The 72,089-nt window shown below is 37.2% G+C and overlaps 2 protein-coding genes across 7 annotated transcripts; one reads left to right on the top strand and one right to left on the bottom strand.

Moving 5' to 3' along the window:
- Positions 1–35,798: 35,798 nt before the first annotated feature.
- Positions 35,799–53,867, top strand: LOC149813540 (myb family transcription factor). Of its 6 annotated transcripts, none has more exons than XM_089992026.1 (11): positions 35,799–36,636; positions 38,169–38,782; positions 41,753–41,837; positions 44,692–44,803; positions 44,998–45,110; positions 47,036–47,133; positions 47,267–47,343; positions 48,815–48,889; positions 52,762–52,824; positions 53,294–53,395; positions 53,601–53,867. In XM_089992026.1, the coding sequence occupies exons 1-11, from the start codon at positions 36,618–36,620 to the stop codon at positions 53,611–53,613; spliced, it is 1,371 nt and encodes a 456-aa protein (XP_089848152.1). In that variant the 5' UTR covers positions 35,799–36,617; the 3' UTR covers positions 53,614–53,867. The 6 variants fall into 6 exon arrangements, 5 of the variants coding, with proteins under 5 accessions (XP_089848152.1, XP_089848154.1, XP_089848153.1 ...); XM_089992028.1 differs by having other exon boundaries at positions 52,762–52,843; XM_089992027.1 differs by having other exon boundaries at positions 52,762–52,843; positions 53,294–53,867.
- Positions 53,868–68,422: 14,555 nt separating this feature from the next.
- LOC149813539 (uncharacterized) lies at positions 68,423–68,818 on the bottom strand. Its single transcript, XM_089991139.1, has one exon. It carries the CDS (start codon positions 68,816–68,818, stop codon positions 68,423–68,425), a length of 396 nt encoding a protein of 131 aa, XP_089847265.1.
- Positions 68,819–72,089: the final 3,271 nt, after the last annotated feature.

Raw genomic sequence — 72,089 nt, 5'->3', positions numbered from 1 at the left:
GTTCCGCCCGAACCATTTCCATACTAATCAGAGAATTGAGAATGCCAAGAGTTTTTCGCTTTCATCCCTTTCTGTTAGTCGTTTTGTAGGGGCAAGTCAGCCCAGTCTTTGTGACTCTTTTTAGTTAAAATGCTTGTAAATATTCAGTTCTGTTATCAAACTTTCGCTTATCAATGAAATGTCGATTTTTCTTTATACCTTTGGTATTCAATACTTTCTTCTCTTACTACAGTGGGGCATTAAATTTCTTTTTCAAAAGTACGGGACAATCCTGACATCGTTCATGAGAGAAATGATATTACCTATGAGGGTCTTTCAAAAACCATGAAAATTTTAGTTCAAATATTTTATTACAACCTTTTCAAAAATCAACCCTTGTGTTGATCATATTTTTTTTTTACAAATTGATTTTGAATCATTGCATTTCAAAGATCAACCCTTGTGTTGATCATATTGATTTCAAATTATTGCATTTCAAAAAAAAAAATCAACCCTTGCGTTGATCATATTTTCTAAAAAATTAGGTTTTTCAAAACATTACATTTTCAAAAGATCAACCCTTGTGTTGATCATATTTTCTAAAAAAATGGCTTTTAAACCATTACATTTCAAAGATCAATCCTTGTACTGATCATATTGGTTTCAAACCATTACATTCAAGGATCAACCTTTGAGTTGATCCCATTTTTCCAAAAAATTGATTTCATTCGAAGATCAATCCCTTGTGTTGGTCTCACTCTCCAAAAATTTGATTTCATTCAAACATCAACTCTTGTGTTGATCATATTTTCCTAAAATTTTTTTTTTTTTCAAATCATTTGCATTCAAAGATCAGCCCCTGTGTTGATCATGTTTTCTAAAAATTGACTTTGAATCATTGCATTCCAATATCAACCCTCAGGTTGATCATACTTTCTTCAAATTGATTTTCAAATCATTGCTTCAAAAAATTAACCCTCATGATGATCTCTCATGAATGATCCCCTTTCAAAGATTAGCTCTCGTGGTTAATCCTTCCTTCCAAAATCATTTTCTCGTCATCTTCTCTCATTTTAAAAAGATCCCATATGCAGGCAGGATCAAATTCTTTTCTCAACTTCTATCAACCTTTTGTTTATCCATTTTTATCAGTTTTATCAATTTTTATTCATTTTATTATTATTTATCCATTTTATTAATTTTCCTTGATTCTCATTTTCAAAAAGATACCCTTTCAGGTTAAGGGATAAACCTGATGCCTCTTTCCCGTGAGGTATTTCTTTTTCCTTCTTTTCTTTCTTTTTCTTCTCTTTCAGGTTAAGGGATAAACCTGAAACCTCATCCTACGAGGTCCTTCTTTCTTCAGGATAAGAGATAGTCCTGAATGTCTTTTTCTTTTAAAAACTTCATTAATCTCTGCTAAATCTTTTTCTTCATTCAATTTTATCAATTTTATTTCTTAATTAAATTTTAATTCTTACAAATTCTTTATTAAAGCTTTTTTTTACCAACTTTTTGCCTAAATTTTATTCCTTTCCCATTCAGGATAAGGGATAATCCTGAAACCCCTCATAGGAGCAACAATGCTACCTGTGAGAATTATTTCCATAAAAAAAAAAACTCCTTGATTCTTCTCTTTTGTCAAAAACTCCCATCAATTTCTATCTCTTCACATTTGTCCTTTTAAATTTTATTTCCTCTCCAATCAAGATAAGGGGGCAATCAGATCATTCAGTCCCCTAAATGGTCATTCTCAATCACAGGTCCAATCCTCGCATTGGCAAATTTCCAAAAACTCAATCTCTTGTCAAAAACCTGAGTTTTCACTCGGGCTTCTCCCTTTATTCTTTCGTTCAAAGTTCTGAGTTCCGACCAGGACTTCCTTTTGAATTCAATCCTCGCATTGGAAATCCTTCATTTCTTTGGAAATCCGAGTTCCAGCTCGGGTTTTTCTTCTATTATTTTCAGTCGAAGTTCTGAGTTCCGACCAGGACTTCCTTTTGAATCCAATCATCGTATTGGAAATCTATCATTCCTTTGAAAATTCGAGTTCCAACTCGGGTTTTTTCTATTATTTTCGGTCGAAGTTCCGAGTTCCGACTCGAACTTCCTTTTGAATCCAATCCTCGCATTGGAAATCCTTCATCCCTTTGGAAATCCGAGTTTCAGCTCGGGTTTTCCTTCTATTATTTTCAGTCAAAGTTCTGAGTTCCGACCAGGACTTCCTTCTGAATCCAATCCTCGCATTGGAAATTTTTCATTTCTTTGGAAATCCGAGTTCCAGCTCGGGTTTTTCTTCTATATTTTCAGTCGAAGTTCTGAGTTCCGACCAGGACTTCCTTCTGAATCCAATTCTTGCATTGGAAATCCATCATTTCTTTTCCGAGTCTCAACTCGGGTTTTTCTTCCATTATTTTTTCGTTCGAAGTTTTGAGTTCCGACCAGGACTTTCTTTTGAATCCAATCCTCGCATTGGAAATCCACCATTTCTTTTTCCCCTTCAGGTTAAGGGATAAACCTGATGCCTCTTGCTGAAGAGATATTTTCCTTCCTTCCCAGTTCAGGATAATGAGATAAATCCTGAAAACAGACCACCACACAGTTAGGATATGACGATTCATTGAATTCAGAATCTTTCATCAAAATTTTACTTTCCTAGCTCATCTTATTTCTCAAAATTCTCAATCATATGTTGAGCTCATTTGGAAAATCTGGTTCTCGCGCCGATAACCTTTTAAATTCAGTGCTCTGATCAAATTCTTTCCTTTTACAAAAATTCAAGATCTGACTTAAATCTGATGTATTTCTAAAAGATCCAGCATCTCACTGGTCATGTATTTCCAAAAGATCCAACTTTCGTTGGTCATGTATTTCCAAAAGATCCAACTTTTGCTGGTCATGTATTCCAAACGTTCCAGCTTTCTGCTGGTCATGTATTTCAAACGTTCCAGCTTCTGCTGGTCATGTATTTCAAAGGTTTCAGCTTTTGCTGGTCATGTATTTCCAAAATCAAGAAATCGCGACTCAAGGTCTCATTAAAATCTATATTGAGTGATTATTTCACAAAGAATTCATGAAAACTTTGCCAATTTGCTAAAAACATTTGTTGATTCTAAATATTCTTACTATACAAAAAGAATTTTCTCAGATTACCTCCTGTATTTCCTTTCAAAAGGTCAAACTTTTTGCGAAAAAGAGGTAAAATTCAAATCTTTTCCTGTTGATCAACCAAAAGGATGTAAGAAATATCCTCGATATGATCAATAAAAGAAATATTCAATGATGTTGAAAAGCCAGAAGCGAATTGATATTGATCTTGGCTATGGTGCGTGTTTTAAAATGACTTTCTGGCAATCAGGCAGTGAAAATATCTGGAGCTATAAAAGAATCCACTCAACCCATATCTTCTCATTTTCGTTTAAGAGATTGAAAACAAATATCCGCAAAAGAGATCTCTCAATTGTCGTCAAGATGAAGGCGAATTAAGCGAGTGGATCTCCGGGGCCAAAGAAGATTTGAAACATCTCCAAGATGACGGAGTTTGTGACAGATCCTTCCAGGGAAAGTTCGGATCACTGTCGAGATGAAGGCAGATGCGATGAACCTACCGACAAACCCTAAAAGATATTTGATTTCAGCTACATCTAAAAGACCTCTTTGAGCCAATATCATATAGAATCCCTGAGATAAAAGAAGGATCAGAACATCTCCAAGATGAAGGAGTTTGTGACGTACCCTTCCCTGAAAAAGAGAGGAAAAAGTCAGGACATCCAAATGAAGGATGATGTGAGAAACCGAGAAAGCCCAATGACTCAAAAAGAGTGGAAAAGATCATCATGGGAGGACACCTAGATATCAAACTGCCAAAGTTGCCAAAAGTCATCTTTTCTCATGCAAAATTCTTTTATCAATATCTTTTCATTACTTGCTTTTATGAAATTAAGAACATTTCTTTTATTCTCATATCAGGGAAATGGATAGCTTCCTTGAAGAAAATCATCAGTACTAAAATTTTGAATTTGACTCTTAGAACTGAGGAGTTAACCTCGTTGGAGGAAATACTCTAGGTAAAAGAGAGAATACCTTCGCACATACGTGCACATTTCCAAGCATTTGAATCAGCCATAATTTTATCTTATTGGCAAAAAATTTTAGCTATTCCAAGAATAAAATAAACATGCAATATCCATTTTGATGCAACCTAGCATTGTTTATATTTCCCAAAAGAGTTGCCTCTGAAGGAAGTATCTCTTTTTGTCCCATCACGGTTTTCTCATTAACGAATCCCGTATGGATGACCCACTCAGGATAAGGGTCAAACATGAAATTTCTGCGAAAGATTCTTTGATTTCAAAAGCTATTTCAGTCTCAGCAATGAGACGCCAAATTTCTTCTCCCTTTTCAAAAGCTTTAGGGACTCTATATTTCCTCCTTTCGCAAAAACCCCTCTCGGATTTGTTCGTCCAAATTCTGAAGGTCCCATCGTGCTTTCTCCATTTTTGAGAAACCTGTATGGTAGATTTCTCCCACTCAGGATAAGGGTTAAACCTGAACCATTTTGCGAAAGATCATTTAATTTCAAAAGCTATTTCAGTCTCAGCAATGAGACGCCCAATTTCTCCCCCTTTTCAAAGCTTTAGGGACTCTATATTTCCTCCTTTCGCAAAAACCCCTCTCGGATTTGTTCGTCCAAATTTCGAAGGTCCCATCGTGCTTTCTCCATTTTTGAGAAACCTGTATGGTAGATTTTCCCCACATAGGATAAGGGTTAAACCTGAACCATTTTGCGAAAGATCATTTAATTTCAAAAGCTATTTCAGTCTCAGCAATGAGACGCCCAATTTCTCCCCCTTTTCAAAGCTTTAGGGACTCTATATTTCCTCCTTTCGCAAAAACCCCTCTCGGATTTGTTCGTCCAAATTCCGAAGGTCCCATCGTGCTTTCTCCATTTTTGAGAAACATGTATGGTAGATTTCCCCCACTCAGGATAAGGGTTAAACCTGAACCATTTTGCGAAAGATCATTTAATTTCAAAAGCTATTTCAGTCTCAGCAATGAGACGCCCAATTTCTTCCCCTTTTCAAAGCTTTAGGAACCCTATATTTCCTCCTTTCGCAAAAACCCCTCTCGGATTTGTTCGTCCAAATTCCGAAGGTCCCATCGTGCTTTCTCCATTTTTGAGAAACTCGTTTGGTAGATTTCCTATCCAGATTAAGAGTTAACCCGGAACCTCGCTTCGCGAGGTATCTTCCTTGCAGGTTTGGGTTAAACATGAGTCACATTCCAATGAGATTCCTCGTTTTGACGAGATGTTTTCTTCAAGTCCCATCATGGTTCTTCCCATCAAGGAACCCATACTTCATACATTCATCCAAAGAAAGGATCATACTCGGGCTTCATTTCACAAGGCGTTTTCCAAAATGTCCCATCAAGGTCCCCGTGTATCCCTTTCCTCAATTCAAATTCATCTTGATATATCTTTGTCCCATCCAGGTTAAGGGCTAAAACCTGCCTCATTCCAATAATAGTATCTTGTCTCACCCGCGAGACCTGATCAAATTTTTCATTTCCCACCATTTCAAAATTTTCATCTAAAGTCCCATCACCATTTCCTCATTTTCTACTCAATCATATCATCTTCGAGGGGATTTCGTCTCCCCAAAACCATTCAGGATAAGGTTTCAAGCCTGAAAAATCATATTTTCAAAATAATTCTTCCACACCCAGTTCAGATTTGCTGACTGGGGCATTTTTCAAAATTTGGAGTATTGTCTTTGCCACTAAGCTCGGCTTTCAACCGGCTTATTAGCAAAGAGGGGCATCTGTGAACACCCCAAATTTTTCAAAGTTTTGTAAAAATGACTCTTTTGCCCCTAACCCCGTTTTCTGAGAAAATCAAAGCAGTTTCAAAGCTCATTCTTCAAATTTTCTGAGCTATATTCCATATTGGTATATTTAAGGTTAATTTCAGATCCGAATCTAAGACTTTGAATCCATATTTCCTCAAAAACCGGATCTAAACCCATTTCTGAAGAAATTTTCTCAAAATAGCTCAGAAAAATTCCCTTTTGTAAATATTTTGCAAAAAACACAAAAAAATTAGTTTTAATCTTTGTTTTCTCGCAAACTTTAGGATTTTATTCTAAAAATACAAAAAAACTGAAAAATAAAACAAAAACCAAAAAAAATGGAAAATTTCAAGAAAAATGAATGAGTTTAAACTTTTTAAAGTCGATTTTACTAAAAAAATCATTTTTAAACTGTGTTTATGGAAAATTTTGTTAAGGGAGCCTCTTTTTGGAAAAAACCAAATTTTTTTTTTACAAATAAACCCTAATCGCCCCCTCTCTTTCACTCTCGAAACTTTCCCCTCTCTCTCTTTCTCTCTCCTCCATTACCCACCAAAACCCTCTCTTCCTCTAAGCCCTCCATCGCACGAACCCTTCCTTCCTCCGCTCATCTCCAACGATCTTCTTCCCGAATCCTCTTCCCCTCCCTTAAAAGAGCACGCAGGGCTCTCTCTTCATCAACCATTTTCACCCCTGCACCTTCTCCTTCTTCTCCTTCAACGATCGCTCTTCACCCCCGCCTCTTCATCCCAGCAACATCCTTCTCTCTCCTTTCAGTTCCTCTTCTTCTTCTTCGGATTCCTCTGGCTTTCCCCCAACTGGTCGAAGAAAGCCGATGATTCTCTTCAGCAAGGCTACAGGGAGCCCCACAGAAGATCCGCCTTCACCATCACCCATCACCCATCTCCTGTAAGCGATACCCACCCTCCGCCTCTGGCGTTATCGTTTTAGGATCGAGCATCCACTTCTGCATTGTCGAGCAACTATCTTCCCCTTTAGTAGCCATTATTGATCACTTCCTATCGAGCCAACCACTCTCAACTCGATCACGAACAACCTCCACCGGTGCTTTACCTCTCCCTCTCTGGTGTTTCTTCTTCCAACGGTGGAACATCGATTGAATATCAGTGGAATCATGAACAAAAATTGAAGAACGATTCCCCTCCCAGATATCGCCTCTGTATTTGCCTAAAAAGAACTTGGATCCTATACGAGAAGGCCGGTAAGAAATATCTCTTCCTTTTCCAATTTCCAGAAAATACTTTCTCATATCATCGTTTTTTTTTTTCTCACTTCCCTTTTATCTTTATGTTTTTGGCTTTGATCCATTTACGCACTACAGAACATGTTGGGTCGCTTATAGCGATACCAATCCCTCTTATGCAACAATGATGGAACAATCCTGTTCCCACATTGCTTTTGTATTTTTTTTTTTATCTTACTCATGTTGAAGCTCAGACTATCGGACTAAAAAAAAAAAATCTGATGAGATTCGTCTGAATCCTAAGCTAATCTGCCCACTAAATCCTCAAGTTTTATTTCTCTTTTGATTTTCTGTTCATGTTATGATATCTACTTCCATTTGCAGTTTAATTTCTCACGTCCGTCCCTGATTTTTGTTTATTATCTTAATTTCCAGATCACAGTAGGGTCATGGTCCCGTCGCCATAAGTTGATTTAAATTTCGATTCTCCACTCTGTGTTTGATCCACAACAGTTATCATATATTAATATTAGTTCCCTGTATATCACTTGTCATCATAGCATTTTGGCTTATGTTTGTGTAGCGTCCTGCATTCATATGTCAGTCACTTGCGTATAATTATCTCTTCATATTGCACGTAATATCTGTATACCTTACACTCACGCTCAGTAGCATGTTGCCCTCGTTGTACATCACTCTCTCCCACAGTGATTCCTTCGGCAGGCCATCAGCCGGTGGTAAACCACTGATGCAACATATGTCAAGGCACGATACTTTACCTGTGCATATGATTCAAAAAAAAAAAAACAAAAAAAAAACAAAAACAAATCATAATTGTGGTCAAGGGTAATTCCTCAATCTGCTTAGAAGCAATTGATTTATTGTGAATCAATTAGCTGTTGAAGATGATTCATCGAGTGTCGATTTGGGAAACTGAATCGTCGAAGATAAATTGATATCAAGTTGAGAGGTTAGCTCATTTGTATATTTTCAGCATTTGCATCCATATCATTTTCCTTGTTTGCCATTATTTTATCACTACTGATGTTTCCACCCTCCTTCTGTCTAGTTCAAAGGATTAAATAAGGAGGTAAAAGCCTCCTGTTGTGTTCTTTATTTCTATCCAAACAAGCTACTTGCCTCACTTTAATATTCTTTTTTTTTTCTCTGTATTTGTTGTTAGCTTGTGGATCTAATTCTTTTAAGAATGCAGCTGCCTCATCAATGTCTGCATCTCCAGTCGAAAAGGAAGACACTAATTCAGACGAGTCATCAGGTTCTTCTTGGCTTTTAATTTTTTTTTATTTGCTTTTGATGGATTTGCAAACGTCCTTGAGGTCGTCTATGTCCATACAAATGGTTTCCAGTAATAAAGTCTTGATTCCAAGTTTTCTCTCAGTTTAACTTAGATGGTCACCATGATGAGGCATATGTAAACCTGCTGTCCTCTGGTGAAGTTAGAATTGAAGTTGTTGTTTAGTATGCTCTGTAAATCTCTACATTTGTTAAACTGGATACAAGCAAGCCTAAATATTGGTAGTGGTGACATAAACTTCAAATATCCAAAGCATGAAAAGAATTCTTGGGTTAACTGTCGTGTGCTTACACGCAGTTTATTTCCTAACATTCTATGTTTCTGCATGTCACCATCATTTATAGGTCTGGTCCTATCCATTGACTACCTACGATCTCATCACCATAGGCACAACATCAACAACACTCCCACCTGTCATGCCTGCTTTCCTCTCTGATCGTCCCTTATATATCATCAGACCTCAATGCGCGGTTGAAATTCTGGGGAAATTAGATATTCAGCTAGCTTCTATTCAATTCAAGCAAGAGATAAGATGTGTAGAAGGTCTACCTCTGTGGCGTAATAGGCCATCAGATATTAATAGTGAGTTATTCAAGGGTTACAAAAAGGGAAATTCAAAAGAGAGACTAATGAATTTGTTGTAGCTTATGATTTCTTAAACTCAGATGACAAAAGTTTTAATGTGAATGTTTGGTACAATTTAACATATACAGGGGGCGTTTCTGCTAGATTATTGTGTGTTATACGTGGCACCAAATGCCTGCCTCCAGTTCCTTAAAGGTACCGGTGTGAAGATGCCTTTAGAATCTATGAAGAAAATGCCTAAACCAGCAACAAAACTGAGGCTAGATTTTTCGTCAATTATTGGTCCACTTTTTCTTTACATGGGTGATTGAATTACTATTTCCTGTGATGATGACATGCTTGGTTTATGAGGAGCAACGGAAACTGAGAATCATGATGAAAATGCATGGGCTTGGAGATGGTCTATACTGACTAATTTCCTATCACCATTTTTTTTTGTTTCAGTAGTATATATGATATGTTTGTGTTCTTCGGTTCCATCATTGGGCTTCAATTCTTCAAGTTTAATGACTACAGCTTGCAGTTTGTGTTCTATTCCATTTACCTAAACTTGCAGATTTCACTTGCTTTCCTGATTCACCTATCTCTTCTGAAGTTAAAACTGCTACAATTGCAGGCTACATAGATATTTGGGTTAGAGCTATTAGGATTTTTCCTTCTTCAAAATTCTTTGTTCAAAACACAACCTTTTTCAAAAGTCTGGGTAGTGGCTATAGAGATCCTTCCTGTTTTCCCTATTTAGAGGTCTTTTTGAACTTGGACAGTATGCTTTTATGGGGCAGTATATGGAAGCTAGCAGCATGCACTGGAAAAATTTGAACAATATTATCATGGCTCTGGAATGGTTCATCTTTCCTCCAATTGCCTACTACTTGGATCAAATTGTTTCAAATGGGGCATTCAAAATTAAAGTATGTGCTCTCCTGCACTTATATCATACTCTTTCATTACGATCCATTTCCAGCATCCTTATCCATCTACACTAAGTATATTATACATATATATATACGTATATAGGTATATATACATATATATGTACGGGTATGTATTCATATATATGTAAGTATATATAAACTCTCATATATATGTATATATATGTAAATATGCATGTCATTCTTCATCTTTTTCCACCTTGTATGTCTTGACACATTTTTTTTTTTCATTAACATCCATATGATATATGTGATTTCCCTTCTCTTTTCATTACTAACCTGGTTGTTTTGCAGGAAACATGTAAAAAGATATCATTATTTGGGATTGTACATTTGATTTTATCCGTTGTAATAGTTAGGTTGGAATAAAAATTTACATTCCTTGCTTTTGGTAGAATGAATGAGCATCATAGAATACCATGAATTGTTTATTCCATGCATTTTTTTCTTCATTTCTCAAATTCTCACAATGGTGAAACACGAATGGCACGTGCACCATTTCATAAAAGGTAAGTTAATTCTAAGTTGATGATTTACACCAATGGCCATAGTCGGGGTGTAAACAAGACTTAGTATTCTTATCTTTTATGAAATAATACTGGATCCACACTGGATCCTCTTTCAAAAATCATCATATTCTTCAAATATTTTACCTTTTATCTGAGTTTAACTTAGAATTAATTCAATATATATACCAATGGCCATAGTCAGGGTATATTGAGAGTTAATTCCATTCTAAACTCTATAAAAGCACAAAAATGTGTTTTCATTCTTTACTAGAATTTTAATATAGATTACTATATAATACATTCAATGACCATAGTCAAGGATGTATTATATTTTTAATCTTATTTTAATTCATTTAAAGAATGAAATAGCTTTTCAAAATTATTCAAATTCATTCATCATATAGGATAGAATTGCATCATATTTTCAAAATTTCCTTTTCAAAATTCCAAGTGAATCTTCTTCTTCATTTCTCAGATCAAATCTTATCCAAATCCAATTCTATCTTATTTCAAAGATTCAAAATTCAATTTCAAAGTCCAAATTGACTTTGAAATTCCAAAATCATTTTATATTCAAACTCCAAATTTTCAACTCAATTCAAAATTCAATTTCAAAGTTCAATTTAACTTTGAAGTTATCTTTTGATTTCAAAATCAAGTTCATCCCCTTATCTTCAATCAAGGTTTAGATTTGAATCTCAAGTTTAAAATTTGGGTTTCTAAAACCCAGATCCATCTTTAAAGGTCCTATTTAGACTTCTCAAAACCCAAATCCAAAGTCCAATCCTAGTCTCAAACTTGGATCCAGATTTCCAAGTATAACCTCCATTCCATTTTAGACCTCCAATTACGGATCTAAAATCCATTTAGGATTCAGATCCTTATTCTACCTTTGGATCTCAGATTTAGATCCAAAATTCCAAATTCTTAGGATCCAGATCCTCATTCTACCTTGGACCTCAGATTCAGATCCAAAATTCCATTTTAGGATCCAGAACCCAATCCTACATTGGATCTCAGACTTCAGATCCAAACCTATCTTAGGATCCAGAATTCATTCCCATTTCGGATCTCAGATCCAGATCCACGAACCTATCTTAGGATCCAGAATTCATTCCCATTTTCGGATCTCAAATTCAGATCCAAAAACCATCTTTAGGATCCAGAACCCAATTCCATTTTTTGGATCTCCAATTACAGATCCAAATTCCATTTAGGATCCAGATCCTCATTCCATTTTGGATCTCAGACTTCAGATCCAAAATTCCATTTAAGATCCAAGATCCAAACTTTTTCCTTGGATCTCAGCTTCAGATCCAATTCCATTTAGGATCCAGAGTCCAACCCTATCTTGGATCTCAGATTTCAGATCCAAATACCATCTTGGATTCGAAATCTTGAATCCAATTCCATTCAAAATTCCAAATCCAAATCCCACTTTAAATTTCAAAACCAATTCCATTTCATTCCAGATTTCAAATCAAGTTCTCATCTTAAATTCAAAACCCAAACTCTGTTCAGAATCCGGATCTTGGATTCGGATTTCATCTTGAAAATTCCAACTTTCGCAAATCCCATTTCTCAATTCCTTTAGATTTCCCACATTTCCTTCTAAATTCAGAAACTTCAAAATTGGAATTCAATTCCATTCCAAATATTCATCCAAGTTCAAACTCTTAAATTTAAAAGTCTATTTGTGACTTTGAAAATTTCCTTCTCTTTTTATCTCAAAACTTCAAAATTAATTTCCAAATTCCAGATTTATCTTCCCAAGCTCTTGATTATTCTAAAAAACTTAGAACTTTAATCTTAAGTTCTAAAGTTAGGAATCATTTCTTTACTTTATCAAATTCACTTGGAAATTCTTCAAAATATTTTCAAAAAGAGCATACATCTTTGCATTTTTTTCACAAGCATGATTCACTGTGCATTTAGACTTAGGATAAATACTTAGATAATTTCTTAGCAAAGCAAAAGGCATTAATTCGACCCTTGGTTCGATTACCCCTGGTAAAGGCGCTAGGAACGGTCGAACCTCGTACCGACGAGCGGATCCCGTCTCCCAGTTTTCCCGCAAATATTTCAAAAACGAAGGCGAGTTATTTCAAAAATCTTCAAAATTAAGGTCAAGTGAGACCCGCAAAAGAGTTTCCTCTTCCATTCTCTTCTCTCTTTTCTCTTCTCTCTTTCTTTCTGTTCTTTTATCTTTCCTCCCTTCAAAAAGGAGGAAAATAAGAGGTTGGAAAGGAAAAGAGAAGGAAGAGAGAGAACATTATGAGAGGAAAAATTTTGCGATGATCACAGCACAACACGCAAGACAATCAATCATTAAACATATGTTAACAAGTGACACGTATTTATCATGAACCAAAGAGTTCAAGGGACCTCCCGTCACTCAAGAGGTTTGAAGGTCGGGTTATCCTTAAGATCTAAGGATTGAACCTCACTACTGCAATAGATGATGCAACCGAAATGACCTGGATCCCGGTATGAGTTCTACCGCTCTACCATGGACAAGGCCAGCAGGCCTCTAGGTATCTAAAATACATGGAATAATAAACCCCCAGAATGTCGCATTGATGCTGAAGTTCAAGCTTCTACCGTGTACCAGGGGTGACCGGTTAATATCGAAGCAATGCATTAGTCTAGGTTCAGCGATGTATGAATATATGAATGAATGTGCATTGTTCTGTTAAGTCTTGTATAACCTTGTAGAAGGTGTTGAGATCAGTATACTAATGGACCGATAGGGCAAAGATCTGTGTTGTATCTGCACGAATAAGCTAAGCTTAAGGAGTTCTTCTTTGGATTTGTGAGATACGGATGTACCAAGTCTTGGAGACTTGAACTTGATGTTTTAGTTGAGGCCCTCAAGAGGCTCACATGATATATGCCAAGTCTTGAAGACTTTAGCGTAATGTATTAATCGTGGCCCTGAGGAGGCTTTCGCGATATGTGCTACGTCATAGAGACTTGAGCGTCGTTGTTGTGAACGGTGGCCCTAAGTGGTTCATTTATTTTCATGAGTTTATACTTGATTTAATTTGAATGCTTTCCTACCAGATTAGTGATGGTTCTAACAGCATTTAATGGAGAATACATGCATTGAACCTGCAATGCGATATGTGAACCAAGGCAGCATCGAGTTCCAGGGTTTCTCTAGAGAGTGTTGCATCGCTTCCTTTATAAAACCAGTTTCATAGAATATTGTTTTTTCAAATAGTGATGTTTGTAATAAATAACTCATTTTAATAAAGGGAACACTTTAGTGGTTAATGAGTGCTTGGCCACATACCTATGACTTGCCCGGTGTTTTCTAAAACCAATGACTCATTATCGTCCATTTCTGCTACTAAAAATCTTTTCTAAATTTCGCTGTAAAGAAAAAAATCCATGAATTTTTTTTACTAAGTAATGTTTTGGAAATTTAGAGCATTATAGGAAGTAGTACGCGAATTTAAGGATGTTTTTTTGAAGAGTTGCCAGGTTTACCACCTATGAGGGAGATAGATTTTTCTATCGATGTAATACCTAGAACTGCTTCAGTTTTAAAAGCATTGTATCGAATGGATCTAGTCGAATTGGTTGAGCTAAAGAATTTGTTAGAAGAATTGATAAATAAAGGATTCATTAGACCTAGTGTGTCACAATGTGGTGCATCAGTTGAGTTTGTGAAAAAGAAAGATGGTTTGTTAAGATTATGTGTTGATTATTGTATGTTAAATCAAGTAACGATAAAGAACAAGTATCATCCACCTAGATTTGAGGACTTGTTTGATCAACTGAGATCAGCTAAGGTATTTTTAAAGATTGACTTAAGATCATGCTATCATCAGATGCACATCAAGGCCGATGATGTTTAGAAGACAACCTTTAGGACTAGATATGGCTATTATGAGTTCTTAGTAATGCTATTTGGACTCACGAATGCGACAACAACCTTCATGAATTTTATTAATCATATTTTCAAAAAATTCTTGGATCAATTCATCATAGTTTTTATTGATGATATATTAATTTATTTTGATCATAAGGAACAACACAAAACCCACTCTAGATTGTACTAGAAGCACTGAGAAAACATTAAATATATGTCAAGTTTTTAAAGTGTAAATTCTGGTTGGATCGTGCCATATTTTTAGGATACATTATCTCAAGAACTGGTATAGAGGTTGAACCAGCTAAGGTTGAAGCAGTGTTATCATGGAAGTAGTCAAAGAATATTACTGAGATTCATAGTTTGGGGGGGTTAGCCAGATATTACCATCGGTTCATCCAAGATTTTTTTAGAATTGTTGTTCCAATAACTAAATTACTGAAAAAAGGAGTTAAGTTCATCTGGACTCCTCAGTGTGAAGAAAGCTTCCAATAGCTAAAAATGAAATTGATCATTGCACTAGTATTGGCATTACCGTCTGGATCAAGAGGTTTTGTTGTATATAGTGATGCCTCTGGTATTGGGTTAGGTTGTGTATTGATGCAACATGGAAAGGTCATCGCCTATGCCTCTAGACAATTAAAATTTCATGAACAAAATTATCCTATGATTTAGAACTAGCTGCTGTGATTTTCTTTCTGAAAATTTGGCAGCATCATCTTTATGGTGAAAAATCTAAAGTATTTTCTTATCATAAGAGCCTCAAGTGTGTGTTTTCTCATAAAGAATTAAATTTCAGATAGAAAAGATAGTTGGAATTTTTGAAGGATTATGATTTCTCTATTAATTATCATCCAGGAAAAACAAGCATTGTTGCATATGCGTTAAGTAGAAAATTTTTAGCCTCATGCTTAATTAGTCAACATTAGAAATTATTAGAGGATTTTATAGCATGGCAACCATTCTTAGAGAAACCAGGACAAATTCTATGCGCAAACTTGAGTGCGCGACATGAAATTTTTTATAAAATCGCCCAACTAAAAAAATCTGATCTAGAATTTGAAAAATTTATGACCACCACTCGGCAACCCGAATCTCAATTTATTTAGATGAGAATTGAGCTATTAAATTTATAGGTAGGTGGTGGATTCTGAATAACCAAGCCTTGCGAGAAGAGATACTAGCAGAAGCATATAAATTCAAGTAGTTGATCCATCCTAAGAGTACTAAAATGTTCAATGATTTACAATGAACTTTTTGGTGGAATGGAGTGAAGCGGAACATCGCGGAATTCATATAAAAAATGAGGTGGTTTATTACAACCTTTGGAGATTGTAGAGTGAAAATGAGACAATATTACCATGGATTTTATAATTGGATTACCTCAAACCTGTAACAATAGAACACAAGAATTATAAAATAAATAATATAACACAAGAATTATAAAATAAATAATGTAACACAAGAATTATAAAATAAATAATTTCATTAAGAATGAAATTCAAATAGTACAAAAAAATGCAAAATTATAAATAACCTCACTACAACTACTCAAATACACCAAAACCTTACAAACTATCCATCACTCTCTCAAACCCTACACATACACTCACTCATGCATTTATAGAGAGAGAATGAGAGAAGAGGGAATAAGGTGATTCCCTTTTAGCCATTGGAGAGGGTCCAATGACTAGAAATCTACTTGTTGAACACCCTTTTCAATGACATATGTTGACTAAACAAATATTATATATAGAGAGAGAGATATACATACAATATATAATATATATATATAAATATATATTATATATGTAAATATGTATATATATATAAGAATACATCCATCTTAACACTCTTATATTTGGATACCGGTTATAATTTTCAACTGATGACAAGTTCATAGCAACAACAAAGGCCTTGGGAATATCTCAGCATTGCCTAGTAGTGTGATTCTTGCCACCACAAAATTGATTGATAACCCATTGTTGATTATTGTTAGTATTCCCTTTATCATGCCCACCATTGGCTCTGCCTTGGTTGTTTCCTGTGAGAAATTCATGACCACAACCTCTAAAATACCTATGTCTTTCTTAACCACCACCTCTTCTACCTTTGAACTATACTGTGAACCTTGGTCCATGACCTCTACTTTGTTGAGCAAAAATGGCAATGGCAGAAGTATCATGTGAGGATCGTTGATTTAGCTAATGGATCCTCTTTTTTTTATTCAACAACATAACTCTTATATTCATGATTTAGACCATTTAAAGTATAATTCTCAGACCTTCTTATTATCTTCACTTAATGAATAAGCAAGATAATTTACATTATTTAAGTAGCTTGTCATGGATTTGACACCTTTGCTTACATCTTAAAGATCTTTCTTTATCTGGATAATTCTAAAACTTGATTGAGAAACATATGTTTTCTCATGAGCAACCCATACCTTACTGGCACTGGAAATCCTGATAATTTGGTTGAGCACAACCTCAGTCATTGTGGCCATTATCCAACATAGGGCCAATTGATCTGACCACTTTCAAACAAGATATTCTAGATTTATATATTGAATTTCACCTTCTTTTGTCACACTTAAATATTAGTCGGGAGCAGAGAACGATGCATCAACAAATTTAATTAAATCATAATTGTATGTCACTAGCTCAATTTGTGATCACCAAAATACAAAAAATGACCGTACTGTATGGAAAATATGATGTGTTTCCCAAATACCCTATAATTTTTGTTATTCTTCCCATGTCTAAAATCTTAAATATTTGATTTTAAAAAGACCTTTTACCCTTCAAACATGCAATTTCCTAAATATATGTGAATTTTCTCTCAAATATGTAACTATTTTTTACAAAATAGTCTATGTTCTCAGAACTGTATCTCTATGCTCTGACATCAAAACTCACATGTTTACAGTTGTTGGAAAGTTGAGACATAGGTCTATAACTTTTCTGTTTTGAGTCAAAATTGAAAACCCCTCTACAGTTTCTGTTTCTGCATTCCAATACCAGAATAGAAGCATATTCTACAGACTAAAACAGGCGTGGTTGCCCCTTTTCTGTCTATTCTATACTATTTTCCAGTCACATATAATAAACATTGAGAAAAATAGAAAAAAATAATAGAGATAGATTAGGACATTAGCTTTTCAATGCCACCAAGATCACCTTGATCTAATAAGCGACTAGAAAGAAACATTATCTAAAATATAAATTATTTAATTATTCTAGTATGCAAAACATGCTTCTATTTTAGTTTTAGAGCTAAAAAATAGGAACCTTAGAAGGGTCTGACTCAAAATAGAAAAAATATAGGCATATGTCTCATCTTTCCAACGACTATAAAAATGCAAGTTTTTTATGTTGCGATTTTCTCTTAAATATATGTGGAGTTCCTCCTATATATGTGATTTTGCTCCTAAACATGCAATTTTCACATATAGTTTCTGTTATTTCCTCTTAAATATATGCAAAGTTCCTCTTATATATGCAATTTTCCTTCTTTATATGTGATTTCCTCCTAAATATATATCATTTTCTCTTAAATATATTATTTTTCATTCATGAAAATTATATATAGGAGAAAAATCACATATTTGAGAGAAAATCACATATAAAGAAAAAAACACATATATTTAGGAGAAAAATCATATATATAGAAGGAAATTGTATATATTTAGGAGAAAATCACATATATAGGAGGAACACCGCAAATGTTTAAGAGAAATCATAATATATATATATATATATATATATATATATATATATATATATATATATATATATATCACATATATATTTTTTGTAGAATAGTCTTTGTTCTTAGGTTTGTATCTCTCTGCTTTGACATCAAAAAACTTGCATTTTTATAGTCGTTGGAAAGTTGAGACATAGGCTTATAACTTTTTTATTTTGAATCAAAGCCGAAAACCCCTCTAGGGTTCTCATTTTTAAGCTCCAAAATTAAAATAAAAGCATATTATGCAGACTGGAACAATCAAAATGTCCATCTTTCAGATGACATTTCTTTCCAACTGCTCATCATATCAAGGTGATCTTATTGGTGTTAGAAAGCTAACATCCTGATCTATTTTTGTCATTTTTTTCTTGATTTTTAGCACATGTGGCTGAAAAATAGTATAGAACAGACATAAAAGGCACTGTTGTGCATGTTCCAGACTGTAGAATATGCTTCTATTCTGGTTTTAGAAAGCAGAAATAAGGATTTTAGATAGGTTTTCAGTTTTGACTCAAAACAAAAAGTTACAAACCTATGTCTCAGTTTTTCAATGACTATAAAAATATAAGTTTTTTATGTCAGATCAGATAGATAAAGATTTGAGAATATAGACTATTCTATAAAAAACAGTAACATTTAAGAGAAAATTGACATATATTTAAGAAATCACATGTATAAAGGGTAAAAATGTCTTTTTAAAACCAAATGTTTGTGATTTTGGACATGGGAAGAATAGCAAAAATTATAGGGCATTTCAAAAAAGTATTGTATTTATTGTACAATACAATCATTTTTCAAAAAGTAGTTGTTGTAGTCAAGCTTTATAAAGACTAAACTCGAAAAGATGTTCCATTAGATCCATGAATTAAGGAACAAGGTTGTAGATGATGCACTCATGATATTAAAAATATATATAACAAGTAGATCAAAAAATCACAAGGCTATGCTGCCTAAAGGATAACGATAACACAATCACCCCAATTAACCAACACTTTTCAAGAACATGACTGAATTCTAGCAAATATAAAAGCGGATCATGACACCTCACTCCATACTATGTAGGGGCAAACTAATCTAATAGAACTCAATACCAACAAACCTTATTTGGAGCCACAATCATGAAACAAAACTATAACATGCAAAAACTAGTTGATATTAGCACATATGCATAAACTTAAACCATCATAGTTATGCATAGAAACTACAATATGCAAAAATAAATAGGTTGCACCAAACATCACATTCCATATAGAAACTAATTACTCACTAAACTCTAATTACACAAACTTCAAACAAACCTCAGACTATCAAGAAAAACATCCTGCATAAAAAACTAATTAAACATTGACCACATGAATTCAACAACTAAGCAAACAACATGTGGTAAAACTAAGCAATAGTCGACCCTCACACTTTAAACGAACATGACTGCCACTGATTTGAAACATGCTTGTGTTGGAAAAATCATGTGGGCCTATATATGTCGAACCATGCATTATAGACTGTCTTAGGTTTAGGTCTGGTTTATGTGATTTAATCTGGTAGGGCCATGTGATATCTCATATGGTATGGTACACCATGTAAAGAAACTTGTTATGTCTAAAATTTTGTAGTTGGATGAATTGGAAATAGACTCCTAATCACATTAGGTTATGGTCCCCAAACCTTATATAATGGCCCTCTCTTTAGACTCCCCATTATCAAAAAGAGAATTTAGTCCCTCTCTCATTATGTTTAGAGAAAGGGAAAGGGCCATGTATACAGGTTCTAAAAAATCATACTCATAAACGATCTACCAGAGTGCTTATAGATTTAGGTACACTTCCATATTAAGTTCTATTTCAGTTTTGATCTTAATGGTTTACAGAGAACATGAAAATTGGTCCTTTTAGTTATATCGGTGGATTTACACATTCAATAATTGGTATGGGAGCACATGTTCCTGATAAATCATTGAAAAAGAAAAATATGATTTTATATATTATGTATTTTTTTGGATTTTTTTTCCGGTGACGATCCATCATAAATGCCAGATCTTCGCTGTGTGGCATGGGGTTTTTCTCATTCAGCTTGCAGGACACGAAGGTCGTCAGGCATTTCCTTTCTCTACGAATCGGACGGAAGGGTCGTCTGGGCCTCTTCTCTAATTTTTTGATCATCAATCTACCATCGGGTGGTACAAGGTTTACTCCTATTTTAGACCATTGGATGGGCAGACACTTGATCCGATCGCCAGATTGGCATCTGCCTTCCTTGCATCACCAGACAGTATAACAAGGAGGGTCGTTCGACCCTTCCTTTAAGTTTTACGAGACAGGCGAGAGGGGTGATCAGCCCTCCCCCTTTCTTTTTATCTAAACGATGGACGACGAACGGGGGTGGGGGGGTCTCCCCCTCTTCTCCTTGTCGAACGGAGTGTTGTTAGACGAAAAGGGGTTTGCCCTTCTTCTGTTCACCGAACATGGGAGGGTGGTCATTTTTCCGTTGTGCTTTAAATGCTCGCTCTTACCAAGGATTTCAAGAAAATTTTGTCAATTTGTCATTAAATATTTGTTGATTTCAAAATCTTTATTGCACAAAAACATTACCTCAGAATACCTTCAGTATTATTTCCGAAAGGTCAAAGCTTTCGTGAAAAAGGATTCAAAATTCAAATTCTTTCTATTGGCCAACCAAAAAGATGAAGAATAAATCCTCGATATGGCCAGCAAAGGAAATTCAATGTTGTTGCAAAGCCATAAGTGATTGGTATTGATCGCAGTCAATGGCACATTTTTAAAGATCATTCTTGGAAAATAAAGCAGTCGAAATATCCTCGGTGATACAGAAAAATCCATTCAATCCCTATATCTCCTCAATCACCTAAAGCTGCAATTAAATATCTGCAAAAGGGATCTCTCAACTGTCGTCAAGATGAAGGCGAATTAGGCGAGTAGACCCCCGGAGCTAAAGAAGATTTGGATCATCTCCAAGATGAAGGAGTTTGTGACGGATCCTTCCAGGGAAAGTTCAGAGCACCGTCAAGATGAAGGCGACTGCGATGAGCCTCCCGACAAACCTTAAAGGATATTTAATTTCGACGATAGTGCGAGGGGCATCTCGCTTGCCCCATTTGTCGTCACCAGGTGCCTTAAGATCGACGAAAATCGAAATTTTTTTTGGTTCAACCTCTATCTGTCGGGGCTGGTTCAACCTGCAGCCGAATCGATGACCCGAGACGCTTTGCTTCAACCACAATGATCTGCAGTGCCGACTCGAGTTGGGCCAGGCGATACGACTTTAGGCTGATTCGGTGTATGTTAGTTGATAAGTCAAGCCAGGTGATACAACTTCAGGTCGGTTCAACGCCACTTCAGTCGGCTCATCTGGGACATGGCCCATTCAATATTTTTTTTTTGCCGACTCGAGTGTGCTGGACCATTTCACCGCCTGTTGCTGGGTTCTGGTCTCACCTATGACCTGAGCTGGTTCGGTGCTAAGTCAGAGGCCGAGCCGACTGAGGTCACTTTGGGGGTGAGAGGCTGATGACCCGATTCAACCCCATTTAGTTGAGGAGTTGAACCGAGTTAAAGGGAAGTTCAAGGACCGGTTCAATCTCCATTTGGAATTGAGGGGGTTGAACTGAGTTAGACCAGTTGTTTGTGTATGGGTCAGGCTTGGTCAGACCCAACCAAATATCATGGGCTTGCATCTAGCCACCGGTTATTGTTGGGTCTGACTCGATCGGGGTCAGACAAACTTTGGGACTTGCAGATGGGTCCGGCGAGGCACAATTAACCGAACCCATGCACTATACCTTATAAAAAATCAATTAACTAAATTGAGGATTTTATAGGGCTATTTGGCATGCATTATGGGTCACTTTGGTGGGTTGATATTTAGTAACTTTTTGGCTCATGTATATTATTGTGTTTGCTTTATTTTTCATATGCACTTATTGACATATTAGAATGTTGTTATTATTTTTTATTTTGGGTCCAATATTCTAAATTGAATTAGTTGAATCAATATGTTGTCAAAGCAACCTTTGCTGTGTAGATTAGTTTGTTTTAGAATATTGTGATGCGTATATGTTTGTGGTTCGTGCAAATAATGATCAGCTCAAAGAAATATTACTATTTGGCTGAACCCAAATATATACTTTCAGTAATAAATATGGGACAGTTATACAGTTTTTCTATGTGAATAACGAGTCAGTCCAAAGGGAGGTGTGTTGTTTGATAAGACTAATTATCCATGTTTGATTATTGTATGGAGAATACTACTTACAAGTTGACACTTCTGTCCAAAGACTAAGTGTCAATGTTGTGTTGGGTATCTTGTAATGGGAATCACCATTATTTAAATATGTTATTTTATGTTATTGCATATGAAAATATATGTTAATTATGAGCTTGTTTGTTTTGGATTCAGTTAATGTGTCTGCTTATATGATATCTGCAAACATTAATTCTATCTCTACTTTGAGCGGTTTCAATTTTAAGAACTGAAAAGAAAATGTCATGATTGTTCTTGGATGTATGAATTTGGATCTTGCACTACGAGAATATCAACCATCTGCTCTTATGAATAGGCGTTCTGCTGAGGATAAAAAGAATTATGAGTGGTGGGATCGATCTAATCGCATAAGTCTTATGATCATGAAACGTGCAATTCCTGAATCTTTCAGGGACACTTTGTCTGAATAGGTGAATGTCAAACATTTTCTTAAAGAAATTGAAAAGCGTTTTACAAAAAATGAAAAGGCTAAGGCAAGTACTCTTCTTTTGAGTCTTGTCTCAATGAGGTATAAAGGCAAAGAAAATATTATAGAGTACATTATGGAGATGTTTCATCTTGCTTTAAAACTCAAGGCACTAAAGTTAGAATTGTCTAAGGACTTACTCGTGCACTTAGTTTTGATATCCTTTCCTGCATAATACAGTCAGTTCAATGTCAATTATAACTGTGAGAAGGAAAAATAGACTATTAATGAGTTCATTTCTCATTGTATGCAAAAAGAGGATAAGATGAAGCAAGAGAAGACAAAGAGTGTGCATCTTGCAGTAACCTCTAAGGACAGGTTTAAGAAAAAGAAAAGGACTAAGAAAGCTACAGTTAACCCTCAATCACAGAAGAAACAAAAAAGATATCAGGACCCAAAATCTAGTTGTTTCTTTTACAAAGGGGAGGGTCATATGAAGAAGGACAGTACCAAGTATCATGCCTGACATGAGAAGAAGGGTATGCTCCTTATTTTGGTTTGTTCTGAAGTTAATTTAACTTTTGTACCCGAACACACTTGGTGGATGGATTTTGGTGCTACCACTCACACAAATGTCTATGCAGGGTTGTCTAAATTGCCGATCATAAATTGATGCTAAAAGATTCATCTATGTGGGTGATGGTAAAACAATTGCAGTTGAGGCAATAGAGACGTTTAGGTTACTTTTAAATACTGAAAATTATTGAGATTTGAAAGAAACATTTATTGTACCATCTTTTAGGCAAAATTTGGTTTCTATTTTCATTTTAGACAAATGTGGTTATTCTTGTTTATTTGAAAATAATGAATTAAATTGTTTCTTGATTTAAATCTTATTGGGACCAGTTCTTTATCTACGGTTGATAACCTTTATTTACTTGATATTGTTGTCTCATTTAATGAAACCTTGCATTTAAGTTCTCATGGTACAAAACAAAAATCAACAAATAAGAGTTCCGCTTTATTATGACATAAGTGCTTAGGTCACATTTCTAAACCAATAATTGTAATGGTTGTGTCGAGTGAGATTCGTGATTTCATTGACTTTCAGGTTTATATTGATTGTATAAAAAAAAAGAACAAACATAAGAAAATTAGGTGCAGAAAAGATAATAGACATTTTAGAACTAATTCATACCGATATTTATGGACCCTTCCTTACGGCTTCTTGGAATGGTCAAAAGTAATTTATTATGTTTATAGATGACTATTCTTGTTATGGATACCTATATTAAATTCATGAAAAGTCTCAGTCCCTGGATGTGTTTAAATTGTTTAAGGCTGAAGTTGAAAACCAACTTGGCAAAAGAATTAAGGTCATTAGATCTGACCGTAGTGGTGAGTACTATGGTAGATATGATGGTTCAGGTGAACAACGTCCAGAGCTCTTTGCTAAATTACTAGAGAAATATGGGATCATCCCTTAGTATACCATGTCAGGCACTCCTAACATAAATGGTATTGCTGAGAGATGAAATATGACTCTTAAGGATATGGTAAGATGTATGATTTCTCATTCTACTTTACCAAAGTCCCTCTAGAAAGAAGTATTAAAGATTGCAGCCTATGTGGACAGTAATCAAGACCCCATATGAATTGTAGACATGCAGAAAGTCTAGTATGAAACATTTTTATATTTAGGGATATACAGCTGAGGCTAGGCCCTACGGACCACATAAAAAGAAACTGGATTCCAAAATTGTTAGTTGTTATTTTGTTGGTTATTTTGAAAGATCCAGGGGCGATAAGTTTTATAACCTTATGAATAAGTTATTTTTTGAAATAGAAAACACTTGTTTCTTTGAGGGTACTGAGTTTGGAAGGAGTGATAAAGTAAAAGACCTTGCTTTTGAAGAAGAGTTTATTTTTCTTCCTATAGTTGTAGATGACAATGATCAGTTTTTCATTCCTAACATTGTTCCCACAAATTCGGATCAAGGAAATGCTTTAGATCTTCCTGTCCAAAATCGAGCTTTTACTTCAGGAGTTCAAATTCAACAACCTCAAGAAAAACCTCAAGAACCAGTTCCATTAAAAAAATCCACTAGAGAGAGAAGAAGGGCAATTTCAGATGATTATATTGTCTTTCTACAAGAACATGAGGGTGATACTAGCCTAAGGGAAGATGACCCAATCAACTTCCAACAAGCCATACAAAGTTCTAACTCTCAAGAGTGGATTAAAATAATTCATGAGGAGATTAAATCCATGAGGGGCAATGATGTGTGGGATCTTGTCTTATTACCTGAAGTTGTGAAACTCATTGTTTGAAAATGGATATTTAAAACCAAAAGAGATTCAAAGAGTAATATGAAAATATATAAGGCATGTCTTATTGCAAAATGGTTTACTCAAAGGGAAGGCATTGACTACATAGAGACTTTCTCTCTGATTTTTATTAACGACTCTTTTAAGATTATGATAGTACTTGTGGCTCATTACGATTTAGAGTTGCATCAGATGGATGTTAAGACTACATTTCTTAATGGGGACATCAATGAGACAATATACATGGTTCAACCAGAATATTTTGTCTCAGGGGAGTCTTATGTATGCTCAGGTATGTACACGTCCAGATTTAGCGTACATTATTGGGATGTTAGGCAGATATCTTAGTAACCCATGTATGAATCATTGGAAAGCAGTCAAACGAGTTATGTAGTATTTGTAGAAAATAAAAGGGTGCATGATCACATACAGAAAATCAGATTAGTTGAAAATCATTAGGTATTCTGATTTTGACTTTGCGGGATGCCAAGACAGTCGCAGATCCATGTCAAGTTATATTTTTATGTTGGTCGAAAGAGTTATTTCTTGGAGGAGTGACAAGCATACACTCATTGCTTCTTCCACCATGGCAGCATAATTCAGAGCTTGTTATGAGGCATTCAACCATGGAATATGGCTACGTAGTTTTGTCATAGGGTTACGGATTTTGGATAATGTTGAGTGACCACTTAAGTTATTTTGTAACAATAATTCAACAGTGTTGTATTCCAATAACAACAGGAGCTCATCGAAGTCGAAGCATATTGATATTAAGTTTCTTGTTGTTAAAGAAAGAGTGCAGAATGTTCAGATATCAATAGAACATATTGGCATAAACTTCATGATTGCAAATCCGCTTACTAATGGTTTGACACCCAAGGTCTTTTACGAGCATACTGCTCGAATGAGTGTTTTTTCCTTTTCATGAGATGAATCGTGACTTCATGCGCAAGATTCAAAAGAAAAAAATTGCAGAGGCTTTGAAGAAAATGAAATCAAGAAGGGCAGTTGGCCCAGATGGTATACCTATCGAGGCTTGGAAATGCTTGGGAGAGAAAAGTTTAGAATGGTTGACAAATCTTTTAAATAAGATTTGGCGGACAAATAAGATGTCTAATGAGTGGAGGAAGAGTATTTTGGTGCCTCTATATAAGAATAAGGGTGATATACAAGATTGCACAAACTATCGTGGTATAAAACTCATGAGTCATACTATGAAACTTTGATAGAGGGTGATTGAGTCTAGGTTGAGGAAGGTTGTTATGATATCGGAGAATCAATTTGGTTTTATGCCTGAAAGATCAACTATGGAAGCTATATATTTTCTTAGACAACTTATTGAGAGATATAGAGAGAGGAACAAAGATTTGCATATGGTTTTTATTGATTTAGAGAAGGTATATGATAGAGTACCTAGGGATGTTCTCTAGTGGACAATGATGAAGAAAGGTGTTTCTCTCAAGTACATTAGTATAATTAAAGATATGTACGAAGGAGTGGTAACCAATGTCCGCACTTGTGGAGGGGTGACAAACAATTTTCCTATAACAGTTGGGTTACATCAAGGATCTATATTAAGCCCTTTCCTATTTGCTATAGTAATGGATGAGCTTACGAGATCAATTCAAGAAAATGTGTCATGGTGTATGTTGTTTGCTGATGATATTGTTTTGATTGATGAGTCTAGAGTTGGGGTTAATGCTAAGTTAGAATTATGGAGACAGACATTGGAAGCAAGAGGTTTTAAGTTGAGTAAGAGTAAGATAGAATATATGAAATGTCGGTTTAGTAAGCAACGAAGTAGTGATGGGAGTGTAGTGAAGCTTGGTGAGCAAGAAATACCGGTGGATGATTGTTTCAAATATTTGGGATCTATCATTCAAAAGTATGGAGAAATTGATGGAGATATAAATCATAGGATAAAGGTTGGGTGGATGAAATGGAAAAGTGCAACTGGAGTGTTGTGCGATCGTAGAATGTCATTGCGGTTGAAGGAAAAGTTTTATAGGATGACTATTAGGCCCGCTTTACTATGTGGTACGGAATGTTGGGCTGCTAAGAGACATCATATTCAAAAAATGAGTGTAGTTGAGATACATATGCTTAGATGGATGTGTGGAAATACAATAAAAGATAAGATTAAGAAAGTAGGTGTTGCACCCATTGAAAATAAGATAAGAGAGAATCGTTTACGATGGTTTGGACATATTCGGCGAAGGCCTAATGATGCTCCAGTTAGAAGGATGGAGAAATGGGAAAATATATTAGTTAAAAGAGGTTGGGGTAGGCCTAGGAAGACTTGGATGGAGATGATAGGAAAGGATATGAAATCTTTGAACCTCACCAAGAACATGGCATTGGATAGAAATGATTAGAGGAGAAGGATTCATGTGGAAGACACAGAATAATTTTCTTTTTTGGTTCATATCGCCGACCCCAATTATTTTGGGATGAAGGCGTGGTTGTTGTTGTTGTATGATATGTTGGTTAAGTGAGAGTTTCTATTTGGACGTTCTATGATATAATAAAGTTCCCTTTTGCCACTTTGGTATAAAATTTCAGTTTCATTCTACTAAAGTTTTCAAGAAAGACCAGTTGAAAATAGGCATGTTTGATCACATTGCATGTAATTTTCATGCTTCACATCCATACTTGATCCATGTCATTCGGTTATGTCGATATACATGATCATTGATGGGTCTAATTGTGTTATTTGTGATGAAGACCACTTTGTTTCTATGTTGACATAATCAATGGACCAGATTGGTAAAGATATCAATTGATAAGACAATATTTTTGAGCTCATAAGGTTATAATATGTGATTATAAGGTTATGTATGTGGCCTAAGTGAGAGATTATTGGAAAAATCATGTGGGCTTACATGCATCGAACCACGCATTATAGATTGTCTTAGGTTTAGGTCTGGTTTATGTGATTTAATCTGGTAGAGCCATATGATATCTCATATGGTATGAAACACCACGTGGAGAAACGTGTTCTATCTACAATTCTATAATGGTCTGAATTGGAGACAGACTCCTAATCATATTAGGTTATGGTCCTCAAACCTTATATAATGGCCCTCTCTTCGACACTATAACAAAAGTGTTAATTAGCGATAGACATTTGCGACGAAAATAATTCATTGCAAATTTTGTGACAAATTAGCTAGAGAAAACTAGTTGTCCCTAAAATTGGAATTAGTTGTAGAATTAGCGATAGAAAAAATTTGTTTTAAAATCTATCGTTAATTAGCGACGAAAACATTCTGTCTCAAACTCCGTTGTAACGTCGCCATGGATGAGCGACAGAATTTTTTTGTCTCTACTCCGTCGCTAATTTGCGATGGTGTTTGAGATGAAATGTTTTTGTCACTACTTTTTGATATAAAATGACTCATCTAGGATGCGAACCTCCTCTTTCCTTCCCCGTCCGAATGTTGGCTTCTCCTCAAACGCTCCCTTCGGTCTTTCAAAGAAGCCACTAAACCTCTGGGGAAAATGGCAATGCAGCGATCGAAACCATCGCCAACTCCCTGGTGACAACCCATGACCGGTATAGTTGGCAACAAAACCGAGCTGCCAGCGGCGCCGACGATCAAAACCCCTCATCACCACGGCTAAATTCTACCGGCAGGTAAAGGGTTTCACTGTATAGATTTTTTTATCAGATTTATTCACTCCATTGTCGGCCAATCTTGACAACAGTCGGCCTCGACGGTCAGTCAATGGTAATAGTGATTGTCGTCTGCCATCACCGACTTCTAGGTGGTAGAAAAAAGTAGAAAAAACCCCTATCGGTGTTGTAAAAATAGAGTCGTTGCCCTCCCTATCATAGAGAATGTCTCCAGTGAAAGGGGATGGTAGCGGTATCTGTCTCCGGCTCCTCCTTTCCAACTTGAGAAGTCGACCTTTCTCCTGCAATTCAGAAAATGAACTTTGTCGTAGGGGGAGTGGCTCATGGGGGCGGGGGCTCCGCTTGTTTGGGTGGAGTTGTCAATGCACGTCACCTTGTGTTGGGACATTGCAAGTTCAAAACCCAATGGTGGGGTCTCCCTAACCCCAGCTTGTCTATCAAAAAATAAACAAAAAAAGAAATGGATGGGATGAGATAACATGAGATCGAGGCCTGCAAAAGATATCAATAACAGTTTTGACTTGTTTAAGTAAGTTGCTTACTCGGAAACGACTTCTAGAATATTGATTGGGTGCAGGCTTATAACAGAACAAATGCAATCTTGTGAGGGCTTCAGGAGCCAATCATTTTATTTACACGGTCAAACCAAACATATTTTATCGGCTTTTTTTAACCTTTCTTTTGTATTTTAAAGCATTCCAACTAGGCAGGAAACCAGTAAGCCAGGATTCACAAGTTTGTGTTTTAGAGAGGAAGTCTTAATTAACTTAACTAAGACAGCGCTAACGCTGCAATTTATAAACAAACAAAAATGATCAAATGCAAAATGCCACCACTGAGAAAACTGACTGGCTGATATCATGATATAGAAAATATCTAAAGTTCACTTCATCAATAATTTACATCCCAAATTATCAAACATTTGTTCACATGGACAAGCGAAGGATGAAGACCATCACTATCTGAAATGCCACTGCTTTTGTGGTTGGCAAGGATAATGGAACAGCCTAGCTTACTGATGCCTAAGTTGCTCATTTTTATCTCACATTTTGCTTCAACTTTATCATTCTCGAGTGGTGAAAGCCAAAAATTGCACTCATCCCAATCAGTCGTGGTCAAGAGAACCTGTAAGAAAGAAATGTCAAAGTACTAAAGAAAAAACTATGTTGAACCACAAAATCACAATAATTGAAAGAAAAAAAAGAGGATTCAGCAACCACAAAATCACAATCATTCATGTTGTATGATAGAAATCTAAATGTTAGAATTGTATTATCTTGCCTATATAAATGTGCATTGTAGGTGCGTAGCTGAGCTAATTGTGTGATGCTTAGTGTTAAGTATCGCATGCGGCTAAAAAAATGCCATGCATAAAGAAAAAGAAAAAAAAAACGTAAATGCAAAAGCATGCAAATCGGGTAAATACCCATAGTAAGTAAGTGGTGTAAGTGTACCACAAGTTATTTACTTTATTGGATGCAACACTTTTCTGCTCTCACACTCACTTAGTTGTTGATATCTAGGATTGTTTTGCTGGAGTTTGGAGATCATGCTGAGCATGATTTGAATGTATGAGAATAGAAGTGCTCTTATTTTTGTAGTTCGGAGACCATGCTAGTCATGGTTGTAGTTAGCGGGATAATGAAGTGTGCTTGTTGTAGGTACATGTTTGACATTGTTGTGATATGAATGATTGAATATATTACAATGTTTGACATGACTATCCACACTTGCATGAAGTTAGTTTCGATTTGATTATGCATTCCATGTGAAATTATAGCATGAAAATTTGTATCATGAAAACATGCTTAAAATGAATGTATCCCATCGCCACCCTCATTCCTACCTTGTTCAGGAATCTATCGCCGGAGAAAAATCCCTTGTCGAAATTCTACCTTCTCCAAAGGTATAACTTCGTTAGACTTGCTTCATCCTTTATAATATAAATTAGCATCTTATGGTGCTTACTGCCCAGTTGTTTCCTGTTTTTCTTTGGGGCTTTATTAAAGCTTGTTTTTGGCAATGGGGAGTTGTTTTCATCATGAAATGGATGATGAAACTTTAATCAGAAGGCACATGTTTTTATTTATTTGCAGATATGAGTCTCTTTTGTTGTTCTCTGCTGGATCTTCTAGTCTGAAGTGAATATGGGTCTGATTAGCAACTTCTATGTGCAGCAAATGCTTAAACCTATCAGTATTAAACGTTGGGCAATCGTCAAATTTTCTGCAATATGTGATACATGTCATCTTGCTAGGGAGCTTGCTAATACTGGCAGGAGGAAGGGCATTGTAAGTTTTGGGAATATCTTTCTATTACTTTCATTTTCATCTTGTCTTCATTTTTTATGTTATAGCTTGTTTCATTAATATTAACACTCTTATTATCAGAATATTTCACCACCATTCGCCACATTCGAAGAGTATTCTGAGTTTTGGAATGCTCCATCTGCCATCAGAGTGGAAAAAAATGTTTGATCAAATAAAATCAAAACTACCTGGACCTCCACAGTTCCTTCTTTGTATTTTATCTGAGAGGAAAAACTCATATGTCTATGGTATCATTTCTTAATGCAATTCTTGAGAATCTTACCCTTGCCAATTTTATAAATATGTACATGTAGATAAGTGAGGTTATTTTCTTTGATTTAGGGTCGTGGAAGAGGAAAAATCTCTCTGAATTGGGTATTGTGACCCAGTGTATGGCACCTTCCCATAAAATCAATGATCAATATCTCACTAATATATTACTGAAGATCAATTCTAAGGTACTTCAGTGTTTGTAATGTTTTTGTTATAATATTTGATTATCTCTAGCATTTTGCTAAAATGCCGTTTGAATTTTGTGTGCTTCAAAATCAGCTTGATGGGATTAATTATGTGCTTGCTATCGAGAAATCACCATCTGTTCCAATAATCTCTTCATCACCGACCATAATTTTTGGAATGGATGTGTCTCATGGATCACCTGGTCAGTCTGATATGCCATCAATTGTTGTAGTAATGTGCTCTCTCAGTGGTACCTAAGCTTTAATTACATCCTTTTCTTTTTGAAACTCTCATATTGCAGAAATGTATATTATATATAGGTATATTTCATTATTTGTGTATGTTTTCCTCACTAATTGATGTTTATATAATGATTTTTTATTGGTTTTCACTTGTATCTTTTTATGTGTTCAACATAGCAGGTTGTGAGCTCTTGTGATTGGCCCTTAATTTCTCGGTATCGAGCATCTGTTAGGACACAATCTCCTAAAGTAGAAATGGTAGATTCTCTCTTCAAGCTTACTGCCAACAACAAAACTGATTGGGGAATTAATATGTTGAGTCAAATATTTCATGCTTTTACAACCAACACATTGTTTATGACTAATCGGTGTTTAAGTTGTTAGTTTGGTTCTTTGCAGTTAGTTTTTAGATATTCAATTGCTTTATAGAGGGTCAAGGGATGTTTGGTTTAGGTCGTTGAAATGATTTTTTTTATGAAACATGTGAAGTTTACCACTTTTTTTCCACTTGTTCATTTGCTAAGATCTTACCTACTTACATCTTTCTTTTGTCTAAAGTAAAACTTGGGTGGGATATGTTATGTTCAATCTAATTTTTTAATCAATATAATATTGCAAATTTTTTCCAAAGTGTGCAGCCAAACAGTGCTTGTCAAGTACGTATAACGTTTATTTTAATACATATCTAAAGTTTCATGTTATTAGATTTCAATATGTATATGCCAATAATATTTCATTATGTCATTAGTTTTTAGGGACTCTACATGTACTATTTGTTGGCCTCTAGATTCTATTAATGTCCTTCACTTTATTGCTAGTCTATGTGTCATTCAGCAATGTTACTTTGATTGCCTTAGATTAGGTGCATTGCATATAATTTATTTTATTATATTTTGTTTATCAATACTAACATTTTGGTTCTCTTGTAGGATGCTGGAGATGATCAGCGTAGAGGAGCTGATTGAGGCATGGATAGAGGGGAAGATCGAGATAATGAAGATGATGATGCTCCAAATCTTGGCGAGGAGTAGCTTCATGTATTGAATTTATTTCGAGTACTTGTTGTTTCAAACAAAACTCTTTGTATATGTTCACCTACTTGTTAAATTTCTTTCACTTATAACTTATGTTAAATTTGTATCACCTACTTTGTATATGTATTTTTTGTGTACTTTGTCTTTTATACATAGGTTATATAAATTGTATAACGAAAATTTTTTTCTCGATATTTATATTTAAACAAAATTGTTTTATTTTTTAAATTTTGAGATGGATTAGCGACGGATATTATTTGTCTCAAAAACTGAATCAGTCGGTGTTTTGCGATGGAATGCAATCTGTCGTTAATCCGTCACTAAATTGGTGATGGAATTTAGAGACGGATACATATTCATCATTAAATGTTCACGACAGACTAATGTATCTGTCACAAAACCAAATCAATGCTTATTTAGTGACAGACTCGCAATAGATCATGGCATTCGCTAATTCATCGCAAATTAGCGACATATCAGTTCAGTTACTAATTAGCGACCAAGAAATTGCGATGGACTATATCCATCGCTAAGCCGTCGCCAATCCATCGCTAAACGAATTTGCGATAGATTAGCATCAGATAGAGTCCGCCTCTAATCTGCAGAATCCAGACTCTCCATTATTAGAAAGAGAATTCAGTCTCTCTCATTAGGTTTAGAGAAAGAGAAAAGGTCACATATATAGGTTCTGTAAGATCATACTCGTCAACGATCTACTGGAACGCTTATAGGTTCAGGTACACTTCCACATTAAGTTTTGTTTCAGCTTTGATCTCAACGATTTAGCGAGAACATGAAAATCGGTCCTTTTAGTTATTTCGATGGATTTATAAATCCAAAAGCTTGATCAAACTGAGACGTAGGTCATGGCTCTCATACCATGACAATGTATCAAATTTAACCATGAACAAAGAAACAAACAAACAATAAATAAGACTCAAGGCTTACATGGTTAGACAACTATAAATCCTACATCCATGTGAACAACTCTCTCTATTCCATGAACTACCCATTGAGAGATTATGTTTGTTTACAATGATTTCTTAACCAGGTAAAGTAGGAAATATGAAATTCAATTGTTTTAGAACTTTTCTATTTCATGCATTCTGAATATCACTAGGTTTCTCATTATAGTTGAGTACCTTTATTCCCGGGTTACAAGATTTCTTTTCAATTATTTCTTCTTATTATTAACAAATTAGGTTAAGGTACGTTCTTTTAGACACATAAGATAACAAAGCGATGAAAATCCTATTCATTTCTTTTAGGTATTGACAGTTGAGTCGGTGGTCAAAGATGAATGTATATAAGACGTGTAGCACCTAGATCATTTTTGTCCTACTCTTTAGAAAACATAGTTTCATGTGTTTTTGCTTATTCCAAACCTTTAGTTGTATTTAACATTGCTTATTCACTAAAAACCATGCTTTAAATTAAAACAATTTATCCAGAATTCTTGATTATAGTTAATCAAGTTTTTAGTGTAATATGAATTGTTGATTTTTTTATTGCTCTAAAAACATATCTAAACATGAACAATGCTTAAACCAATATATGTTTTCTACTAAATAAACTATAGAGAATCACACATACAAGTTTGGATTAAGTAAAAAACACATTAAATTATGTTCTTCTTTTACTAAAGTGATTGTTTTATATATTTTTTCTTAAAAAATATGATTATATTTAGTGATTAGGGTGTACATGATATTTCTTAAATGTGATTCAGTATAGTCATGATAATTTAATGTTGTTTGATTGATTGTCCAAGATTGGACGAAATAGCATGACATAACATATAGAACACATGTTCTATCTGTTTTGTAACAATTGTATTACGTTCATTGTTTGTTAATTATGACTCGACAAGATATTATGTTCTTTATTTCTGATGTTTGAGTTTTATGTTGTGTTGACAACTTGGACATATATGGATAATGAGTCAAAAAACTTGTTGTAGACCGATCTGCCATACTAAACATGTTTATTATGGATTTTAGTCTCGGATATAGATCTTAATTTAAAAAAATTGAGAATAAATATTTTTTTGATATATAAATGCTTTAATAAGTATCATATTGGATATAATTATGAAAGTTCTATCAAAAAATTATAGATTTTAGCTTCGAACATGGATCTTAAACTAGATCCAAGTACCAAAAAATGTTTAAAATTGAGTAATTTGAGAAAAAAATAAGAATTCATAATTTTTTATACAAATGCAAAAACCATAAATAAATCATAAAACCCTAAAATACAAAAGAATAAATCATAAATAAATCCAAAAACCTTAAACTATAAGAAAAATAAACCATAAAATTAAATATAAAAAACCTTAATTCAAACCCTAACCAAAGAAAGTCAAAGAAAAACAACCCTAATCAAGTTAACTATAAAAAATCATAATTAAAGAAATTTGTTTCAAAGATATAATCAAAGAAAAAGAACCTAATTAAAATAATTATAATACACTATAATTTGAGAAATTTGATTCAAAGCTTCAATCAAAGAAATCAAATAAAAAACCTAATCAAATTAACTATAAAAGCCCTAATTTAATAATTTTGATTCAAAGCTCTTATAAAAAAAATCAAAGAAAAAACTTACTCAAATAAAAAAAACCTTAATCAAATAATTTTAATTTTTTTATCCCAAACCCTAATCAAAATTATACTGCGAGAGAAGGAGAAAAGAAGAAAGGAGAGAGACCAGGGTGTCGTCATCGACGACTACTGCACAAGAGCCTACTTTTTTTTTAAGAGCGTCCACTCATCCTATTCTCAACGTAACGGATGGTATGTGGTGTGTGTGTCACGAGAGGCTTGATCAAACACTCTTTTTAGGTATTTCTTGTCCTTTTGTAGGGTGTGCATTTGGCCAACGAAGTGGCCGATTCTAAGGAAGGGAGTGAAAGGGAAGGAGATGGAAGAATACAAGGAGGAGATGGTAGAGAAGAAGAAGAAAAACGATGAGGATAATCCAGAAGATGATGAGGTGTCTGCCGAGGATTTCAGTCGATTCTCCGAGGGAAGAGAGGAGTTCTCCATAGATAGGAACAGGAAGGAGAATGGGGTAGAGGGAAAGGAAGAGGAAGAAGAAGAAGAAGAAGGGGAAAAACTATGGCAAGGTTAAAGAGCACGAGATCTCTACTGAGGGTTTTAGACGTAGCGAAAATTGCAAAGGAGAGCATTTCAAGGAGAGAAAGCAGAAGGAGACGATGGAGACAGAGAAGTATGGGAGGAAAGAGGAGGGTTTGATAAACAAAAAGAAAGAAAAGAGGAAAAAGAGTGGAGATGGAATTTCTTGAGAGTACAGGGCATCTACAGAAGGGTTTGATCGATCTCGAAGCAACGAAAAGGATTTCTTGGAAAAGAGGAAGGAGGTCGGGCGAAAGAAAAGGAAGTAGGTGGAAGAGGAAAAAGTGGATGAGTGGGACAAGAAGAACGATGGTGGTACTGCAGATGTAAAACCCATGTTTAAAAAAAATGTTTTGGTTCGGATCCAGATTGGGTCTGGACCCGACCCGGAACCGAACTGGATACCCCAACACCCGTGCTTTGCTTTTATAAAGCAACAGAGGGGTTAGGATTTTCACCCTCCCCACCTCCGCCGCCTGCCCTGGTCCCTCTTCCCGTCCGACCTCCAGCCGACGGCTCGCCGGAGCGCCGACCGACAGCACCCCCCCGTCCCTCACCCTCTCTGTGTGTTCGCCGCGCCCCCCTCTCCCACTTTGCTATGTTTTCCGGCAGGCCACCGGCGACCCTCTGCCACTGCCCCTCGACCCTCCCTTTTCTCTCCCGTTTCCCGGCCACCTGACGCCGGCAACCCCCGACGCCTCCTCTCTCTCGCTCGTCGTGTTCCAGCAGCCGACGCCAGCCCCCTGTGCACCATCTCCCGTCGGCGACGCTGACCTGCACTTGATCCATGACCTCGCTCCCCTCTGGTAAACCCCGACACCCCCTCCTCGTCTCCCATCCCGCCGCCGTATTCCTCTTCACAGGCTCTCTCCTCTCGCTGGAGACGCGGGCAGGAGGTCGACGACCTCCTACTTCCCCTTTCCCCTTTTCGTTTTAAGGTAGGTGGACCAGAGCCACCATCGTGGGTGGCTCTGGGTCTGCCAGGAGGGAGGTGCCGAGCACCTCTCCCCCTCGTTGTCTCCCTCTTCTTCGTCTTCTTCTACTTCCCTTTTGCTGGCAGGCAGGGCCTGCCAGCTCTCCATTTCGGATAGGCAGGGGCGAATCCCCTGCCGCCTCTATCTTCCCGGCAAGGGGCTCCGCCCCTGCCCTTTGTGTCTTTCCTGGCAGGCAGGGGCAAGGCCCCTGCCGCCTTTGGTTTTGCAGGCTGGGCCGATGACCCTGCCCCTCTCTGTCTCCCTCTTTCGTTTCGGCCCCTGCCACTGTTGGGGTTCCTTCGGCAGGGGCTTTGCCCTGCCCCTCTTTTTCCCCTCGGCAGACAGGGGTTCGCCCCCTGTCTCTGCCCTTCCCCGTCTTCGGATGTGTCAGGCAGGGGTTTCTGCCCTGCCTCGTAGTTTGCTCAGGCAGGGTCCTCGCCCTCGCCGTTTGAACCTTCTGTCAGACAGGGCAGTCGCCCTGCCTCTAGGTCCTCGTCAGGCAGGGGCTTCGCCCTGCCCCTCTATTTTCTGTCTGGTGGGAGGGAGGGTTTGGGCCCCCTGCCTCCTTGTCCTCTTTTCTGGCAGGGTTTTTTGCCCCTGCCTCCTCCCGACCAGTGGACAAGCAAGAGCTTCGCCCCTGCCTCCCTGCATTTTGTCAGGCAGGGGCAAGGCCGTTGCTGCCTTTGGATTTCTGGCAAGGGAGGGGGCTTCGCCCCCTGCCCCTCTTAGTTCCCCCATCCGGCAGCGGCCTATCCCTTGCCACTGCCCCTTCTTGCTTTGTCCTTTTTTATTTTTAACATACTAACATAAGAGCTTGCGCATCAGAGCAGGCTCGTGCCTCGTGACCTGAGCTCGTCCTCACTTACGCTCACAAGCGTACGCATAACTGCAACCCGACAAGGTAGGAGAAAGTTGCGTTGATAGGACTATGAACGGACAAAAGTTAAAATAAGAAAAGATAATTAAAATTGAAAAGCAAAGAACAATTATGTATATCTACACATATAAAAATATATACTTATGTCTTTTAACTCAAGGACGTGGTTTCACATCTTTTTCCTTCTTACTTTCTTGCACTTTCCTTTTTCTACTGCGGCCACGTTTTATGTTCTTAGGCTTTTATTTTTCGTAATTTAATTTTTATGTCTTTACTTTTTTGCTGCTGCTGTGCTTTATGTGCTTAGGCTTTTATTTTTTGTCTTTTTAAGTTTATGTCTTTTCCTTTCCTATCTTTACTTTTTTGCACTTTTCTTTTTCTGCTGTCGTCGTGCTTTACATGCCCAGCTGTTACTTTTCAGTACTTTCCTGCTTACATTTACGTTCACTGCCTTGTTGCTTTTGCTGTATTATTGTTACTCCTGCAGAAGAGCACGAGATGTCTCACAAGAGTCGAAATCGACCAGAAAATGCCGAAGAGAATCATGGAGACAGGAAGCATACCAAGAAGGCAACAAGGAAGAAAGAGGAGGCCATAAGGGAAGAAAAGAATCTAGACAAGGACAACAAAGAGAAGCGGAAGAAGAAGAAACATAAAAAAATTCATCTTGAAAGTTTAGAAGCGCACAAAATATCTACAGCAGGAATTAATGGGCATGGGAATGATAGTTTCAGCATTCGTGAAAACACTAAATTAGGCATCAAGTCAGATGGTGAAGGTTCCAAACAGAGGCATGGGAAGGAGAAGCGAAAAAGAGAAAGTAAGGAGGTGAGGGAAAAAAAGGATCATTCGAGACTAAAGAAGAAAAAGAAGAAAGACAAGAATGACGAAGGGGAAATTGATAGTGCAGAAAATTCCCCACGGTCAGAGAAAAATTCGAAGCGGGTGTCTTTTTCAAATACCGTAGAGGTTTTCCCATTAGATAAGGATTGCCCTTCAGAAAAGGGATGTAGTGATTTTGGGGACGGTTTAATTCAAGGAAAGAGATTCTCAGCCGAAGAAGATAATTTGATCAGAGAAGCTATATCCAACTACATAGAGGTTAGTTTTTCCCAATGTTACCAGAAACTCTACTTGCATCTGCGAAAGTCATTTTCTGGAAAACTATTTGCAAGACGTGAAATTTAAAGTTTCTAAAACTTATACTGGAAACTTGTGGAAAACTTATGGGAAACATTTTCCATTGAGTGAGTAACCTGTTTCCTATCGCATGAGAAACCTGTTTAATTTACGTGAAAGCACATTTTTGTGTGTGTTTCTCCTATGTTTCACTTAGATGCAAAATCCTTTTTTTTAGATTATCTAGAATCTTTAGTTACTCGTTTTTGAAAAATATTACATAAATTTAATGTTACGAAAGATGTAATGTGCTGAATAAAATGTAGGAATTGAATGATTTAATGTGACCACACTTTTTTTACCTTGTTTTCTTGAAACTACTCTATCAAAATCCTATAGCCTTATGTTACATTTGAATACTTACTATTTTATTAAAAGTAACCCAACTGTGCACTCATTTACATGCAGTATAACAAATTTGTATAGTTGTTTTCTAATTTTAATCAATGTATTTCCATGTTTTTGTGACTGAAATAATTTATTAATTCTTGCTAGTTATCATGGTGTTGATAAACAAGTTAAGTTTATATAAACTTATAATATTCTTTATTCGTACATTTGCTCTCTCTCATTATATATATAATAAAAAACCCGTGCCAATGCACGGGAGGAGAGAATAACATGATTAGTCCTTGAGAAAACAAACAAAAATATATCAACCTGAAAAACTAAATGGCTGAGTGAGCCCATGCAGATAGTCTAAGTGTACACACAGTGGGGAAGTCCGCATGCCTTCTCCATCCCAAGCTGACTTGCCACACCAAATATTGAGTGTTGATGCAGTGGCGTCCAGTGCGTGCTTAGTGTTTGCTGCAACAAATGTAGTCGTAAGAGGTGTAACCATGCACCCAGTTGCGGTGATAAGTTGCAACATTGCCACCCCATTATATGAACCAACCATGTGGTATCCATCTATGATATCTCTCTCTCTCTCTCTCTCTCTCTCTCTCTCTCTCTCTCTCTCTTCCTGAACTACCTAGAGAGAGGGATTATGTTTATTTATAATGATTTCTTAACCAGGTGCAATAGGAAATAGTAAACTCAATTGTTTTAGGACTTTCCTATTCCATGGTTTCCCAATATCACTACTAGGTTTCCCAGGGTTTTCCATTACAGTTGGGTACCTTTATTACCAATTTACAAGATTTCCTTCCAATGGAAGGACTTTCCAATTCTTTCTTAATATTGTTAACAGATTAGGTCGGGGTTCTTTCTTTTGGACAAAGAAGATGACAAAGAGACAAAAAACCTATTCTTTTCTTTTAGGTATAGACAGTTGGGTCGGTGGTCAAAGATGACTTTTTATGAGACGTGTAACTCCCAGGCCATTTATGTCCTAGACCCCTTGGAAAACATAGTTTCATGTGTTTTTTGCTTATTCCAAACCTTTAGTTGTGTTTAACATTGCTTATTCACTAAAAACCATGCTTTGGATTGAATCAATTTAACAAGAATTCTTGATTATAGTTAATCAAATTTTTAGTGCAATATGAATTGTTGATTTTTTTTTTATTTCTCTAAAAACATATATAAACAAGAACAATGTTTAAAGCAATATATGTTTTCTACTAAATAAACTATAGAGAATCACATCCACAGGTTTGGATTAAGTAGAAAACACATGCAACTATGTTCTATTGTTACTATAGTTATTGTTTTATTTTTTTTTCATAAAAAGTATAATTAGATTGAGTGATTAGGGTGTACATGATATTTCTTAAATGTGATTCACTGAAGTCATGATAATTAGGTTACATAATTACAAGTCTTTCTTGCCCCATAGCAGGGTATGAATTTGGCCAGTGGAGCGGGCTTGAGGTGTGGTACTAACCCATGTCTCAAGTTTGAAAACAGCCATGCACCTTGTGTGCAAGCCGATGCGAATGGTACTGTTCCTGGGGGCATGACAATCATACAAATGGTTTTTTGTGGTGAGACAACCTTGTCTGGACCTAGTCTCCGGCCTGGGCCAGGTTTTCCCCTTTTCAATAAAAAAGGTCTTTTTTCCATGCATGTAATGTGTTCTTGATAATCCTATACACAAATATACATGATAATTATGTGAGTGGTTGTGATACTTATGTGAGAAATGAAATTGCTAACATTCTCTATAATTGTATGAATTCTATGTTTTTGTAAGGCATGCACTCCATTCTTCATATATTTCCCAGTGTTGGAAGCTAATTGAGTTTGAGAGGTGAAAAAGAAAAGAAAAGTGGAAGTAAAGAAAGATGGGAACATTGGTGCCAAATGTGGTTGCTATTTTGAAATCTAAGATTGACTGATGAAAATATTGCAAAATTGGCTAGCATAACTAGGTAAATGTCTCTGGCATGGAGACATTCACCATGCATGCGTTCATGTGTTCGTCTGTGTGTGTGTGTGTGTGTCCATAAGTGCGTTCATGCATGTGTTCATCTGTGTGCTTGTCTGTACCTGCATGCAGAAGGAGGTCGTAAGAGGCAATGTGAAAGACTTTAAAGTGACGCAGGCTGTAACTCTGGATAGAAAGGAATGGAAAAATAGGCTGATAAGGCTATCCTCATATAGTTTAGATAAGTCGTGATGATGATGATGATATTTCTGTGTGTGTAATGTGCACACAAATATGTCTGTTCTTATCCTTAAAATTCATTATTTGCTGCTATATGAAGTCCCTAAGATATTTAGCTTGTCTGTCACAGCTGAAGGCTGTGTGGGTAAATAGTGTTCTTCATGAAGGTGTGCTATTGTTTGCATCACTTTAACAGAAACTGTTATTTCATTTGGTATCTTTTTTTGTCTTTCATTCCATTGATTAGCGAGTCAAAGGCCTATAATATTTTGTTAGTCAAATGTTATGATCTGTTGGTGGCCAGCAATAATGGTTTAGGGAATTTTTTGTGCTTTCAGGAACACGGTTTTGAAGAAGATGGGCTGGAAAAGGTTCTGAACTGCAAGAAATATCCTGAAGTTAGAAATTGCTGGAGTGAAATTGGTAAGAATTAATGTTCTGTTTTATAAGATGATAATGGGTTTGGCATTCAAGTATCATATTGCATGATTTAATATGTTAATATATAATTGGTATTTGTTGATATGTGCATGTTTTTAAGAAGGTGATAGAAGGCTTGATATTCAAGTATTGTATTGCATGCATGGTTTGGTATATTCTGATTTATGGCCTATACTTTTTTTGGATAATCCATGTGAACAATCCCCCCCCCCCTCCCTTGGCTGGCCTGTGGTTGGTAAAACCCTTAAGGCCCTCCCTGCCCACCGGGGAGTACACCCAGCTTCGACCTTGCGGCAAGGGATGCCACCCGTGGGTTTCGAACTTGTGACGTCCCGTCAACTTGGTGACATTCACAAGTCGCCCCTACAGATGACCGGAGCCCTTGTGGGCTGATTTAGGGCCTATACTTGCGGTAAAGGACTTATCAATTTAGTAAATGCTTATCAGGAACTTGTCAAGACTACTGAAAATGCTTATGGCATTTTCCTCTCCTCAGCATGTCAATCATGCCACTGTCAATGTGGCATTGTAAATGTCTCCGTTTTCTTTTTGTCTTAAAATTCTCTGTCAGTAAAAGAATGTCTATTAATGCAGATAAGTGGGTGACAAGCAATCACCATGTTAGATACTCAAAATGTATTTGTGGGGAAATAAACAGAAATGAACAAGCAAGCAAAGAGTGGTCACCATGTATTGAAAATTGTCTAAGCTGGATCAGTTTCTGTGGTGAACCATGATGCCATACTCAGAGTTGAGCTGAAAGTCGTTGACAGAATGCAATCAACAGAAGAATGTAAATTCTGCTTCCCAGAGTTCTGAGGGATCAGAGATACTGAGGCATCAGAGATACTGAGGCATAGATAAAAGCATTTCAATTGTTTTGAGGAGTGGTGCATAAAAAAGAAAAAAAAGACAAATAATTTGATAAATTGAATTGGGAAAGAGTTAATAGGAAGAAATGAACAAGGACAGTGGAATTATGACAGCACCTTCAGTGTCATTTCTATTTTCTCTGGTGCAGCTTAAGAAATTTAAGTAAAGATGTAGTTATGGAACTTAGAATCGAGCTGCAAAGGACATCAACATTATCTGTCTCTGTTATGAACCATTACTAAATTATTTGTAAGGAGTTTAGTGTTTTTGGGTATTTCTAGGTCCGTAAAAGTGTTACTTTTGTGATAGAATACGAAAACTTGGATCATATACACTAAACGCAAAACAACACATAGTTATGCATGTTACATCCTGGTGCATTCAATCTCTTCAATGATAGGCAAGTTCTGAATAGAACCTTTGTATGTGTGGGCACACACACACACACACACACACACACACACACACACACACACACACACACACACACACACACACACACGCGCGCGCGCGCGCGCCCGCGCGCGTAGAGAGAGTAATGTAACTAACAAAGTGTAATCATTTTCATGCATCACCTTCAGCAATAAGAATTTATCATCGCTTTGCAATCCAAACTCTCTTGTTGCTATCTCATGTGGCAGATTTACCGTCACCCATTTCAAATGCTTCCTTGGTTTTTCCTTTTGTATGAGACTGTTTGAGCATTGCTTGAACAAAGTAGTCATCATGTGATCAGAACCATTTTAGATTTTTATGGTTCTCGGCTGTCACATCGGTGCGGGGGTGCGGCAAAATATATATATATATATATATATATATATATAAAGTCCAAAAGTTGGACATAAATAACCCTGGGTGTGTTGACCGCACCCAGGGTCAGGTTGACCGCACCGGGTGCCGCACACGCACCCGCATCATGTCACGTCGACGCGGGTGCGGCACCCAGTTGGCCGAGTCCCTGTGACATAGGTTCTCGGATTTGATGGCATATCTGCAAGGATATGGCATGTTAACTTAGTACAGGTAGGGCAGAGCCTAAGCAAAATTCTGCAAACATTAAACCCTGCAAAAAGGAAAAGGCCAAATTTTGGGCCATGTAAGGCAGCTGTGAACATCATCAGGGATGTAATCAATATTTTGATTGGTAGTGTAAGAAAAGTAAAAAAATCATGGAAGTTGTGACTATTAGATCTCATTATCAGACCTCTCAATGGCAACATACACGAATCATCATCACAAGAGAAACTGACAGTCTGACACCAAATCACCGGGGTTTCAGTTGGCAATGATTGATATCTCCAATCCAATGCATAAGAAGACTGTTCAGGAGGTCACATCTATGAGGACAAAAATTCAGTCAATAGATCCTTCTCCAATCAGATATGGCTAAAGCCCTAAGCAACACTGACTCAACATAAGCTAACTCCATGTAAATGAGTCTGGTTCTGTGGTTTCCTAACAAGGTTTACCACAAAACCTTTTCTGTCACCATAAAAAATGAGACAGCCACCACGTTGGTGCATATTTTGAATAATGCTAGTTAACTTGGAATTATCATCTAATAGAGTATGTTTTCCTGTAAACAAGAAATTTACATTACTTTCACTTCAGTTTATTTTGTGCAAAATTTAGCAAACAAAAATGCACAGAATCATGGAGATTTCTACATAAGGTCTATGTATATGATTGCTTCGGGTGCACACAGAATTTGATAGACTATTTAAGGTGCTATGTTCACAACATAGGGCCTCTCAAGGCAATAACAGAAACCTTCAGAAAAAGTCTACCATAACTTTACACATGGTAACAGTTAAATTTTAGGATGTTTTTCTCCCATACATCTTAGCAATCGTGCAGCTATTTTCTACTCTTAGTATAGGTCATAGTAGTTTGTTTTTTTCTTTCCTTAAATGTTGGAGAAACTCTTTAACAACTGCCATGGTCTCTTTGCTATCTACCTCAGCTGCTAGATTACCTTGGAGGTCTCAAAAAAGCATTTATGTTCGAGCACATGTAATATATCAAAGGTCTGATGAACGCAAATGGGATGATGAAGAACGAAATGCTGTCCGAAGGTACTTTGATCATTTAAGAAAGTTTATAATGTGTCTTTGAAATATTCTTGCACTATTAGAGTGATCTCTTCTCAAACATTCCAATATTAAGATGATATCTCAAACAAAATTTGTGTTGTTGATTGCTTTGGGTTGTTTACTGTTAATGCAGTTTAAGCATGTGACATATTTATGTGAACATAATTTGAATATAGGTTTGTTGAATTACATGGAAGAAAGTGGAAGAAAATTGGAGATGATCTTGGGAAACATAGATTTCATGTTAAAGATCTTTGGCGTAGAACAAAGTTATCATCCTATAGAACTGGTAAGAATCATGTAACTATGGTTATAGCAACTATGCCTTTCAAATAGTAATGGTGCATTTTAAGAAGCTTTGTTATCTGCTCAGATATTCAGGTGTTTACTTATTAGATGGTGCCACACTTTCATGGTTTGCATGTTGTTTTTCAAATATAAATTAGTAATGAATGACATGGAGTCATGGATCTGTGAGTGATAGGTAACTGCTGAAGAATTTTGTTTCTTTATTGTGGCACTCTGTACCTCGATGAGGAATTGGAGCAAGAACATATTATTCCAAGAAATTTAGGAGTCCTTAGGCAAAACCAGTCAAGACTTGAGTTTTCGGCAAACTAGGGTTGTGAAAAAGGATGACTTTGTTAACTCATAACATCCTTTTTATAAGAATTTATAAGAAGTGAGATGCAATGGTCATAAAAAGCCCATGAATCTAGACAAAAACACCTCATATCAGAGGTTATTGCAAAAAAAAAAAAGATATCTGGGCAAAAATGTCTTCATATGGAGGAGGGCCGTCGCACTCTGTTTATATGTCGTAATTTCACATTTAGGGTCGCAGGAGTTGTCTACTTTCTTATTGCTGATGCTTGATCTTGAAAATATGTTAGCACCATCAATTTTGTTTGTAAAAGAAAGCATTATCGTGTAGACTGTGTGACTTCCATTTTAAGGAAGTACTGGAGATGGCCTAGATCAGCCATGTCAATTTTTTTTTCTGGAGCTGGTTTTGAATATACTCAATGCCTTTTCAGTCACTTCCAGGTATCATAATATCACCAACATAGAGAAGTAAAATGACAATACTGGCAGAAAACAATTTAACAAAAATGGTAGTGTTAGTATGTCATGATTTAAATAAAACTTTCAACATAATACTACTGAATCTCTTAAACCAAGGAGGTGCCTCTATGAGATACAACAGTCATAAAAAGTACAAGAATCTGGACAAAAATACTACATAAACTAAAAGACAATATTTCCCTATTCAGACAAATTATGAAACTGTCCCTAAAGAGGTAAAAAAAAAATACAAAAACTGCATTTTATACACAAATATTACAACATAATAAGCGTACAACTTATCATTAGTCATGTCTGCTATTCTTGTTGGTAAACGGCATAGATGCAGGTCAGCGTGGAGTCCCTGTTCTTTTATTAAGAGGCACTTGTTCAAAAGGGCAAGTTCTTTTGAACCAATGTAGCAGGTCAACTGTCCTTTATTTAGAAGTTCTTCGTTATATGGTTATAGACAAAGGACCTGGATGACATAAAACACATGCACAAATAAGTTAGTCATATATTACATGGCTTTCTTGCTTCACATGGTATATTATGTTCCAGTTGCTTAAGTCCCAATTATTTCTCTTCGTGAAGCCTGGGCTGCAACTGATTTACTGTTCTAGGTTTTGTAGATTTTTGCAATGATTTTGTCATTAGTTCTAGGAGTTTTGTTGACACATGTTAGTAGAATATGATGCTATCTAGAGCGTATAGATTGAGGCTGCAGACAGATCGGATACTGGCTAGATCCTGCCTGATCAGAATCTGAATCCAAATTTTGCATGAATCTGAGTCCGAATCTGAAAAAGACCCCTAATATACAATACTTTTATGTTGATATTACCTCTCCTCTCCTATGGATTTATTCTTGATTATTATCAGTTCAGGCTATAGCCAAATTATGAAGAGATCAATCATTGACATTTTGATTTTGAAAGTCCAAAAAAAGTGTGGTAGAATGTGAATATTTTCTAGTCCATGTTATGCCATATAATATAACTTCTAGTGCTTAAAAGCATATTAAGCTCCTTTCAGTATATTTATCTATGCTTTCTTCAACAGTGGCAATCATTCTTGTGGAAGTTGTTCCTTGCTAGCATATTAAGCCCCGAGTGTTTTTTCATGTCTTTTGTTTTGGTCATATTACAGGGCCGTGGTCTCAAGAGGAGTATCAGCAGTTATTTGATATGGTCAACTTAGATTTGCAGATGAAAGCTTTTGAAGAGAATAAAATAAAGCATGCCATGGTTGGTCAATAATTTATAGCGTATAACTAGAAAAGATTAGCATTACCAGTTGTTCACTAAATAGTGTGGCTCTGTTTAATAGTTATCCAGTTTAATTACTTGATATTTCTGAGTGATGCACTATTTTTTGCAGCTGCGTGATAATATATCATGGGAGGCAATAAGTGACAAGTTGGCTACTCGAAATCATACAGCTTGCTGCTTGAAGTGGTCTCTGCATAACCCTTATATGCATTTTCTTTTATGTTACTACATGCCGTGCTGGATGAGATGGACTTTGATTTGTGGGTACTACTTTAGTGTGCATGTCATGCTTGAGCTTCTCTATTCTGACCTATGTCACATGGGTGCGGGTGTGCGGGTGTGGCACTTTCAAAAAACTCTGGTGCGGGGGTGCGGCAAAATATATATATATATATATATATATATATATATATATATATATATATATATATATATATATATATATATATATATATATATAAAGTCCAAAAGTTGGACATAAATGACCCTGGGTGCATTGACTGCACCCAGGGTCAGGTTGACCGCATCGGGTGCGGGTGCGACACCTAGTTGGAGAATCCCTGTGACATATAGGGCAAAAAAAAATTTGCAAAAAAAATTCTTGGCAATTTTTTTTAAGTCCGAAAATTGGACCAAAATGACCCTGGGTGCGTTGACCGCACCCAGGGTCGGGTTGACCACACCCGGTGCCGCACCCACACCCACACCCACACCCACACCGCACCCGCACCCGCTAACCGAATCCCTGTGACATAGATTCTGACATTATTTGAAAATTTCCACTGCTCCTTTTATTTATTTGTTATTTTCTCCTTTATTCTAAAAAAAATTTATTTGTTAATTTGTTCTTATATATTTTTTGATTTCTTTGATTGATATAGATTAAAGTTAAAATATAAGTTCATATTGTAGATATGTCCATGAACTTTTTTCTGCTTAACTGAATATTGATTTCATGTTTGTATGTGGCTTGCTTGATAAAGTTTATTGAAAATTATTGAGATTTTCTTTTTTTTTCCCAGATTTTTGTGTGTGTTGTTCACCATGTGCCGCAGCTGCGTGCACACCATGTGCCACAGCCACACACACACAAGGGCCACAGCTGCGCATGCACCCTATTCCATAGCTTTGAAAATTTGGCAACGTGAGAAATACAAAATGACAGTTTGACATGATTTCAGCTTAGTCTTCAAATGGATTTATTGACACTAGCGAATTAGTTTAATACGTTGCACTATTGAAAATTAAATTGAAAAGATTTTTTCGAATTGATGATAGATAATTTTTTTTCTAGCAAACATGCACTTAATAACATGTAATTAAAATGGAGTAGAGAGCTGCTAGTAGCATGATTTATTGTGGAAAGGTACTTCTGTGAATGGATCTTTTATCCCCTACTATAAGTGCTAGGATATGTGTTCCTAGAAGTTGCCGAGACACAATGGCATTACATTCAGAAATAAATAATATAAGATATGTTTCTAGATAAAACACATGATGCCTATGCATTCATGGCTTTATTCCATTCAGGACGCAGTAGTCATTGTACTCTTTGTCATCACATAATCTGAAATCTGCTACAATTAAGCTTACTGTGGATTTCAATCGTAAATTCTTGTCTGGATTTCTACTTGACATTAGTTACTACTTTTTTTAGGTACAACCAACTGGCATCACCTTTAGTGAAAGCTGGGTGTTGGGCCGATGTTGATGATTACCAATTATTGGGAAGGTGATTATTTTTCCTTTGTAAATGTGAACACTAGATATAGGAAGCTATTGCCTTTGATAGTCTCCATGTGTATAATTACAAGAAACTAGGAGATTTAACGAATCAATGTGGGAATGGGTTCACATCTTAGTTGAAAGAAGTTGCATATATATATATATATATATATATATATATATATATATATATATATATATATATATATATATATATATATATATATATAGGGAGAGAGAGGAGGTTGCTGGCTACTCCGATCTGTGCCTGCCGCAGCCTACCGGGCTTTTGAAGAGTTATTTTCTGTGTTTTTTTCAAATCTGACCATACAGATGTGTTCTACGTGCTTGATTTTATAGGAATCAACTTTTGCATTGTTTGATTCCGATACGTAAGTAGGTTTTTATAAGGTTTGAAAATCGATGGTGTAAAATTTTTATAAATATTATAAATAATATTTTTTTAATCTAACAAACTCAATCCAAGTATTGTTCCTAGCAAATCAACCATGCTGAATGCATCTGCAGTGTCAGATTTGCGAAAAACAACCCTGAAACCCCCCATTCGTTTGTGGGTAGTCTGTGGCAGTTATGTAACAGAGTAGGCAGCAACCCTCTACTATATATATACATTTATATATGGATAATGTTTGCTACTATCGTCGGTAAGGAACCCCCTAGCGAAAAAATGTAATATTTTTATTTTTTTGTGTTTTTTTGCTCATCTGACCCTTTGGATATGATCTCGTATTAAGTTTAGTAGACACTGGCATTTGGATAATGTTTTTCTGACTCATATGTCATATTTTGACGGTTGAAAAATCAATGGCTTACAATGTTTTGTCAAAAAAACATCAACCAAGGGTTGATTCATATTATTTTTACCATGCTGAACACATCCATGAGGTCAGATTTGGTCAAAACAGTCTGTCTCTATGAGTTCCAGCTAAAGGTTCCTTACTCACGAGGGTAGCAAATGCTATGTCATCTTGGATCATAGTTTTTTAACATAAAACGTGTTTTTTTGAGGTTTGAAAATTTGGTACATTGTAGGCCATTGATTTTTCAACTGTCGTAAAATCTGGTATATACATCAGAAAAACATGATCCAAAGGTCAGTTTCTACTGAACCTGATATATAGATCACATCTGGAGGATCAGATGAGAATAAAAACTGCAAAAATTGAAATTGTTGCATTTTTCACTAGGGGTTCCTTACCCACGAGGGTAGCAAACATTATCCCGCATATATATACACACACACAAAGGAGAGCAGCCCACTAGCCGTTAGAATGACCTAAAAGCTAGCTAAGCTAACCATTATGCCATCCTAATGGATATAAAAAAAAATCATTTTGTCAATTATGAAACGCTCAAGAAAGAGTATACTATACAAGAGGGTATAACCCCTATATACATACATACACACACAAAGGAGAGGCGCCTGCTAGCCATTATCTAGCCTAATGGCTAGAGAACGAAAAGACAAAAATGCCCATGAAGGCCATTAAAAATAGAAATAAAAGAACAAAGTAAAGGCATGGAAAATACAAGAAAAGAAAAAAATATGAAAATACATAACACTTGTAATACTATATATATTTTTATATACACACATAAATATGTTACATATATTTTAACACTCCCTCTCAAACTTCTAGTGTCAAGATTGAAGGTTTGTCAAGGAGGAAAAGAAAGTGAGGTGAAGGCAACACCTTGGTTATTAAGTTGGCAAGCTAATATTATGACTAAACATACGACAACTCTGTAGTTTTCTTTAATAATTCTCCATGAATATAATGACATGTAATGAAATATGCGAAAATATAAAACAAGGGCCTCTAAGGGCTTACAAGATCATAAACACAAAGGGCACATGCACATACACAAGTCCAACTAAGGGACAATACAAGAGCACAAAGACACTACACAAGCACTAAGTGCATTCAAGACAACAAAAAATTTAAAAGATGAACACAAGATCATAAAAAATATATATTTTATTGAGCATGAATGCTTAAGAGAAACATTAAGAAATGAAAGGGGATAAAAACCCCTATTTATACACATACAAGAGTGAGGGAGACCTCAATAAAGCTGTTGGACTGCTCCAACAGCTCTATTTGGTATTTGACCAAATAGTTCCTATAAAAACAGAAAAGGACAAAAAACAAGAATAAAGTAAAAGTACTAATGTGCTCCTAATGGGCACAACCTATTACAAGGATTGAAATGATCAAAATACCCATAATGGGTATTTACCTATTTATCATTATAAATAATATAAATATATGTATATATATACATGTACAACTTAACAGTCCATCTCAATGTGATTTGTACTGACTAGTCTCGTATAGTCTACAACTAGCCTTTTTAAGGATTCACCAACTAGGTACTGATTGCTCTTGACTACATAGCAAAGGTTAAAGGATAGTTCAGCCGATATAGGAAACTTCAATAAGTTCAGTAAGCAAGCACCAAAAAACACAAAGTCAATCAAGGAATTACCGATATCAAAGAAAACAACCACCATTCTTGATACAATACAGTAACAAGAAGGTCAAATGCTAAAATAGCTGTTGAAACACTATATGGGCAAAGAAAGAGTTATCTTCTGCTATAATGTTCCTCAAAACTTCACCAAATCACTAAATCTCACATCTAGACCATATTCAACAGTCTCCACATAAAAACTAATAAAATACATCCATTTAAGGACATCAAAAACCACAAATAATGACATAATCAAGAGATTTTGAAGATTGGTTATTGTTCACCGCCTCTTTCAGAAAATCAAAGAAAAATCCACCAAAAATCATGAACTTAACATATCGTCTCAATTCTTGATTCATTCAACTCCTAAAATTGAGCTTGACCAAAGCCCTACCTTAATCAAGTGAAAACTTCATCAGTGATATGACTGTTGCTGATGTCAACAATGTGAATCCTGAGGCAGACCTTCCACAATCCATAATGAAGTCTTCTTCTTCCATAATCACCTTCTCACAGTCTTTTCTTGTTTGAATATGACTCTGATACCATATCAAAGCAAGATGAGACAAGCACAAGCGAGAGAACAAGAGAGAATCATCAAGAGAAACTTCATTGGCAAGAACAATACAAGAAACTACAATGTATAGGTCATCCCCCCATTATAATTTCCTATTATAAAAATGGACAAGAATGATCTTAGACTTTTTTACTTTACAACAGCATTAAGTGGACAACACTATCCTCACAAACAATGAAAAACAACACTATCCTCATAAACAATGACAAACCACATGTAGTGGGGTAAGGATCAAATACACAAGATACACTATAGGACATCACAAACCACATGTAGTGGGTTAAGGATCAAATACACAAGATACACTATAGGATATCACTGAACAACAGTTAGTGAACGAAAGGACTAAATGCCCGTGAAGGGCATTAAAAATACATATAAAAAATAAAGACGGAAAAATATGAGAAAAAAAAACACATAACACCTTATAATACTATGTATATACATATTCATATATTTTAACAGTGACAGGCTAGCCAGGAGACAACCCATAGTGGCATTTAAACCAAACATATACCTGTTAAGTTATTTTTATTTGTTTGACACTTGGTCATTTAAAAATGAAAGAGTTAAGAATTTGAGGAGACTTTAGATATGGATCACGTGAAATTCAAATGTGAACCATATATCAAAGCAGGATGTGTCAACTATCTCCTAGTTGTATTTCACATGCAACACTATAATTTGGCTGCATTTCTTATCCTATTTCCATACCAATAAGAAAGTTTCTGCTGCTTTGTTTCGTCAACTTATACTCTGTCAACAGAATAGGTTTTGATCTTTGGCATGTGCTATCTTTAATTCAGACTTTTGGAATTGGACGCATGCAATATGGATGATGTTGATTGGGACAGTCTTATTGATAATCGGTATGCTGTGCTGAACCCTGTATGTCTGCTTGTTCCTTGCTCCTTTGTAACTCTTCACTGTAACTAAAACGTTGACATGTTGCTAATTTCCTTTTTATCTTTTTCGTATATTGATAAATCTCTTCCTCATTCCAGTCTGAAACAAATGTTACTCTGTTATTTGATGATGATGATCATGATATGTGTGTGTGTGTGTAACAGTGGATGTCCATCTCGTCGGACGCCCATCGAATGTCTCGCGCACCGATGTGGTGCAAAGACTCCTTAGCGGCGGTCAGCAACCACCGATAAAGGCTGTTTTTGTGCAGAATTAGTGCACGCCGCTGTGACGCTACGCCCATCTCATATATATATATATATATATATATATATATATACTAGCTCTAGCTCTGCTTTTGTTTGACTATCTGAACTTTTTTGTTGTTTTGTGTTTCTTTTCTTTTCTTCCTATTTTTTGTTGCATTTATAGATCAGGGGAACTTTGCCGAAAGCGCTGGCTCCAGATGACCAAACATGTAGGCGAAAATTTGGCTAAGCCATTTCCGGAACAGGTGCAACTTCTTGCTTCGAGGTACTGTCCCAGTCTACTGGAGTGATTTTTAGTTTGTGAGTGCATCAGCAAGTGCATTCTTAAAGTTGGCTTTTGGAGAAAGGGAAAAAAGTTCAGCAACATTTGATCCCCCAAGAGCGGCAGTGGACAGTAAGTCCTAATGTCCAACGGTGGCATCTCTGTGCGATATTCTATGTGGTATTCAGGTTCTGATCATGGCATTCAGGCTTTGCGCATAATGCGATTTTGGAGTGCGAATCAATCGAACCATACAAGTGGCAGTGAACAGCAGTCGATATTTACTTCTTTATGCTTCAATTTAACCATTACAACTGTTTTCTATGTAGCATATCACAATGCATGTTTCTTGTACCAAATGAGATGTAGGTTTCCACCAGTCGCTCGGATGAGTACTTTAGGTCTGAGATTCAATATCGAGATTGACTTGGTTGTACTTTGTAATCATTTGCGAGACATTGATTGAGTTATCAAACCAAAGCGTGGAGCTTAATTTCATCAAGATGGCAATGTGACAATTGCGTTCATGTTCTTTTGAAAGAAACACTGTACACATTTACAAGAATATAAGATGTGGAGCAGACTAGCACTACACCCACCTGGTAAGTGCGACTTGTGAATGTCACCAAGTTGACTGGATGTTACAAGTTTGAAACCCATGGGTGGCGTCCCTTGCAACAAGTTTGAAGTTGAGTGTACTGGCCTCAAAGGTTTTACCAACCCGAGGCCAGCCAATGTGTAGTAAGTGATTTGGAGGGGAGGGGTGGGGTTCTTTCCCTGGGATTATACCAAACAAATAAGTATATAAGATGTGGATTGGAAAACACTGTTACCAATAAATAATATCATAAATACATAATACCAAAACATGTGGAAGCTGGTAAAGGTTGGATTTGATGGACCATGTACATCCAACTGAGCTATTCTTTTGATATTTTGGTCCCAAAGGTTGGATTAAAGACTCAGGTTGTGTGCTATCCTCCGGATATGCTTTCAAATCCTAGCCAAATCTAAAATAAAGAGAAAGGACAAAAGAACATGGTCCCAATTAGATCACTACTGTTCGCACCCATACCCCGGCCTTTGTAGTATAGCACATCCCCTTTCTTTTGGAAGTGGGGATGGCTGTTAGGGGGAACTCCTTCCTTCCTCCACCAGCTGTTGAGTTTCAGAACTTTACAGGCCCGACTTCCCCAATTACAAGAAATAGAAGATATAACACATAGGAAGCTGACTTCCCCAATTACAAGAAATAGAAGATATAACACATAGGAAGCTGCATTCTTCTTCCATGTGCTTAGACAAGGCATTGGCTGCTCGGTTTGTAGGGATGGCAGTGGAGCGGGATGGAGGCGGGGGACAAGGTCGCCACCCCCACTCCGTCTTAAAATTTTGCCCTCTATCCCTGCACAGATTTTGATTTTAACATTTATCCCGGTTTCATATCCTCCATCCCTGGTCCAAACGGGGCAAGGCAGGGCGGGCCCGTTTCTCTCTGATCCACTGTCATCCCTAAAGGTATTTTAGTTACTTTACTAACAGAGATCAGGGATGGGGCGGTGAAATGTGTAAGACCATCCCTGCATGGGTTTTGATTTTAACCTTCATCCCTGCCTCTGTTTCATGTCCTCCATCCCCGGTCCAAATGGGGCAAGGCGGGGTGGGGCCCCGTTTTCCCTCTGTCCACTGACATCCTTATCTGTTTGTGAGACCCTTCTTGTACTCAAGTGTGAAATCATATCCTTGGAGACATGGTATTCCAGAATCAAACCTGGTTGGACCTTCCTAATGATCGGACCCTCATAAGGTAACAAGTGCATGGAAACAGGAAATCAACTAATGTAAAGGCAGTGATCCATCAATGGAAAGTTGGCCTCACTGAATGAGTAGTTTAAAACCCATTGACTCGCTTCTCGTTGGAGAATGGATCAATTTGATGGTTTGGTGCAGTGAGCGGCTTTCCTTCTCTACTGATATCGAGAATTGGGGTCGAACAAGAAGCACGCTGTGACCATGGATTGTGTTGGGTTTCCCTCCTTTGTGGGATCCATTGGTTCGATGCACATTCAGTATCGCTGTAGAATTTCAAGCACGACGCCTGATCTTCTTGAGGACAATTTTCGTATTCACTGGATAGCGATTTGTAGAAGTTCTCTCAGCTGAATGATGATTCAGTTGTTCGGAGTTTGAGGATCAGTGATTTATCGATAATGATTTGGCGAAGAGTGCTTTAACCTGAATAGTGATTTGCAGTACTCGCTGGATAGCGATTTGCAGTACTCGCTAGATAGCAATTTGTGGTATCGCTGCATAGTGATTTATAGTAATCGCTAGATAGCATTTGTGGCTTCAGCTGGATAGCGATTTGTGCTAATGTGCTTCAGGCGCATTGTAAGTTGTGCAAGACATTTAGTCTTTCACATTAAATGCGGGTCTCGTCCTCTATTTAAGGGATGGATGAGAGAGCAAAAAAGAGAAGAAGCAGAAAAGAGCGAAAAGGTGTGAGAAACTCTTTTAGGGCACCGAAAGGGTGTAAAGTGAACAAAAGCAAGAAGTGCTGCTACACTTCTTTTAGGACAACTTCGTCAAGCTGGTTCTTTATATCATTCATTCTTTGTTTCTCAGTGAGGTATATCATCTTGTTCATTTCGTTACACCTTGTGTGTTTGTAAGGTGTATGCCTTTTGGCCACTCTGTAATCTTTGTTTGAAGAAAGTGGAAGTTGCTGACTTATTTGTTGTTATGGACGTACCTCAGTTGAGAGGGAACCATGCAAATTGTTGTGTGTTGTTTTGTTTCTGCTATTGGTTTGTTTTGGTTTTATTTCTTCCATTGTCATTGCTTTATTGTTTTCATCGATTCACACTTGTGGGGAGACCCGGTACGTCCATTTTAACCTCATCATCTGGTATCAGAGCTTTGGTTTTTAGTCTTAGTTCGTCATATATTTGTGTGTGAGTCATGGAGAACAACGTTGGTCGCATGATCAATTTGAATGACACAAACTAGATGACATGAAAAACAAAAATGGAAGACCTTTTGGTTTGTAAAGATCTGGATGGACCTATAGAGGGTGATAGCAGCAAACCAGAAGAGATGAAAGATGACGAATGAAGAAAGCTAGACCAAAAGGTTGTCAGTTTCATTCGGCAATGGATAAATGATAGTGTCTTTCATCATGTATCCACATAAACTTCGACGCATGATCTTTGGACCAAACTGAAAAGTCTTTATAATAGAAAGACGACAGTGAATAAGGCCTTTCTATTTTGAAAGCTTGCGAACCTCAAATACAAATATGACAACTCTATTGCAGAGTATTTAAATGAGATCAAAAGCATTGTAAATCAGTTTGCTACAATAAAAATCACTTTTGATGATGAGTTATAAGCCTTATTGCTCCTTAGTTTCCTTCCTGAGAGTTGAGAAACCTTGGTGGTCACAGTCAATAACTTCGCACCTGATGGAACGGTAATAATGAGTCAAGTTACCAGTAGTCTTCTAAATAAAGAGACGAGAAGAAAGTCGTCAGGTCCTTCTACCTCTGAGGCACTTGTGATTGAAAACTGGGAGAGAAACAGGAGTAAGAGCAAGGCTCCACACTACCGTGGCAAATCCAAAGGCCACTCACACTCGAGCTCAAAGAAAGATGTTGAGTGTTATTATTGCCACAAGAAGGGGTGTATGAAACAAGAGTACAGAAAGCTCAAGTTCAAAGAGCAGAGCTCAAAAAAAAAAGTATAGTGCCACAACTGCAATCACAGATAGAGAGATCATGGTTATGTGTGATGGCACTAGCATCAATCTGATCGGTCAAGAGACTGATTGGGTTATTGACTCTGGAGCTTCATTTTATGTTACCTCACAGGCTAATTTCTTCACTTCCTACTCTCAAGGTGATTTCGAGAATGTCCGAATGAGAAATGAAGATGTGTCGAAGATTGTTGGCATTGGCGATATTTGCTTGAAAACAAATGTTGGCTGTAAATTATTGTTGAAATATGTGAGGCATGTACCAGACATCCGACTGAATCTGATCTCTGTCGGAAAGTTGGATGATTACAACAACACCTTCAGTGATGGAAGGTGAAAGTTAACCAAGGGTTCCTTGGTGGTAGCAAAAGGAACTAAGACCTGCTCTCTCTACACTTTGCAAGCGAAGACCTGCAAGAGTGTTGTGAATGTTGTGGAGACTGGCTCATCTACAGAGATATAGCATAGAAGGCTCAGGCATATGAGCGAGAAGGGACTACAAGTCCTAGTTAAGAAAGAGCTCCTGGCTGGTGCAACAGGTACATCTTTGGAACCTTGTGTTCATTGCTTTCATGGTAAACAAAGCATAATTTCTTTTCATAGAAGCATTGCATCTAGAAAATCTCATGTTCGAGATCTTGTACATTTTGATGTCTGTGGACCTTTGAAGGTCAAGACACTTGCTGGTGCATTGTACTTTGTAACTTTCATTGATGATCACTTTAAGAAAGTCTGAGCTTATACACTGAGAACTAAAGACCAAGTTCTAGATGTATTCAAGCATTTTTAGGCCATGACTGAAAGAGAAATTGACAGACAGTTGAAGTGTGTTCGCTCGGATAATGGTGGCGAATACATTGGGTCATTTGATCAGTATTGCACCAATCATGGCATTAAGCATGAAAGGACTGTGAGGATGACACCTCCTCACAATGACGCAGAGAAAGGATATGATGAGACATAAATTGAGGGGGATCCAACACCACAAGAGTCACTTCCTCAGACTCCGATAAGGAGTTCTACCAGAGAGAAACAGTCATCCAGGAAATACTTATCAAATGAGTATGTAATGATTACAGATCAAGGTAAGACAGAAACTTTTGAAGAAGTTTTGGAGGACGAAAATCAAACTGAGTGGCTTTAAGGCAATGAAAGAGGAAATGAATTCATTGTATGAGAATCACACATTTGATTTGGTAAAGACACCTAAAGGGAAGAAAGTGTTGAAGAACAAGTGGGTCTGCAGGCAGAAGACTGATGGGATCAACTCTCAACCTAGATACAAGGCACGACTTCTAGTGAAAGGTTTTGCTCAGAAGAAGGGAGTTGATTTTGATGAAATCTTCTCACCAGTTGCAAAGATGTCCTCCATTCGAACTGTGCTTGGTATAACTGCAAGCATGCATTTGGAAGTTGAGCAGCTTGATGTGAAGACTGCATTTCTGCATGGTGACTTGGAAGAATAAATTTATATGGAGAAACCTGAGGGCTTCATTGACAAGGGTAAAGAGCACCTAGTCTGCAAACTGAAGAAGAGCTTGTATGGATTGAAGCGAGCACCAAGACAGTGGTATAAGAAGTTTGATTCCTTTATGACTGAGTATGAATATTCAAGAACCTTCACAGACCATTGTGTGTTTGTGAAGAAATTTTCAGATGGTAATTTTACCATTCTCTTGCTTTATGTGAATGATATGTTGATTGTGGGCCAAGACATCACCAGGATAAACAAGTTAAAGTTGGAGCTGAGTGAGACCTTTGCCATGAAGGATTTAGGTCCAGCAAAGCAGATTCTTGGGATGAGAATCGTTCGTGACAGATCACATGGGTTGATCTGGTTATCGCAAGAGAAGTATATCAGAAAGGTTCTTGAGAGGTTCAACATGGACAAAGCAAAGCCTGTTATTGTCCACTTGCAGGCCATTTCAAACTTAGCTCAAGTCAATGTCTTGCAAATGATGAAGAAGGAATTGAGATGCAGAAAATTCTCTATGCTTCAGTAGTAGGTTCGTTGGTGTATGCTATGGTCTGTACTCGACCAAACATAGCTCATGTTGTTAGTCGATTTTTGTCAAATCCAGGGAAGAAACACTGGGCAACAGTGAAATGGATTCTGAGGTATCTTCAGGGCACTTTGAAGTTGAGCCTATGTTTTGGAAAAGGTGAACCTATTCTTGATGGGTTCACAAATTCTGATATGGTTGGCGATGTAGACAGTAGAAAGTCTACTTCTGGGTATTTGATTACTTTTTCAGGGGGAGCAGTTGCATGGCAGTCGAAATTACAGAAATGTGTAGCTCTCTCTACTACAAAAGCTAAGTTTATCGCCATTACAGAAGCCAGTAAGGAATTGTTGTGGGTGAAGAAATTCTTGCAAGAGTTGGGTTTAAAGCAAGAAGAATAAGTTCTTCACTGTGATAGCCAGAGTGTGATTCACTTGAGTAAGAATTCCTCGTTTCATTCAAGATCAAAACATATCGATGTCCAATACCACTGGATTTGAGATGTCTTGAATAAAAAATTACTGCAACTGGAGAAAGTGCATACTGATGACAATACATCAGATATGTTGACCAAGTCATTGCCCAAGGACAAGCATGAGAAGTGTCGATTCCTAGCAGGAATAGAAGAAGCTTCCACATAAGCCGGGAAGGGGGAGAATTGTTGGGTTTCCCTCCTTTGTGGGATCCATTGGTTCGATGCACATTTAGTATCGCTTCAGAATTCCAAGCACAACACATGATCTTCTTGAGGACTATTTTTGTATTCGCTAGATAGCGATTTGTAGAAGTCCTCTCAACTGAATGACAATTCAGTTGTTTAGAGTTTGCGGATCAGCGATTTGTCGATAACGATTTGGCGAAGAGTGCTTTAACCTGAATAGTGATTTGCAGTACTCGCTGCATAGCGATTTGTGGTATTGTTGCATAGTGATTTATGGTATCGCTGCATAGCGATTTGTAGTAGTCGCTGGATAGCGATTTGTGGCTTCAAGTGGATAGCGATTTGTGCTAATGTGCTTCAGGCACATTGTAAGTTATGCTAGACGTTTAGTCTTTCACATTAAATGTGGGTCGCGTCCTCTATTTAAAGGATGGATGAGAGAGCAAAAAAGAAAAGAAGCAGAAAAGAGCAAAAATGTGTGAGAAACTCTTTTAGGGCACCAAAACGGTGTGGAGTGAACAAAAGCAAGAAGTGATGCTACACTTCTTTCAGGACAACTTCGTCAAGCTGGTTTTTCAGATCATTCATTCTTTATTCCTCAGTGAGGTATATCCTTTTGTTCATTTCGTTACACCTTGTGTGTTTGTAAGGCTTATGCCTTTTGGCAACTCTGTAATCTTTGTTTGAAGAAAGTGAAAGTTTCTGACCTATTGGTCGTCGTGGATGTACCTCAGTTGAGAGGGAACCACGTAAATCATTGTGTGCTATTTTGTTTCCGCTATTGGTTTGTTTTGGTTTTATTTCTTCCATTGTCATTGCTTTATTGTTTTCATCGATTCACACTTATGGGAAGACCCGGTACGTCCGTTTTAACCCCATCAGATTGGAGTTGAAACAGATTTGAATCGGCAGGTCTAGTGTGTTCCCGCACTACTTCTTTCCCATTGTTTTTCCTAAAGCATGTTGGAGGTCAAGTTGTTCGTGGGAACTCACATCTTTAAACATTGCTCAAATTCAAGGGTACATTGGAAAAAGTAATGGCATATTTGGTTTAAAATGCATAGCTGCTTGAAAGCATGCATAATTATGAAGCTAAATTCATGCTTGTGTAGCCCACAAGGACTCTAAATACCTGGCAAGGTGGTAGGCTTAAGACATTCAAGATAAAGGATGTCAATGAGTTGGATTCGCAGGGTGTGTGGCACTTGTTGCAAGGCCAAAAATTACATAAAACTATCTCCAAAAGAGAGTACTTGTCGAGTTTTACACCACACACACCAAAGAGCCAAAGTGAACGCAGTCAATATTGTTGAAAGCACACCTAATCTAACACTTAAAATTTTAATATTGTTGAAAGCACACCTAATCTTTGTCATGGTTAATTAAAAAAAAACTTAGATTTACCTCCATCAAACTTGTTCTAAATGTGTCTACAATTACCAAAACTTAGGCATTTTTTTATTATCACAAGAACTTTAGCTGTGCTTTTGAAAATTTATGGAAGGGTGCATTTGGATACTTTGGATGAGAATTCTCATGGAAAGTGAATTCTCATTCCATGAAAATATTAAGAATGAGAACTGTCAATCTTTAGAATTCTGTTGTTTGGATAACTCAAGCATACCCAAAGAATTCCTTTGGAAATTCTCATTGTGTTGCCATTTTCAGCCATTTGAATGAAATTTTCAAGAGCTTTCTCATCATTAGCTCTTTGAACATAACTAGAAAGCACAGTGTTCCATGAGACTGCACCACAAATGTCTATTTCTTGGCAGTCATTCACTGAACACTGTAACTGCATCATTCAGAGTTCCACACTTAGGATACATGTCAATAATCGTTCTACCCAAAATACTAGTGAAATTTTCAGTTTTAACCCAAAAGGAGTGACATAAGACAGTTCTAACAAACTCGTAGTTCAAATTTTGCATGGCAGTGAAGGTGAAATCATCCAATAAGATACAATTTTCTTGCATTTCTCTGAAAAATCCAACAACTACTTTGCGGACATGCTGTTGTAGCCAGAGATGAGAGTTATAGTTGATTATGTCTGTTTGGGACCAATTTGAAGACACATCGGGCTTCAAGGAGGTTATTGTTTCTTATATAACCATTGATCATGGTGTTCCATGCAAAAATGTTCATGTCTGCCATTTCATCAAACAATTGGAGAGCCTCATTATAATGACCCGAGCCAGGGCCACTCAAGTGGGTTCGTGGACATTAATTCTTATAAAAAATTTACCAAAATAATCTTGAAAACCATCCTAGATTTTTTTTATATATATAACAAGGTCCATTCATCCATCATTAATACTAACCATCAAGGTTTAATGAAAGTAAAATATTCAGATTACATATTCCAAAATAAAAATGCAGAAATAAAAGCAAAGTACTTTCAGTACTTCAAAGTTCACAAGTAGCTTGTCTATGAGTCACGTCCTCCTGTCTGTTGTTGCTCTTAAAGTTACAGTTGTAATCAAGAAGGAGAGAGTCTAAACTTCAATAAGTTCTCATTTATAAATAGAACATGATTGTTACAATTGTAGTGAACTCTAAGCTATTATTTTTAGTTTAGTTCTCTAACGAAGCACACATGTTATTTATATATTTTATCCTCTTTTATTTTTTTATTTAACTTCTTAAAATATTTTCTTATTTCTAAAGAAGACAAATTTTAATATCACACTCTAAACTAATCGGTTATTTCAAAAATAGTCTCTTAAAGCGTAGTAACTCATGTAGACAACTCCATAGTCTATGGTGTTGTCTAGACATATGAACCACTAACAACAAAATAGATCAAACTGACTCAGACTATAGGCTTCTCATCATTGCAGCTTTGCTTACCGGTTGCAAGTCGGAGAGCCCAAAATGTCTGTCGGTAGCTAGTCGAGGAGCTCAAGAAGTTATACCTGCCTTCAAGGTGTTTGAGAGGCTATACTTGCCCCCAAGGTTTGTGGTTCATGTTACATCCTACATGTGCCTAATAGAAAATATTTTTAACCCCTAAGAGTTACCTAGGAATTCTTCAAAAAAATTGGGTACAATCGAGGTACTCACATCTCAAACAAAGTCCTAGACCATGTCCTTCCTACTAGAGTTCTTTATTATTCTTTGTATTGTTACCTTATGTGCATTTTTTATTTTCTTTCATTTCTTAGCGTTAGTATATTATACAAAACCAAATGTATGATTATTTCAGCGTGTAATCACAAATACACATTTTATTTCTATAGATAACAATTCATCACAGAGGTACATTATCAATTTATTACGTTACAACACTTACAATACCCCTCCCAAGGTATAAGCATGACATTCTCAAAATAAATCATATTTTGAGAACCCTGAAGCTCTATTTTTCATTTTCAAAGCTTAGCAATCTATTTTTCATAATATATTACATGTGTTCAAATATTATTCTTATTTTCACAACAAGCACATTTATGATACAAGTCATATCATTTGTTAACATTTACATGACATGATCAAGTACTAAAAATAAACATGTAATATATACCACAATACCACAATTCTCATGAATCTTATTAAAAACAGCATCAATATAAACTCATAAACATACAATTTAGACGGTCTATTCATATACATGAAATAATCTACATTGCTATAAAATACATGAAAACACTTAATTATATGCATTTATATGAACACGACTATATCTTATTTATCTAGAGAGTTATTTAGAAATGTTCACTTACCTCGGATTATCCAAAACTTGAACTAAGGAACAACCTTAGTCTTTCTGCAAACCCTAATCTGAAATAAGCAAAAATCTCAACAATTACTAAAATATCATTAAAGTCCTTGCTTGTGTAAAATTATGAAAATACTTATAAGCCTCTTTACCAAACTCTGATCTCAAACTTTCAGAGTTTGTCATCTTACTCTATCCCAATGGATCCTTCTCGATGAGAGAAATTCAAGAGTTTAAAAATCACCTGAATATGATATCTAAGTGAAGAGTTATGCTCGATTTACTGGTTGGATTAGATCTGACTCGGATTCGAATCTTAAATATTCAATCCAAAACAAGTATATATGTATTTTGTTTACAATTTTTGATCAATTAGCCCAAGTTGACCTACTGATAAGGAGTGGTTTCCTTTACATGAGAGGTTGAAATTTCAAATCCCAATCCCAACCCCAACCCCTCCCTCTTGTATTCTCTTTGACAAATTCCCAATTCATTGAACTTAGCCCAAACATAACCTCATCTAAGCTCACTCCCTAAATTGAAACTAACCAAGACTTAGCCTGGTCTAGGTCTAATTTAAACTGGACCTTCATAGTTCAGTTCCTGATTCTCCAACTCAGATCCAAGTCCAAATCTACTTTAATATGGATTTAAATCGAACTCTGGTTAACCCCTCCCTCTTGTATTCTCTTTGACAAATTCCCAATTCATTGAACTTAGCCCAAACATAACCTCATCTAAGCTCACTCCCTAAATTGAAACTAACCAAGACTTAGCCTGGTCTAGGTCTAATTTAAACTGGACCTTCATAGTTCAGTTCCTGATTCTCCAACTCAGATCCAAGTCCAAATCTACTTTAATATGGATTTAAATCGAACTCTGGTTGGTTTGGTTTTACTGAATCCAAACTTGATCTTATCTAGGTTTAGTCCAATTGAATCCAAAACCTGATCCATTTTGTTTTAGGTTTGGTCTAATTGGATCCAAACCTGATTTATACTGGGTTGGGTCAAAATAAAACCAAACCCAAACTCGGTTTATAATTGGAAACCAAGACAATCACTATCTCCGTTTTCAATATATAAATAATTTTATTTTATTTATTTTCTTAAAGTGCACCCAGACTAAATTGGTCTGGTACAAACCGACCCGACTCGGTATGAGGTGCACTCAAACAAACTGACTCGGTTTGGTTAATCTCAAACCGGTTGGTCTAATGGTTTTCTAAAAGAAAAAACGAGATAGGATCACCTGTTTTTTTTTTTCCTTTTTAAGAAAACCGAGACAGGGGCCCATGACCCCTCTCCCTCTTTCTCTGTTTGGTTTCCACCAGCAATCCCTATCTGTGGCTCAGGGGCGTCCTCCCCCTGCCTGCCTCCTCTCGCAATGGCAGCGTCTCCGGCAACGGTGGTTGCCGGCGTCGGAGACAGAGGAAGCCGCCTCCCTCTGCCCTTCTTCCCGAAGGGTGGCAGAGACGGGCAACTCTCCGTGTCTCCTGTCTCTCTTTCTTCCCTCCAATGGGTGGCTGTCTGTCCCTCTCTCTTAATCCCGGCAGCCGGCAGCCCACCCTTCCTCCTGCCTCACAGAGGGCGGCAGGGACAGGAGGGGGCCGCCCTCTGTCCCGGCCCTCCCTCTCTTCTTCTCAGGACAGGGTCGTCAGCCGAGTTGCCGATGACCATCCAATCTGTTTTTTTTTTTTAAATAAACAGCAGAAAGGGAGAAAACAACGCTCAAGCTCCTCACGCCTTCTTCCTCCTTGCTCATGTCTCTCTTTCCCGTACAAATAGAGGAGGGGGTTTCTCCATCCCACACTCACCCCTCATGTAACGGGGTTCTCCTCCTTCCCCACTATTTCATTCGTGGGGGGAGAGGAAAAGGAGGGAACACACCCCCTCCCCCCCCTCTTGACCCAGCTGGCCTAGGTGGGATCGAGCCCACCTGACCAGCTTGGTCAGGTGTTACACTCATTCATGAAGCAATTTTTGTAGGATTCTATAATCAGGTTGAACATTTTCGTGGAGCAGTTCTTAAAAATGATAATCTCAACCTTTCCTTTTAGCAAATAAGATGGTGGTTTTTAAAGATATTAAAGGTAGTGATTTTGTTGGTTCTTGAGGAAGTTGGTACATGGAGATTGTACCCATCTCCTGTGTTTGAGAGAGACAGAGAGTCTATGGGCAAATAAGGCATTCTAATAAAAAAATTAAACTATCACTAATAAATATGAAATAAATATGGCTAAGGATTTTTTTGAAAGTTTGAGGTTTAATGTAAATTGACAGTATATTAGGCACCTGTCTATAAATTAGGCTATAGTCTCATTTCCCTGCTCCCGCCACAACTCATAAAGGTCATATGGAGCTTTCATGAACTTGGGTGCCTCATTGGAACCAGGGGTGGCAAAACCTGACCCGACCCGCCAACCCTCTTTTTAGCCGGGTTAGGGTTTGGTTTAAACGGGTTCGTGTCGTACCCGTTCAACCTGTTTATTAAACGGGTCGTGTTCATGTTAGGGGTATGCCAACCCGCCAACCCGTTTGACCCGTTTAATAAACGGGTTAGGCAGGCGGGTCAACCCGTTTACACGAACCCGTCAACCCACAACCCGTTTACACGAACCCGCAACCTGTTTACACGAACCCGTCAACCCGCAACCCATTTGTCGCCGTATTGTGTAATCGTGTCATGTCGACCCGACCCGACCCGTTTATTAAACAGGTTAACCGTATTGTGTCGGGTTACTCGTTTAATAAATGGATCATGTTCGTGTTTGCCACATCCGACCCGTTTAATAAACGAATCGTGTTCGAGGTATTCTGACCCGCCAACCCACCAACCCAACCCAAATTGAAACCATGTGGCCATCATCCCCAACTTGTCATGTATTTGAGTCCTTTGAGATGATCACCACTTCCCATCCTGCTACTGCCTTGTACATATATACAATCAACTCAGTTTTCTGTTTCAAAATTATTCTCTTTCAATAGATAAGTTTGCCTGACCTATATGAATCTGGTCCTTTACATAGTGAAAACCAATATTTGGACACCAACATACAATTTATGATGATTGCCAATTGATATTTTCTCTCTGTATATAATATTTACGAAATTTGTAGATGGGTAAAAAATATGCAGGATGCAAGTACAAAATTATTCACAATATGCACAACTTATGGTTTAGTACTTGATTGTATGCTCTGCTTATGACTTGCGACCATATATTCAGTGTACATCTAATCCAATAATGGAAAAGAATATTCATTGGGTGCATGACAGTTAAGCATTTATTTGTTGGCCGAATCCTGAAGTTACTGTATCAAACCTAATGGGAGGTTTAGAGATGCTAGATTTTGGCTTTGCCAGCTTTAGAAATCTGTCGGAGTATATTTGAGCATTGCCACCCTTTCTTCAATCCTCAGAAGTCCTTTTTCTTAAAATAAATATTTTTCATAAATTTAACAACAAAATGAAAGAGCACCGACACTTTCTGGCATGTTGAACTTTATGCTATATTTTGAGGCAGAAAATCTTGGTATTGATCTTTAGTACAATGAAAATCAATTATTTGGGATTCATACTGTGAGAACAGTTAACATGAACTATACTGGCAACTAAATTTTATATAGCATCACTTTGTGTGTTTTTTTTAAGGAATATATTGTGTTAGTATCAAATGCAATAGAATGCAAATAGCTATCTTAATTGTTGGATTAATGAGAAAACATGATTGAATGAATGAGAATGTACTTTTATTATTTCTATGCATGTTAATGCCTTCTGAATCGGTGTGAAGTGTCATGGATTAGACAGGATCACAGACCAATATCCATCTTCATCATCAGAGTAGTGAATTAGTATTTTCTTTATATGTTTAGATTGGGAAAATTCATGTAATTGGGAAGAAAAATTGATTCTTGTACAAGGCTGTATAAGCTATCCCAAGAAACCCTCAATAGTCGAGGATTTTCTCTTTCTGAGTCATTCGTGGCCTCCTATGAATTTGGCCTTGGGGGAGGGAAGATCTCCCCCTCTTCTCTAGGAAGCTTGCATCCAAAGAGAGAGAATGACCTTTTCTCTTTCTTGAGGATGTCTCTCTCTCTCTCTCTCTCTCTCTCTCTCTCTCTCTATATATATATATATATATATATATATATATATATATATATATATATATATATATATATATATATATCCTTTTCTTTCTTCCCTTTTACCCTTGAAGCAGAGGGCCTAGAAGGGCCCCTCTAACATGAAGTACTATATGATACTTTATATTGATGAGTTCTAGCTGTTAATAGGAAATTGTTAGTCTTGTATCCATATAGAGGGACAGTGGCATTGCATATGCAAAAGTCATGTATGATAATATTGTTCAATGCAATTGTTGTCACAGGCCTATTTCTTCAATAGGCCAGTGCGGTTCGACGGTCTTTCTTTACCACCACAAGCCTATCTGGTCGCTCGCTTGCCGCTGTGGAAGCTTTGAATATAAAGAGTGCAAGAGAGGGAGACAAATTGCAATCACTTGAAGGTAATCACAATGAGGCTCAACAAAGAAAGCTCAACACATTTGCATTCATTTACAATTTTGCCTACAGGCATCTTACAGTTCAGATCTACGGGCTAACCCTTTAGGGTATTGATCAACCTAAACCAAGGTACAAGGGTGGCCCGAAGAAAGTTACAAGTAACTCAACACTTACATCATGACTCAATCAAAGCAAAACAGACTCTAGACATAACTATATAAAGTGGGTCACAAGAGAACATGCGCTTCCGTTCAAATCATGCACCGACCTCGGTGCCATCTGTTTCATGGTAAACCCTGACTTCATCTGGATAGCAACTCTTCATTCGAAATGTTGGCTCCCATGTCGGTTCCGTTGTCTCCTCTCACTGCACAAAATACTTCTTTGTTTCGCCCAAGTAGTTGACCTTGTGATAAAGGATCTTGCTGAGATGCTTCTCAGCCAGTTGTGTTGTCGAGGCCCTCTGCAGGATATCAGTGCGTTGTGGCATGCTACATTCTAGATCTCCCTTGTCTGCATAGAACGATTTTAGGTTGCACACATGAAATATCGAGTGCACATTGAAGTCCGAGGGCAGGTCCAGCTTGTACGCTAGCTTTCCCACTCTCTTGGTGATGGTGAATGGTCCTTCATACTTCTTGATCAGTCCACGATGTCGTTCACAAAAAATGCCTGTGCAATCAGGATAAAGCTTCACCAACACTTGGTTCTCAACATGGAACTCAGCAGGCCAACGATGTTTGTCTGCCCACTTCTTCATTCTCTTAGCCGCCTTGTGCAGAAATGCCTTCGCCAGCTCGGTCTGCTCGTGCCAGTCTCGATCAAACTGACAGGCACATGATGGTGTTCCCTTTTCCTATGTAGCTAGAGTATGCAGAGTTAGCGGTTGTTGCCCTGTGGCTGTCTCAAATGGGTTGTAGTCTAAGGATTCACTCTTTTGAAGATTGTATAAGAATTGGGCCACATCTAAGAGTTTCACCTAGTCTTTCTGATTGACACTAACAAAGTGCCTGAGATACTGCTCTAATAGTTCGTTGATGTGCTCTGCTTGTCCGTTTATGAGTGGAAACTTGTTGAAAATAACAAATCAGAGTCGAGTAGCTGAAACACTTCACGCCAGAATTTCCTTGTGAAGCTTGCATCATGATCGCTCACAATGCTTCTTGGTATACCTCAGTGCTTCACAACATGTTTGATGAACAACTCTGCAGGGTACTCCTTCGAAGCTGGGATGAAGGTGGTATATTTAGAGAAACGATCCGCCACTACCAAGATAGAGCAATAATCATCTACCTTTGGCAGACTAACAATGAAGTCCGTGAAAATGCTTTCCCAATGACGTTCTGGAATAGGTAGAGGCTCAAGGAGGTCGGCAATTTTCTGGTTGGTTCTCTTGTCTTACTAGCAGACAAAGCATGTTCACATATACCCCTCCACATTGTTTCTCATCTGCGGTCAATAGTAGTCACACTCAAGGAGAGCTAAGGTTCGCTCCTAACCTGGATGATTGACCTATAGTATATCATGGCACTCCTTAAGCAGTTCACGACGGAGGCTTCCCCACCACGGCACAAAGACGCATCCCCCTTTTGTCACGAGGAGGTCGTTCCGTAGCCAAAATCGCTGAGTCTTTTCTACTTGCGGCAGAGAGACAAGGTGTTGCGTTGTTGTGTCCTGCTACATACCTTCGTGAAAGCGGTCCAGCAACACACCCTCCAAGTGAACTTCGAAAGGTTCTGCACGCATATCTTCCAATTCAGCCTTGCAACTCAGAGCGTCAACAACAACATTGGTCTTCCCCACCATATACTCTAAAGCGAAGTCGAACTTAGCCAGGAACATTTGCCATCGAGCTTTCTTGGGTGTCAGCTTCTTCTTTGTCTAAAAATAGCTCATGGCGATATTGTCCGTCTTGACTATGAACTGGACACCCAGAAGATAGTGTCGTCAGTTCCTGAGGTAGTGTACGATGGCCGTCATCTCATGTTTGTGCATAGTGTAGCGCCTCTCAGCATCCTTTAACTTTTGACTCTTGTAAGCAATTAGATGTCCTTCATGCATGATAACTCCACCAATGGCAAAGTCTGAAACATCTGTATGGACTTCAAAGGGTCTTGTGTGGTCTGGCAATCACAATATAGGTTTCCTCACCATGACTTTCTTCAAGCCATTGAAGACATCTTGGCAGAGTCTTGTCTAGAGCCATACATGATTATTCTTCAACAAATCTGTGAGACGCACAACAATGAGAGAGTAGCCTTTGATAAACCGCCGATAGTAGTTTGCTAAGCTAAGGAATGACTGCAACTCTGACACTTTAGTTGGCAGACACCATTCCTGGATGACTCTTATCTTCTGCTCATCCATGCGCAGCAAACCACACAACACAATGTGGCCAAAGAAGCTGATCTCCTCCTGTTCGAAGAGACACTTCTCTCACTTGACATAGAGGTAATTCTCATTCAGTACCTGTAACACTGTTCGCAAGTGTCCAACATGTTCCTCCATATTACTGTTGTAGATCACAATGTCATCAAGATATACTACTATGAACTTGTCTAAGGGTATAAAATCTTATTCATCAGTATCGTGAGTGTGGCCGGAGCATTCGTCAACCCGAATAGTATTATTGGAAATTCATAGGCATCATAGCAAGTGACATAAGTTATCTTTGGCTCATCACCATCAGCAATCCTCATCTGACAGTAACCTGATCACAAATCCAACTTCAAAAAGACTCGGACACTGTCTAACTGATCAAACAAGTATGCTATTAGTGGCAATAGATACTTGTTCTTCACTATGACTTTGTTAAACCCACGATAATCCACACAAAACCTTTTGAAACCATCATATTTCACCTGAAAGAGAACAAAGGCGCCAAAGGGTGTTTTTGAGGGATGAATGATGTCTACTTCTAACATCTTGTTTAGCTGCCTGCGTAGCTCCTTTAATTCAGCTAGTCTCATGCGATAAGAGACCATATCAGAGGGTTTTGCTCTCGAGGTGAACTCAATCTTGTGGTCGACCTCGCGTCTTGGTGGCAGACACTTCTGCAGTTTTAGGGGCATAACTTCTTGAAACTTCGCCAACAATATGGCAAGGGTCGGTGGCACTGTTGCTTCAACCTTCCCTTCTTCAGTGCGCACAACAACTAAAAATGACTGCTCTCTCCGCTTGACACTCTTCTTCAGTTGCATTGCAGATAACATTGAAGTCTTGCCTCCAAGAGTGAGGCATTACACCATGTGCAAAAAGTTTGGCTCCATAATTGTCAATGAGCTCACCTTTGGCAACATCATTATATTCTGGCTGCGAAGAAACTCTATGCCCCAAATCATCCAGAAACACCACTGAGAAGTTGGCTTTGCCAACCCAACTCCCAATTTAGATAGTCACATCTCTTGCTTTACTATGGATGGGCTTGGCCACAAAGTTCATCGTTTTGATGGTCCTCTGCTTTGGTTTGGGCTTTAAGCCTAACCGCTTTGCCTCTTCCCACGAGACGAAGTTATGTGTGGCTCCTGAGTCTACCATTGCTATAGTAGACTTTTCATTCGTAATGACTTCTAAGTACATGAGTTCTTTGCTGACCAATATGCTTTTCACTACATAGCTTATGACCGCATTTATAGTCTGAATGGCCCCCATCCTGGGCTACACCACCTCAATGTCACTACTCTCTGCTTTTATCACATTGGCATGTCCGTCTTGTAGTGCTTGCGATATGCCTATTACCACAAAACCAACAAGTCACAACCCGCCCTTTGTTGTCGTTATTGTACTTCTTGAAATTCTGCTTCTTGTCAAAGTGGTGTTGGGTCGATGCCTCACCCTTGTTGTTGCGCCGATCCTCTTTTTTGTCTTCGTGGTCTGACTTGTTCCCGGCTTTGGTCGATGGATGAAGGTCTTGCGCTGAGTATCCACTAAGCATTTGGTCATCACATATGCATCTTCCAGAGTCTCAGGATTGCTCATTTTCACTTCAGACTATACTTATAATTGTAGACCCACAATAAACCAGTTGAGTC

Source organism: Nuphar pumila, chromosome 16 (genome assembly GCF_984573655.1).
Source record: "Nuphar pumila chromosome 16, dmNupPumi1.hap1.1, whole genome shotgun sequence".
In the NCBI taxonomy this organism is placed as follows: domain Eukaryota; kingdom Viridiplantae; phylum Streptophyta; class Magnoliopsida; order Nymphaeales; family Nymphaeaceae; genus Nuphar; species Nuphar pumila.
The sequence above is the reverse complement of the archived record's forward strand: the minus strand, read 5'-3'. Positions and strand labels throughout refer to the sequence as shown.

Coding starts and splice junctions, on each gene's coding strand:
- LOC149813540 (XM_089992025.1), top strand. Junction 45,111..47,035: donor GTTATCATCCTATAGAACTG/GTAAGAATCATG, acceptor GTCATATTACAG/GGCCGTGGTCTCAAGAGGAG. Junction 47,134..47,266: donor ATAAAATAAAGCATGCCATG/GTTGGTCAATAA, acceptor TATTTTTTGCAG/CTGCGTGATAATATATCATG.
- LOC149813539 (XM_089991139.1), bottom strand. CDS start 68,818: ATGAAGAAGTGGGCAGACAAACATCGTTGGCCTGCTGAGTTCCATGTT.